The following is a 72,089-nucleotide window of genomic DNA, read 5'->3' as shown; positions in this document are numbered from 1 at the left end:
TTAATTCTTGGGTTCACTATTTTAAGAAGACCAATTTCCTTCAGATTCATCTCATTTTTTAAACATCATCTTAGTGATAAGGATGATGTTCATACTCTATCCATTCAATGTCTTTGTTTTATGCCTTATATATCAAAAAGTCAGGTGGAGAAAAGAATTGAATTACATACTGGACCCACTTAAACTCCAATAATTCTTGTAAATAGTTATTTTTCATTATATTTTCTAAGTTATTATTGCCATTTATTATAAACCACTGCATTCTTGTCTTCTGTAACCAAAAACTTGATAGAATTCTTAACAGTTTTTCAACTGATACAGTTTGTTAGGCTGTACAAATTCCATCTGAAATTGACAATATATTGATTTGCCTATTTCTAATGTTTATATCTTGATTTCCTTATTGAATTTGCATCAACTTCCAATGATAGAAGGTAAAAATGCCATTCTTGTATTGAATTTAACAGGAATGACTCTACGGTTTCCTAGTGAATACAATACAGGTTTTTGGTTTGAGACAATTTTTTAAAAATATTAAGAATGTATTCTTCCATTAATTGTTTACCAAGAAGCTGCTAAATTAATTTTGTTTCTAATAATGTTGTTGTTAATTTAACATTAAATAATGTAATTCCTTAACTCCTTAAAAAGAATTACAATTAGATAGTCTTAAAAATCTATAATAAGGTGTCTTTCTCCTTTCTACTTTTAACTATTTTAAAATTATTTTTAAACATGGCACATGGATGGCAGGTTTTGTGAGACCCAACATATGTAAAAATATATTTCTATGATTTTCATGCTTAAAAATCTACTTGACTAGGTATAAAATTCAAAATCACTTATGAAGATTCAGCCTCAGTGTATTTGTAGAGGTAATATATTAGAATGTTTATTATAACACCATTTGTATACACTGCAAAGAAGCTAAGGGGATGGATAAATAAAATAGGATATATCCATTTATTAGAAAATCATGTAGCCAGTAAAAAGAATTAAGTAGATCCATATGCACTAACCAGGGAAGTGATAAATTGCATATTAATTGAATTAAAATGTCATACATACATACATATATAAGATAAATAAAGATGTTTAATTTATTTAAAATATGTAACTATACATATGTATGATTAATCAATTACAGTTGCCCCTTGATATCCATGGTGGATTGGTTCTAGGATGCCCACGGATACCAAAATGCCCTCTGTATTCGCCTGTGTGCGGAACACCTGAAAACGGAAGGCTGACTATAGTTGAAATACTTACTCTTTACATTTTCATTTCTAGTGAGTCTTCATGGAAGTTTTAGCATAACTTTTCTTTTTTTTTTTTTTTTTTTTTTGGTACGTGGGCCTCCCACTGTTGTGGCCTCTCCCGTTGCGGAGCACAGGCTCCGGATGCGCAGGCTTAGCGGCCATGGCTCATGGGCCTAGCCTTTCCGCGGCATGTGGGATCTTCCCGGACCGGGGCACGAACCCGTGTCCCCTGCATCGGCAGGCGGACTCTCAACCACTGCGCCACCAGGGAAGCCCTAGCATAACTTTTGAAGAATCTATATTTATGACTCACCATTCAGTGTATATTTTAAAATAGAAGTCTGGAAACCCTTTTATTTGACGTTATACATTCCTGCAAAATGTGTAACAACATATGTGAAACAAAAATGCACACAATTTTTAATTATGGTTACCTTCTGGGGTTTATATTGGATGGCTACAAGAAAAATATTTCAGTTCTACCAGATATTAAAAATAAAGTATTATGTTAATGGTTCCTAATGACTTTTTATGTGTTTTAGTATTTGTTCAAAGGTAACACAGAGCATTATTGTGATTTGAAAAAACAGAAAAACAACTGAACTGGATAATAACCTATTTTTGCAGCATTGCACATACATTATTGTTAATCATTAAAATCAAATTTCACTGTAGGCATTTTTAACTCGATTTTCAGAGAATTCAGAGAAAATATGGTGGAGTTCTACTATTCTACTGTTCTTACTATTGAGTTTTGAAAATTCTTTATATTTTCTGTACACTGGTCCCTTGTTAGATAAGTTGGCAAATATTTTCGCCTAGCTGTAGCTTGCCTTTTCATCTTTTAACAGGATCTTTCCAGAGCAAAAGTTTTTAGTTGTCATGAAATTTAATTCCGCCAAATTTTTACTTACAAATCGTGTACTTGGTGTCAAGCCTAGGAACTCTTTTTCAAGACCTAGGTCCCAAAGACTTTTTTCCCTCTGTCATCTTCTAAAACTTTTATAATTTACATTTTACATGTAAATATATAATCCACTTTAAGTTATCATTGTATGAGGTGTGAGTTTAAGTCTAGGTTCATGTTTTTGCTTATGAATATACAAATGCTCCAGCACCATTTTTTTCAAAAAATTACCCTTCTACCATTGAATTGCTTCACGTCTTTGCAAATAGCACTTGGTCATACTTGTTTGGGGATATTTACAAGCATTCTCTTGTTTAATTGACATATAGGTCTAACGGAGGGTAGAAGAATATTCCACCTCAAAATATGCCACTTTAGTGTAAAGATTATTTTGAGCTAAAGATTTTTCTCTATTTTCATCTGCTTCAGTTTCATGGATAGTTCTTATTGTTTCATTTCTTCTGCTTGCTTTGGGTTTATTTTGCTCTCTCACCTACCTTCTTGAGGGAGAAACTTAGAATATTGTTTTGAGACTTACCCCCTTTTCTAAAGTAAGAATTTAATGCTATAAATTTCCATCTCAGCACTAGCTCAGCTCTGCCCCCCCAAATTTTGATGTTATATTTTCATCTTCATTCAGTTCAATGTACTTTTTATTCTCCTTTTATTCTCTTAGCTTGTGGATTATTTAGAAGAGTCTTTTCAAGTGTTTGGGGATTTTCTGTTAAACCTTCACTTATTGATTTACAGTTTGATTCCATTGTGGTTAAGAGAAAAATTCTGCATGATTCCAATTCTTTTAAATGTGATGAATATTGTTTTATGGACCCAAATATCATCTGTATTGATATGTTTTCTCATTATTCTCTTTGTTTTTCATTTCACTGCTTTTTTCTTTATTTTTCTATGGGCTAAATAAACATATTTTAGAATTTGTTAGAATTATATTATACGTGCATGACTTACCAGTCTATTATTGTAGTCATTTTACCAGTTCATGTGACCTATAAAAACATGATCTCTCTTTACATGGCTTTACCCTCCCCCATTTATAATAGAATTATTTTTAAAATTTCTTTCTACACACATTTAGAACCACATCAGCCATTATGATGATTTTTCCTTCAACTGTCAAACAAAATTTCAAAAACTCAAGAAGAAAAGGGAAACACTATGCTTACTCATATTTTTGCTTACCATGTCATTCAGATTGTGTGCTTTCTATTGTTAAATCATCAAGTTCAATGATTCTCTCCTCTTTTCTTTCAGTTCTGCTGTTGAGCCTACTCACTGAATTTTAAAAATTTAAGTTATTGTATTTTTTCAGTTCTACAATTCCCATTTTATTCTTCTCTATATCTTATATTTCTTTTCTGAAGCTTTCTATATTTTACTCATTTAAAACATGTTCATAATTTTCACTGAAGCATTTTATTGATAGCTGATATTACAGTCCTTGAGATAATTCTAATTTCCATTTTTTTCTCAGTGTCAGCATCTGTTATCTTTTCTCATTAATTTGAGATCTCCCTGGTTCTTAAAGTAATAAGTGACCTTGATTGAAATTTGAACAATTTAAGTAATCTGCTGTGAGACTCTGGATCTTACTTAAATCTTGTGTCTTAGCCACCTATTTCTGGCACTGCTCCAGCTGGGGAAGGGTGCTGCCACCTTGTTACTGCCAGGTGGGGGAACAAGTCCAGGTTCTCCATTTTGCCTCTGAGGGAAAGGGGCCCTTTGCTACAACTAGACCTGGAGTCAGGTTCAGGCTCTTCACTATGCCTTCACTAATACTACCTTGGCTGTTTGTGCAATGAGTGTCTCGTTGCTGCTTCCCACATGGCTCCACTGATGCTTCAGAAGGGAAGAGTGCACTCACTGCAGCTGAAAGATGATGAAAATCCTGACTCTGCACTAGGCCACCTCTGATACCGCCTCAGGGAAGATGGTGTGAAGGACCTCACTAACTCCAGGTGGGGACTTCCAGGCTCTCCAGATAGTCTCCCCTGATGCTGCAGAGGGAGAACCCTTGCTTGGTGATGAATGTTCTTGATTTCCAACTCTTCCTTCTCTGACACCGCTCTGGAATGGAAGCTACAACCTAGTGACAGTGGAAGTCTGGATTCTCTGCCTTCTGTTGGGGGCGGTGTGCCATAGTTATTTTATATTGTTTATCTGGAGTGGAGCAGTTATTTTGTTTTAAAGATTTGTGTGCCTAAAGACAGCAGGGTTTCCTAGGAGCTTTTTTTTTTTTTTTTTTTTTTTTTTTTTTGTCTGTAACTGTTAGCATTTCCAGGTCACTTGGCTTCTCCAGGAATTGCTATGGGCTGTATGAGAAAAAAGGAAAATCCAGGGAAATCCCCCCAGGTTGTTCCTCAGATTCTGAAGTCTTAGTTGGTTATTTTCTTCTCCCTGCCCTTCAAAATCTTGTTTGTTTTATACACAATGCTAAGGCATTTTATCTACATAGTGCAAATAAAAGGGAAAAGATATCTACTCCATCTTCCCAGAAATAAAAGTCTCTTCACTGTTCAGTTTTATTTTTTGCCTGTCTTCACAGGAATTTTAGCATAACTTCTGGAGAAGTTGTGTTAGGAACTACTATTCAGTAGTAATTTTAAAATAGTAACAAAGAAATTATTTTATTTAGAATTACACTTTCTTGTAATTAATGCCTCCCTTCCCCTGTTCTAAGACATTGCATGCAGTATCAATGTATTCAGTCTCTGAGTACGCTATGAATTTAACTCAGAAAAAAAAAAGGTGCCTTTCTCTCCTAGAGCTAATGAAGAGCTCTATAAAGCTATGAAAAATCCTATATATACTTTTAAAATCCCTATCAAAACTATGAAAAACACACATGGTGCATAAAATATGCCCTTAGGTGCTCAAGAATTTAGCAATAGGCTCTGAGCTTCTACTGAAATACAGACTTAAAATAACTGTGGAAGAAGCTGTAAGATACTACATAATATATGCTGTGAGTTGACTTTGTATTTAATGAACTAGCAATTGATTGCAAAATGATTTATTATTCTGTTTACTTTTAAAGTCCAGATTTGCTTCTATTTCTCTTAATCTATACTTAACTCCTTTTTGTAATACTCCTTTCTAAATACCAAAGAAGTATTAAGAAAAGTTTCACATCTCACTTTTTAAAATCTTTTGATTCAAGGTTCTTTCACTTACCAGCAATATTTTATTTGCTGTTTCTATAAGCAGGGTTCAGGAGTATAGTTTTTGTCTTTATCATAGATCTTACCTTATTTTATAATTCATATTTTCTTTCTCTCAGATCTGTCCAGTGGTAACTCTGTGGCACTGTGACCAAATACCATTCCAGCATTTCTAGTTGAAAGACTATCCTTTCCCCATTGAATACCTTGGCATCTTTGTCAAAAATCAATTGGTATATATGTATCAGTCTAATTCTGTTCCATTGATCTATTCATTTATCTTTATGTAAATATCATACTGTATTTATTACTGTTGTTTCATAATAAATTAGAAATTTGGAAGTATAAGTCGTTCAACTCAGTTATTTTCTAAATATAATTTGACTTGTAGGTCATTTGTATTTGCAAATATAGTTAGAATTAACTTCTCAATTTCTATTTACAAATCCACTGTGATTTTGTAATTAGATAGCATTGAATCTATAGATAAATTTGAGAAGAATTTATATTATAATAATGTTGAGCCTTCCAATACATTTATATGGTATAACTCTGCATTTATTTAGTTTTGATTTGCCTCAGCTGTGTTTTGTAATTTTCAGGGTACAGGTCTTTCACATATTTTGTCAAATTTATTCCTAAGTATTTCATACTTCTTGATGCTATTGTAAATGAAATTGTTTTAATTTTATTTTATTTTCTAATTATTCATATCTAGAGTTCAGAGATATAACTGATTTTTATGTTTTTACTTTGCATCCTATAACCTTCCTAAAATAATTTTTTAATTCTGGCATCTTTTTACAAATTCAAAATATTCTACTGGCAATATCATATTGCTTATAAATTTTCCGGGTTTTATTTAGGTTTGTTTTTATTCCAGTAATTCTAGGAAAAACCCTGCCTTGTTCCTGATATTCCTGGGAAACATTCAACCTTTAACAATTAAGAGTAAATTTGCTGTGTTTCCTAGATACCATTTTTCAAGTTAAGGACATTCCCTTCTATGTCTGGTCTTCTGAGTTTTTTTTATCATGAATAGGTGTTGAATTTTGTAATATGGAATTGGAACAGGTAGTTCAAATTCTAATCTAAAAGTACAGTGCCCCCCCACCCCACATTCAGCATATGTATTTGTCTTTCTCCCACAGTGAAAGTGCTGTTTCTCAAGAGCATCAGTATATTTACTCATTTCCTTAATCTTACGATAAATACAAAAAAAGTTTTTTGGAATTATTTCATGTGTAATACAATCAATAGCAAACTTACTGAGTAAAGGTCACATTTTCTTTGCAGTTTTGTATCTTGTAAAGGTGTACAGTCAGAGTACCAAATTCAACATTTCCTTTGTTTAATTCTATTTTTCTTGTCTGCAGACATGCTATCAATTTGCTATATCACTTTACTATCATAATTTACTTTTATAAACACTTTGATATGTGACCGAGTCAATATAAAGTCATTCTAATAATTCAAGACTTAGTGTCAGTGATATGTGTTTGTCTTTTAACTTTCTACCAAATTATTCACCAATTATCAGTAATGGAGAAATACAGAGTCTTGAAAACTTCCAATCTCTTCCTGTGGGCAAATACAAATCTCTTCTGCTACAAATTCAAGGTGGCTGATTATTCTGGGTGTGTGCACCATTAACAATGGCTTCTATTCTTACACTTAAAAAAAAAAAGTTTTTTTTTTCCTCTAGTGAAGAAGGTAGGCAAACTAGTCCCAGTTTAAACCATATATATTTGAATTTGCATCTGCAGGCTTAGATTTCCATGACTAGGACCAGAGTAGACTTATCAATGTGGACACAATACAAAAGATCCATTTTTGTTGCACAAATATGATATTCATATGTTTCTTGGGGATACTGTGCAGTTCTACAAATAGCTCTGTGTTCTGTGGAGTTTTACAAATTCCAGAAAGTATAATTGTGGTATTCCTGGTTTCCATATGCATAAACAAACTTGTATCCAGATGCAGCAACATTAAATGCTAGTAACAAAGTTCTCTCTAATCTAAAAAGATAGTGGCAAATGTGTTTCTGAAAGGAATAGCTGGTTTTTAATCTGTAGTAGAAATAAATCTCTCACTAAAATTCAAGGATACATTATCATGATACTGTGTAGGGAGCAATGTAAGTAGATGAGTTGGCAATCAAATTTCATGCTTCAGGGCTTGAACTGTTTTTATAAGGGTTATAATGGGATCTTTTGAAATAAGTGAAGGAATTTTTCTTGCCTTAAAAACTTTAGAGATATCTATGTAGATCATGGTCCAATCTGGAGTTTCAAATGTACAGTTAACATAGCTATTCAAAAAAGAGAATTCAACAAAGTTTAATGTCTCTTAGCTTCCCTGAAGTGACACAGAAAGGCATGATATGAAACCTTTTGGACACAAAAAGAGTCCATGAAATTATTCAACTGGCATTCTTCCTCATCTCAGAGGGAACTGACATCTTACTCTTTCCTGTACTTGTAACCAAAAGACACATTTTTATGCACACAGTAAGGCTCACCTTCTGCTCTCCAGTTCCGTACATCATAGCTGTGTATAGAATCCATAGAAAGCAACATGGCAAAAAAGGAGCCAGTAAAAAACATGTCATCTATATACCAAGAATCAGTGTTGATTCTATGCCATGAACAGCTATCTTTCATTCCCTTAACTGAAGTGTATACATTATTCTTGTAGTTTAGTGCTCCCTTTAAATCACTTCTTGTATGGAAATTAATGAACATTTTTAAAAAGTATTTTATTTCTCTTTGTTTCTATATCTCTGCTATAATTTATTGTATATATGCTACATGGCCAATTTTATTCTCATGAAATCACTATACAAGATTCTTTGGGACTTAACTCTGATATCTAAACACCCAAAGTGCCCTCTTCTCTAAATAATATCAATAATACCAAAATTTTCTTCTCAAGAGAGTAGAACCACTAAAGGGAAACAGTCTTTTCATAATGTACCTAACAATTAAAAGATATGTGTAAGAGGAGTTTTATAAAGTGTTAAGTATTAAATAAATGTAGTTTCCATTTCATAACCCAAAGGTATAGTAAGTATTCAGTGTATATTTCTTACTACTAAAAAAACAAACAGGGCTTCCCTGGTGGCGCAGTGGTTGAGAGTCCGCCTGCCGATGCAGGGGACACGGGTTCATGCCCCGGTCCAGGAAGACCCCACATGCCGCAGAGCGGCTGGGCCCGTGAGCCATGGCCGCTGAGCCTGCGCGTCCAGAACCTGTGCTCCGCAACGGGAGAGGCCACAACAGTGAGAGGCCCGCATACCGCAAAAAAACAAACAAACAAACAAAAAAACCACAAAACACAAAACAACAACAACAAAAACTTGATCAATTTAGCTTGTCCTTTGCAATAGTATGTTAAGTTTCATGTCAGAGAAATTGGGAAGTAATAATCAATAAGTTATTTACCCAGGGTCATATTTATGTAGCAATCCATGCTATTTTTCAGTATACTGAAATTGAAATTGTTCACTCAAACTTAACATATAGTCCATCAAAATTAGAAACTTACATGGCCATAGTAATAACAAGTTCAGATGAAAGGTAAGTCATCCATAATCATTATGTTCTTTTCTGATTAATATATACTAATGTGCCTAGAAGGTTGTTCAGACATAATAAAACCTACTTCAAGAATTTTCTAGTATAAATAGTATAGATACTGTGTTCATAAGTATGATATCTTAAAAGCCACCTCTTCTCATAAATATATTTAAAAGAAAACAAACAAAAATAGGTTATTGTTAAAATAAAAATCATAACCATTAAAAAGTTAATTCATGTCTTACTAAATTACAGAAATGTTGCTTGCGTTAAACTTTTTAACTAATTAGATCAAAGTGTTTTATATCACAAATTTAATGGTAATAGAGATAGCTATCAAATGTGTTTACTTCTTTTTTTATTAGTGAAGCTTTTACTTCCACCAGAGTATTGCATGTATTTGAAAATACACCTAAATCTGTATTTGAAAAAAAAAAAAAGTTTGTTCAAAAGTTATAAATTGCTACTTTGAAAACACTTTCACTCTGTATAACCTCACTATGAGATGTTACATTTTATCAGATGTGTGGCTTTTTAAAGATACTGGCCCAAGCAAAACCTGATATGATTTTAACATCTACTCTTGACGTGAGCAAATAAGATAAAATATTCCTATCACATTGTCCGAAAAGTGTTGCTCTTATTTTCCCTGTTCTCTTCTCTTTCTTCTCCTCTTCCTTCCTCCTTCATCTTCTTTAAGCATACTAATACTAGGATATTAATAAAATAAATATAAGCAAATGATGTTTAAATGTGTTTTCTAAAAGAATAATTACTGTTTACCTGTTTTTCCATTAAATATGATATTCCCTGCCTATATATGTCTATATATGTTTTATATAACAATATCCAGAAAAGGTCTAAACAAAAGTTATCAGAAGCTCTACATGTATAAATAGGGATTGTCAAATGTGAATTTTATGGTAGTAAGCCATTTCACAGGGGATTCCCTGACTTCAGTGTCTATAGATTTTAGCTCTTGGTGTGTTTAGGTTTCCCAAAGAAGACTTTTCCCATATTAGATGTGGTAACATGTTAAGCTAAACTGACAAAGTTCTGGGAACTCTGTGGATTAAAACATCTGAGGATCTCGTGATTCAATATGTAAGCGTCCCTTAACCACTTTGTTATCACCACAGTACCCTGGACTGTAATTTGCCTATTGACTGGCTGTTTTACGCTCTCCTGCAAAAGAACCTCTAATCTGCTGCCTAGGTATTGCACAGAGTGGTATATATACCTAACAGTTGAGTTGCTTTTTAGACAAACTTTCAATTATTCAGTGTTTAGGTTCACCTTTACTTCCAATTCCATTGATATCTAATACTGACAATTCCTAAGATTTTTGTGGATTATAGAGAGTAACTGGGTTATTTTTTCCAGTTTTATTGAGATATAATTGACATACAGCACTGTATAAGTTTGTTATACAGCATAATGATTTGACTTATATATCATGAAATGATTACCACTGTAAGTTTAGTGAACATCCATCATTTCATATAGATACAAAATAAAAGAAAAAAAAAGTCCTTACGATGAGAACATTCCTTACATATGTCCTTCTAAAGCAATGCTTATCAGCATAATTTTAAATTAATATCAAAAGCAGAAAAAAAGGTTGAAAGATGAAACTGAAATACTAATGCAAGTACATGTGCATGAAAGAATATATCAGAAATTGTCTCTTGGATCTGCATTTCTTTAATCCTTAGTATTGCAATATCAAATCAAAGTGTTTATCTAAGTTAGTAGTTCTCACATCTTATATTTGAATTTCCCTAATCTATGAAGTAGAATGAACATATTATCAGAATTATGAAATTTTACTTAGAAGTGGGCCACTCCAAGTAAGCAGTATAGCAAATTTAATTCTTATTTCATACCATATTAATATTTGTTACAATCTAAATTTACATTAATTTCTCTATTTTTCTAATATAATTCGTTTTCCATAATACTCTGTCATTTGTATTGTATGGTTTCTAGTTTCTAATACCCCAGAACATAAGATTCAGTGAAAATACTTGCTTCAGAGTTTATAAAAATACATATAAAGAGTAAAGCATTGACTGAATTATCTGAACTGACCTCTTGAGCTTGTGATTTTAGTCAATCTAGAAGAACTTTGAGAATTGCAATGTACCATTCGAGAGGGAGAGGGAGAGAGACAGAGCCAGAGAAAGAGAATTGTGGTAGACCAGATTATGACCAAAATTGCTCAAAAATATGAAAGTCAAAATGTCATTGATAGTTTAAAATTTGACCAATATAGAGATGCAGTAAACCTGCATTTTTAAGAAAATGCTTTGTTGTAAAACAAAGGCCTAATTGTTTAATAATTATCATGACCATGTGGGAATGAAGGTCAGACAAGATTGACTGCCTGGATATCATATTTCATTTGATGTTTGTCTGCCAAAGCTTTTTCTAATCTCAGAGGAACACTGAAACCTACATAGGAGACATTTGTTAGAGTGACCACACTTCATTGAAATAGGAGAACCAAATTCCTAAAATTTCAATGGTCAAAAAAGTGTTCCTTCAACCAGTAATTTAAAGCTGTAATATCTTCTTTATAAAAATGGTAAAGAAGAGACATGAAAGGTGATAGATAGTAAACGCATAAATGTACTTTTGCTATCTGGATAAAATGGTTGATAATGTCCAACCCTTTGACATTTTTCACTGAGAACAGACCATTTTCTTTAGGCCCTTTGCCCGCTGCTATTTCACCTTCCTGTTACACACACACACAGACACACACACACACACACACACGTGCGCGCATGCGTGCATGCCCACACGTGCTCGCCCACACGTGCTCATGCTGATAATCATTTGTATTATAAGAATTTGTAGAGAAAGAGATAATTTTCTCTCCACTAAAAAAAGTATATGTTATTTTAATTCAAATAATTTCCATTAAAGTGCTAACTTAGTAAGCAATGAGAAGTTCAGTCTCCTGATATTGGACATGTTATCAGAGAAAACACAGGGGAAGAAAGATGAGAGATTTACTGGAATTCTCCGAATTTGTTCTGAAGCTATGAAATGAATCAGCTGTTTTTCTTCAAAAATATTTTATATTATAAATCTGTTTTTTGGAAGGCATTGATACTGACATTGATTTTAGATAGTGGGTTTAGATTCAGCTGAAAGGATCAACCAAGATCACTGCTTCCCACACTGAGCCCTTAACTTTGTCCCTTACTTGAATCTGCAAAGGATAATAAATATTGCCTGTTATTTACAACTTCCCTAAAATATTTGCCCAAAACCCCCCCAAAACCACAAAACCTTTCCTCATAGCTTTGTAGGACAGTGTTCTAAGTATTCATTGTGTTTCCATAAATCCTCACTGTAATTTCCAATTTTCTAAATATATAAAATAATTGTGTCTAAAAATTAATGACAGATCCAAATATTTTAAGTGCTTAAAAATATAAAAAGATAAAGTCATGGAATGATTTACAATCCTTAACAAAGCAGTAGAAACTGACATTAAATAAGTAAAAGGACAATTGTTTTAGGTATGGTACCGATCCTTTTTAAAATTAATATTATTTTCTCAGGAAAGAATATCCCTTGCACAGATAACACTTCGCACAGTTACTTGAATGTAATAAATTCTGACTAAATATTAATTAAATTATAGAACATGAGACATTTGAAATTTAATTACTTAAATATGGGACTTTGTATTTCCATAATATACAATGAATCAACTGGAAGGAAGTCATTTGGACTTATTTCCATAAAAACTTGGCAAAAGCTCTCTCAACATACATATTAAAGATTTTGCCCTGATACTCTAATAATCAAAACCTTTTATTAATCAAGTGCCTGTGCTTATATAAGAAACAATATCTGTAATTTAGATCACTCATGACTGTTATTGTGTTGGCATGCTGAATAGCTTTATAAATATCACATTTTTGGCCATGTAGCAATCTATTGAAAACATATCAAATAAAATTTATTGATCACACTAAAAAGTAAAAGGAGTAGCTTCAATTATAATTATAGAATTTGGGAAGTATTTAGCGATTTTATGAAAGAAATCATAAAATAAATTTTATATAAGAAAAAATGTTTTCATTAATTTAATATAAATATTTGTATTTGACACATTCTGCAGGATATATAATTTTCAGATTGATATCTAGTTTTCCCAGAATCTTCTGGCAAAAATTTTTTTGTTTCATGACTGGCAAATGCTTTAGTATGCCTCATACAGATTTCACTCTTGGGGCCTAATTTAACAGAAGTGGTAGAAGCATAATGAACATTTTTTTGGACTTTGTGTTACAACCTTTTTTCTTTAATCATGATTATTTTAATAACAAGGGAATTGTTCATTTGCTCTTTAATTTGATGTTCACTTATTGAAGGTTATAAGGTCAAACACTGCCTTCTTTATTTAAGGTCTTTTCTGATTTCTGAAATAAAGAATTATTATACTCTTCTTTTTGCAGTTACAGTGATACCCTAAAGAATATGTCAGGTTAATATATAGGTTAAAAAAATTGGCCAACTAACTGAAATAAAGCAAATAAATGATTTTGAGTCAACTAACTGTTTCTACTGTCTATATGGTTGTAAACATCTCCTGGTTTGATCACTATTTCTATGGAAAGAGTCAAAAACAGAATCATTACAATGGAAAGGACAGAGAATAACAAGTGTTGGCAAAGACATAGATAAATTTTAATATTTATGTACCACTAATAAAATTATGTTTATGCATCTATTTTAAGTTCTTTTTAGTATGTCAAAAAATGGAAATGTACATATTTTACCCAACATTTCTGCATATAAACTTTCCAAATATAAGCTTGTATAATCTTCACAAAGGGCATGTATAGGTATGTTTATACAGCACTATATTTAATATTCCCAAGCTGGAAAATATTGGCATAAAATGAACAAATCATTTGTATTATATTTATGCAATGAAACACTATACAGCACTGAGAATGAATAATTTACAATTACTACAACTACACAATAACCCAGATGAATCACAAAAATAAATGTCAAGTGAAAGAAACTAGACTCCTAGAAGTATCAATACATACTGTATGATTCCAAGTATATAAAATTTAAAATGAGACAAAGCTAATCTATGAAGTCAGAAGTCAGGGTACTGATTACCTCTAGGTTGGTGAATAATACCTGAAAAGGAGCATGATGAAGCTTAAGGGGTGATTTTTTTTCCTGACTGGATTCCGATCCCCCAGATGTGCTCAGTGTATGACAATTCATCAAACTGTATATTTATCTTTAGTGTCTATATATTTGCAAAAGCTTTGCATAAAAAGAGAAATTTAAATGAGCCTCATTGTAATTATATATTACTACTCTAAGATAATATAAACACAGTTATTAAAAATTTGTTAAAATATATGTGTTTATATTTATACCCTATAGCCTAATAAAGACCTAGGTTATTCAATAACTGTGTTTCTACAGAAGACAACATTCTGTAATTTGGATCAATAAAGAATATCATCATTTCTTCTACCAGTAAATAACAGAAGTTTCCCATTGTAATCAATTGACATACACATCTAATTGTATTGTTATAATGATGATTATACAGAGATCATAAGTTATTTTTTTCCCAAAATTTTGCTTGAATAAAATAAATAAGAAATACATCATGTCTCAAACTGAGTAACATACTTCTGCAGAATGAATACAAATTAAAGATTACCTTTATATAACTAGTGGCAGAACTGACACTGTAAAAGTTTTGGGGGATTAATAACTTAGTTAATAAAAAGAAGTTTGAGTTTGAGAATATTTCACACTATGGATAACCAACTATACTTCTCCAAAGAGGGATAAAGAATACATACATTAAAAATGTCTGTGCAAAACAAAACAAAAACACTAGGCAATATTTTCTGATAAATACAAAACAAAAACAACAACAACATCAAAACAAACAACGACCACCTTTGGGGTAGAGAAATTAGAAACTTGGGATTTAGTTCTAGTTCTACATGTAGAACTTTGATAGCTTTGCATGTCATAACTAGCTATTTTTTCATTAGTTCAACCAATATTGATCAAATATCCACTACATGCTAGGCATTTCTCAGTCTGAGAACTTAAAATAAATAGAATTATTATTCATTTGCTATTTCACAGACTGAGGACATGGAAATGAGCAATTAAATGAAATGGATAACAGTGAAGGGTCTGCAGAAACATCCACGAGAACAGACATGGGAGGATAACAATAGGGTGATAGCCAAAGCCCAGCTGTGAATCTTTACTCCTAGATCAGTGTCTTGGATTCTGATTCATGCTGTGCATCTAAACAACAGGTCACTGGAAATATTCTTAGGGCAGAATTTGATCCTGTTTATACCACATTCAATGACTGTTCATGCTGCTTCCAAATATTCCTGATTTATAAACTTGGTGAGATTACAGTTTATGCTTCAAAAAGATTGAATAGACTATTCTCATGAAGTTAACAAGTAAACCAAATATGTGCTTCCCAAAGTTCGTTTTATAATTGTATTCTAAAACAAATAAAATTTTTTTGATATTTTAAACTTTTTATTTTAAAATAGAGATTTGCAGAAAGTTGCGGGGCAGTACAAAGGTCTCATGTACCGTTAACCCAATTTCCCCAAATGGTCACATCTTACATGATTACAGTGTAAAACAAAAACAAGGAATTTGACATTGATATGATGTGACTGTAAATGAAGATTTCTAACAGTTTTCAATTAAAACCCAATCTGTGTGTGTGTGTGTGTGTGTGTGTGTGTGTGTGTGTGTGTGTGTACCTATGTGTATGAGGGTGTGTTTACTTTCTTAGTTACACTGTATCTTTTCAACAAATTTTGATTAACTAACAGAATCTTTTTCAAACATTTGTCTCCAAATTCCAGACCTCGATAAAATATCTATCTGATTTCTGAGATATACATAAGGGATCAGTCCACTGTCTTTATAATCGTATAATTACAATTCATCACCTGTCTTTTCTGCTTTCATTCTATCAATATTTAGTTTTCCCATACCTAACTAGTGTCTGTCAGCAAATGAAACAGTGTAAGTGGAACAAGAAGCTACGATACAGGGACTCTGCCCTTGAAAAAGATTTCAAGAGTCTCTTTTTCAGGTTCTTTATTTCTTTGCCTTCTTCTTTGCTCTGTTCCATTCCTATTCCTTTCTTACAATATTGAGACATACACAGAACATCATTTCAAGAATGGAGAATTTAGTCATGTACCATGTTTGCACATAGCTTTAATGTGATTGTCTATGATTCCATAGGCAAACATAATAACCCTGAATTGCACACAAAGTCTGTAGTCATATCATCTGTGGCTACAGATGGAAAACAGCCTGCACAAACAGTAGGTATTGCTAACCAGGTGGATTTCCAGTTTCAATATGTTTGAACAAATCTTTGGGTAACAAACACAAAGACATTAGCAACAGGGCAATGTTGAAGAGGTGTCAGGAGAAAGCACTCTCAAGTCCAACCCTAAACATTTTCTATAAAATCCAAGAATTACTTGAAGAACCTTAGCATATCTGAGCTTATTTCCTCAATTACCTCTGGAGCAGCTTAAAGGCTGCCAATCTCTCCTCCTCTCATTGCTGTGAGATGACCAGTAATTCAAAGGAAAAAAAAAAAAAAATACAGTCTAAATTAGCTGAATGCTCTCAACCTCTAGAGAATTTAAAATCAGGAAACATGATTATTTACGCCTGTTCTTATATCTTATTTGCCTTTATTTTCTTTAAAAAAAAATCTGACTTTTGCTTATTCAAAGCCATGACCAGCAGTTTGGGAAAGGAGAGATCTTCCTGTGATTGTTCTTCTCCTTTCCTCACCATTTCTACCTAAGCGACCCCTGATGCTCTTTGATAATGAAGCTACCCAAGTGTGGCCTGATAACTACTGGGGCTGCTTAACACACAGTGCCTGTTCCCATTTTTGAGGGGTTCCTGTCCTCCCCAGAGCCCCTGACACACAACATTCAATAGAACACCCAGTTTCAACTTTCACCTTCAGGACCACTTCCCTCCTTAGTGACTCATTCAAGCAGGAAAGGGAAATCTGTGTTGGGGTGTGGAGTTTTCCCTTCAGATTAAAATGCTTCTGGCTGCTGGCAAAATTAGAAAAACAGCTTCAAGGATAAAATAGTTTTATTTTATTTAATGCTACCAGTAGGAGAAATTTTTAACATCTACACCCACAAGCATGCCCCTTTAGGATTCAGAAGTCACCCCCCTCCTTATATAATACATATAGCACTTTACCTCTGAAAATGATTTCTGACGATGACACGAATATCAAAATTAGGAAAACAGCCAGAAAGCATTTCCTTCCTTTTATGTTTTATGCCAGTTGCCCTCCCTGAGTCTTTTCATTTATCCTGGCAGAGGTTTGTCTCTTTGCCTTTAAAAGTTAAATCCACCTTCATCGCACAATGTAGAAAGAAGTGAAATTAAACTGCAGTGTGTTCCAGAGGAGAAAATCTACTTTATTCATCTCTCAGCCCTACTTTAACTTACACTGACCTAATTACAGCCCACACCAGGAGAAGCAGAAGAGCTGAAGGAGCACTTCTGCCACCTAGTGGTCAATGCCCTGTATTGTGCACTGAGACCTCCACGTTTTCGCTTTATTTTTGAAATGTCTGGCACACAAGTGTAAATGACCTTCTCTAGTCTCTGCATGAATACTGAGGATATGCATCACACACTGCTCTGTTCCTTTGGAGATTCAAAATGTAATGGTCTTCTAAAGAACTCTATTTAGAGAAGGGTGAATTAATGGCTCTTAAGATGGACTATAGCTTGAAAACTGTATTATTAAGACTGTATAAGATTTCATGAAAGTTAAATTGAAAATGATAATGTAAATATTAATAGCCATTAAAGCTATCTTTTAAATACTATGAATCGAATTGAATATTTAGGGATGTTAGCACCCTTCTCACTAAATCAGTTATCCTTTCTCGTAGCAGCTGCATGATTTAGCTAGCTGAATGATTTCCTCAGTGCAGCAACTGGCATGTTTATTTGTTTGCTTTTGGGAGTGGTAGTGGACATTTCAGAATGCTCCGCTCTCTTTCTTCTGGCTTCATTAATGAGTTATTGATCAGTGACTTGAAAGAAAAACTTGGATGAAAAATGTAGTCAGCCTTAAATCACCAATGCTAATTAAAACCAGGGAAAGGAAGGAAAATGGAAGGTGCTAAAAATACCCTAATATCAGGGTAGCCAATCTCCTCCTCCATCAAAGCATCAAGGCAGCAACCATGAGCTTAGCCTAGCTTCCCTGCCTGTATCACAGAGCAGGGAAACACCCCGGTGCAAAAGTTCCTGTGGATAGAAAATGAAGGAATCTGCTGTGTACAGAGTGGGTAATCAATGCTAGAATCATTAGGGTAAATAATGGTCAGGGTCACATGTACAGTCCTTTCAACAAAGCACTCAAAAGGGATGTGATAATTTTCAGTGTTAGAGTAGATTAAGATGCTCTTCAACATAGTGACTCCAGATTGCTTATCATACTAAATCTAGAGAGAAAATCAGTAAAGAATTTTCATCATTATTTATAAGGACTGTTAAGTACCTACTGTTTTGAGATCTTGTTTAGAGTCGTGGTGATACAAGAGTCTATTTATATGATTTATGGCTTAACCAGACCTATTTTATTTTATGAAAAGTTAGTGTGTTAAAATTGATATGATAATTTATTTGTCAAATGTTTATTGGAGAGTGAACTATGGGCCAGTCCCTTTAAACAGAAACAAGGTTTACATATTACAAGCAAAAACCAACATGGTCAGGCTCTCATGAAGGTTAATTTGATTTTTTCCTCTACTCTCTGTACCATGTACACTAAAATAAGAAATGATGTATGATGTATTGCACAGTATCTAAAAATCAACCCTCTCTTTCCAATTCCACTGCCCTTGCTTAAGTCAACCTTCTTTATTTTTAGCCTCGATTATGTCAGTGGCTTCTGAACAGGTCACTATGTTCAATCTCTGTGTTATCCCAAATTTCAAATGTTGAAATCCTCACCCCACCATGTGATGGGATTGGGAGGTGGGAATTTGGGAGGTGATTAGATCACCTAATCTAGAGTGTAGAGGCCTCATGGATGGGATTAGGGTCCTAAGAAAGAGACCCTCGAGAACTCTCTCACCCTCATTCTGATAAATGAGGGCACAACGCGATGTCGGTAGTCTGTAATCCAGATGAGGGCCTGCACCAGAACCTGACCACGCTGACACCATAATTTTGGACTTCCAGCATCTAGAACTGAGAGAAATAAACTTCTGTGGTTTACAAACAACTTGATATATGGTATTTTTATAGCAGCCTGAACAGACTATGACAAATAGTTTCTTCACAATTTGAATTAATTAAGGGAGTGAGACTTGCAGATATCTGGAGAAGAGCATTCCAGACATCAGGAACTGTTAGCACAGTGACTCTGAAATTGGACCTTGGTTGGTGTGGTCCATAGGGGTTAAGAAGCTAATAAGGCTAGAAGAGAGTGAAAAAGAGGAAAAGTAGTACAATTTGAAGCAAAAGCATTCATATCATGTAAGGTCTTATTGGCTTTTATAAAAACACTGGCTTGTAATCTTAGAAGATAGTGCCTTTGGAAGATTTAGAGCAGAGGGGTGACATTATCCTGATAAAACAAGATCCCTAAGTCAGAATTGACTTTCTGTGAACAAATATTTGGAAGCTATTGGGGAAATACAGGTAGGGTATAATAATGGCTTGGACTGCAGTAGTAACATAAGTAGTTAGCTTCTAGATATATATGATGATCCATCAGTATTTTCTGAAGAAATGTATTTGGGATGTAGGAGGAAGACAGAAGTAAAGGGGTGGCCCCAAGGTTTCTGATATTTAAAACTGGAAAAAGGGAGTTGCCATTAACACTAAAGGGGAAGAGAGAGGGAAAAGCAAGGTTTGGGGGAAAGATTAGGACGTATTAACTTTGAGATATCTATTTGAAATGCAAGTGGAGATGAGTAGGCAGTTGTATATCTGTCTGTAATTTAGGATGAGAGATCTGAAGACATATTTGGAATTTTCAGAATACAAATGGTATTTCAAACCCTGAGACGGTATGAGTTCACCAAGAGAGAACACAGATGGCAAAGAACAGATTTTTAAAGACATTCTCAACTTTGGAGTATTCCACCATTAATAAATCAAGAAAAAAAGGGGAAACCTACAAAGGAGATTAAAGGTGTAGCCACTAAATAAGCAAAGACCAAGAGAATTTTGTTCTGGAAGTCCAGTGAAAAGTTCTGACAAGTGAAGGAGCAATCGACATATCAGTGCAGCTTATAAATCAAGTAAGATGAACACTGAGAACTGACCATTGGATTTATCAGCCTGGAGACCACGAATAACCTTGACAAGAGCAGTGCTAGTAGACTGCGAGAAAGATAGCATGATTGGAGCAGATTCAAGAGAGAACAGGTGGAAGAGAGAACGTGAAGAAAGTAAATATACCATATAAACAAATATACCAGTATAAAGCTTTCAGTATTATTTGTGTTCATATTGTTGCAAGAATTTAATAAATCAGTCATGATGACTATGTACCTCAAGACAAAATATAATTAATTCTTGAGCCTCTTTAGAATTAAGCAGATAATGAAATAACAGAAATTGAAGTAATGCAAAAAAACCCTAAAAACTACTTGATTGTTGTTGTTGTTTTTATTATTATTATTAGTGTTCTTTATATTCTTTGTTTTCCTTATATTCCTCCAAATGCAAAATTAGATATATTAATAGTTTAATTACAGATTTTCACAGGTGATCTTTTGTACAGGAATCACCAGTGAATGGACCATATATATAAAAGTGTCTTGTAACATGAAAGGTAAGTATGACTAAAGTGAGAAAAATATACAATATATATATTCCTTTCAAAGAAAACAACTGAGTTCCAAAAATAAGACAAATGATTAAATTTTAATTTATTTGATAAATTAATAGAGAGTTAATAAAATTTACTGTGTTAAAGAACAACACTAATCAAAACAAAGAAATTTAGACCTTGATTTATCATTTACCTGGGATGACTATCCTTAGAAAGTTTCTTGTCTTCAGTAGCTATCTATACTTAAGAGAGTAAAACAGCTGTGTTATATTCCTAACTAAGAAGAAAAGAATAGGCAGGAAAAATGAATATTCAATTTTAGAAGCAATTCATAAAATATAAACTTAAATAATCAAAGCGCAAATCATGTATTAAACTCTGCTGGGTCTAAAATACTGATACACAAAACCCCCCAAATAGCTGAAACAATCTTGAGAAAGAAAAATGAAGCTGGAGGAATCAGGCTCCCTACTTCAAACTATACCACAAAGCTACAGTCATTAAAACAGTATGGTACTGGCACCAAAACAGCAACATAGATCAATGGAACAGGATAGAAAACCCAGAAATAAACCCACACACCTATGGTCAATTAATCTACAATAAAGGAGGCAAGAATACACAATAGAGAAAAGTCTCTTCAATAAGTGGTGCTGGGAAAACTGGACAGCTACATCTAAAAGAATAAAATTAGAACATTCTCTAACACCATACACAAAAATAAACTCAAAATGGGTCAAAGACCTAAATGTAAGGCCAGGCACTATAAAACTCTTAGAGGAAAACAATGACAGAACAATCTTTGACATAAATCACAGCAATATCTTTTTCGATCCACCTCCTAATGAAAATAAAAACAAAAATAAATGAATGGAGCCTAAACTTAAAAGCTTCTGCATAGCAAAGGAAACCATAAACAAAACAAAAAACAACCTACAGAATGGGAGAAAATATTTAAAAGTGAAGTGACTGACAAAGAATTAATCTCTAAAATAAACAAACAGCTCATGCAGCTCTATATCAAAAAAAACAAACAACCCAATCAAAAAATGGGTAGATCTAAATAGACATTTCTCCAAAGAAGACATACAGTTGGCCAAAAAACACATGAAAATATGCTCAACATCACTAATTATCAGAGAAATGCAAATCAAAACTATAGTGAGGTACAGTGTAGTCCACAAACAATAAATGCTGGAGAGGGTGTAGAGAAAAGGGAACCCTCCTATACTGTTGGTGGGAATGTAAATTGGTACACCTACTATGGAGAACAGTATGAAGTTTTCTTAAAAAACTGAAAGTAAGGAATTCCCTGGCAATCCAATGGTTAAGACTCTGTGTTCTCACTATCGAGGGCCCAGGCTCAATCCCTTGTTGTAGCCAAAACAAACAAACATGCAAACAAAAACAAAAAAGCTAAAAGTAGAACTACCATATGATCCAGCAATCCCACTTGTGGGCATATATCCATAGAAAATCATAATCTGAAAAGATACATGCACCCCAATATTCATTGCAGCACTATTTACAATAGCTAAGACATGGAATCAAGCTAAATGTTCATCAACAGAGGAATGGATAAAGAAGATGTGGTACATATATACAATGGAATATTACTCAGCCATAAAAAACAAATGAAATAGTGTCATTTGCAACAACATGGATGGACCTAGAGATTATCATACTAAATGAAGTAAGTCAGAGAAAGACAAATATCATATGATATCACTCATATGTGGAATTTAATTTTTTAAAAAACTGATACAAATGAACTTATTTAGAAAACAGAAGCAGTCTTACAGATATCGAAAACAAACTTACGGTTACCAAAGGGGAAACGTGGGGGGAAGAAATAAATCAGGAACTTGAGATGAACATACACACACTACTATATATAAGATAGATAACCAACAAAGACATACTGTATAGCACAGGAGTCTCTACTCAATATTCTGAGGTAACCTCTAAGAGAAAAGAATCTAAAAAAGAATGAATATATGTATATGTATAACTGAATCACTTTGCTGTACACCTGAAGCTAACACAATATTGTAAACCAAATATACGCCAATAAAATTAAAATTAAAAACAACTAAGGTAAAATATTGAGGCCAAAAGAGAAAAGACAAATCATGAATAAAATTACAGAGGGCCACCCTAATGTAAAGCAGGACCATGATAGCTGAAACTGTCCCCCAAAGCATGGTGTTATGAAAGGGCCCTCTATGTAGTTCAAACAAGATTAATTCATGATCTTATTGTGAAATATCATTTGGATTTTGGCAAGATACTTTACAGACTCTTACTTAAAATAGTTCAGTTTGAGAGCATGAATTTGAGTCTAGCAAAGGGAAATGAAGATTTCACATGAATATCTTAATCCTTAAAAGCAAGAAAGCTTTCCACTGAAAAAGGCAGAGCATTTGAGGACATGACTTTCCCAGTCTTTGGCCTATAAATATATTAGATCCTCTTTTAAATCCTCCTTTCATTTAGTCTGAAAGTCTGTGAAGTCAGGATTTACTATTTCACCTATACAGAAAAAAAAATATATCCAACTTAAGGTTTCTTATGAGTTATAAATAGAGTCTGCTGAAATCAACTTTAAACATTAACACATAGTCTTGGCTAGATGAAATAAAACAGACACACACACATACAGAAAAAAGAAATAAAATAGAACATTTGTTTAGTATTAAAAATTCATTAGTATATTTGAGGGAATAAAATATATTCATAAGCTGTTTTAAATATTTGATGCTAAAGATTTTACTACCAAATAAATTCATTGAAGAGTAATCTTAAATTGATGTGGTTTATTTTCCTTTAAGAAATATGCCAGGTTTAATTATCCCAATCTAAACAGTATAGAAGGTAGTGAACATTAAATCCACTGTAATGTTGTTTTTAGGCTGTATTACCTTCATTGATATCAATTTAATTAAAGTGTGCACTGGCAAGGATGAAAATGACTTAATTGTTTAAAATAAAGATTTTCTGAGTCATTGCCAAACCGGAAAATTAAGCACCTCATATGACCCTTTTTTTAATGTTTCCTACAAATCTACTCCATGGAAGTAAGTTTGGAGAAACCATAACTAGTACATTTTTATTGTTTTTATCTAATAAATAGAATAATTTTAAATTACCATATCAGAAAAACAGTTTTTAGATGGACAAAGGATAAAGTTTTAAATGGATATCTAAGGAAACGTGATTTTCCACAACTATACTTAGATTTCAGATGTTGATAAACTTTTCTTGAACTACTATATTTGCATTCATTTGTCTTCTGTTTGATTTTCTTTGAAATATAAACACAAAAATATAAAAGGTGAGACTCACATTCCTTGTAAGTGAAGAATTTTTTTTCATTTTTTATTCCTTGCTTATAGTTGAGTCCCTGGAACTTAGTAAACAATAAATATTTATTGAATATATGTATGTTTGAATGGCTAAATGGTTAGAAAAATGAATGAATGAATGAAATATCACTTCCTATTTTAAAGCTGAAGACATTTAGCCTTAGAAATGTTAAGTAAATTACTTAAAGAATTATTACTGAAAACACTGAAGATCCTGTTGTCAAGCTGAGGACTCTTCATTATAACATTCTTCTCAACAGTGGAAATACTGTTTAAGTAAGAGTAGGGGTAGCATTTTGGGGTGTGACAGTTGCTATAGAAAGATAAGACAGTTGTAACTAGTATTCTAATATCTGTTTAGACATTGACTAAAATGAACTAAGAGACAGATCATAAATGAAGTGATTATGAGCTGGATTAGTATGGTAAATGAAGCTACCAGGAGGACAAAACAGTACTTTAGATAACTCATAAGAGAAATCCATAAAACCTGGACTGTAAATGGATAAATGAGATAAGAGTGCTGAGAAATCAAAGCAAACTCCAACAATCATTTGTCTGGGGGATCTGGAGAATGATGTCTTCATTTTCATTAAGGAGGAAAAATGTGACTCACTGAGGAAAATATGATAATTCGAAGTTTCAAAATTCTATGTTGTGAAGAGAGTGAAGATAACAGAATAAACAAGCCTTGTAGGAATTAAGTGAAAAGCCCAAATTAAAAAATAAAAAAACTTTAAAATGGTAAGTGTGGTAATGATCTTTATCCTCATTGAAGAAACTCAAGTGAATGAATGAACAATATACTGACTTTCTTCCTGCTCCTCAGTGATGTCCAGATCTTTTTTTTTTCCTTTGGGCCTTTCTATTGCTGTATCTTCTGCCTAAAATGTTCTTGCACATATCTCCTTAGCTGATTTTGCTTTATCATTCAACTACCAACTGAAATATCATCTCCTCAGAGTGACCTTTCCTAATCTTAGTACTTAGTATATGCAAAGCACTGTTTTATGTGCTTTTACATATATTTTTTTACATATATTAACTCAATGTTGATGAAGGTTCCATGAACTAGGTACTATCATAATTATACTTTTCTTAAAGAAAATGAAAACAAATAAAGTATAAGAAATCTGTAATAACAGCTAAAAAGTAGTCAACTTAGTAATCAGAGAAAAATGAGATTTGAACCAAGGCAGTCTGTGTCTTATTACATGAGCTCAACTACCAGTCAATGCTGCCTATTTGTTAATCCTTACTGATAATACCTTAGAATGCATAACACTCTGAAACCATTGTATTCATTTACTTCCTGGTACATTTTATGCTCTTTCCAGAGAGGCTGTGTCCATAGACAGAATGCCAAAGGCCTATTCTTTGACATAAGTGTGAAATTAAATAAACCTACATCAGCGAAGCAGGGAGGTTGCAAGTACTCTTAGATTTTATTAATTTAAATATTCACATCCTTTTTACCATGCAGCCCCTCCCACTAAAGAAGTAGAATATATTTCCCCTGCCCCTTGGCTTTGTGTTTAGCCCTATGATGTGCTTTGGCCAGTGGGATATTGATGACAGTAACTTGACCAAAAGCCAGAAAAGCATGTATACAACATCTCTGTTTTCACCACGAGAAGAACATGGTTTCGCTAGTTTGCTGGTTCAGGAAACAGATCCAACTGAGATCAGCCTATCCCCCAGCTTACCTGCAAACTCATGAGGTAAGTAATGATTCTCAGTTTTTGTGGTCTGTAGTGAGAGCTGATTGATTCAGAAATTGGTACCGGAAGAGTGGTATTGCCATTATAAAAACCAAAATTATCTGGCATTGCCTTTGCAACAAGCAGCAGGCCCCGAGGAAACAGAAGAGACTAGGAAAATATCAAGGGAACTGTTTTAGGAGGATGAGAAATTGGAGACATGTGTTTTGTAGTGATGAAATATTTGGTAAAACTGTCACGTAAGGTTACTTAGGAGATTAAAAATGTACCTAATGAATTTTTGGAACTGCACAGGAAGAACTCCAGGGAAAATAGAATGTTGACAACCTGGCCTTTGCTGTTTTAGCTGCAAAAAATAAAAACTATAAGTAAAAGATGGGCACAAAAATAAGTTAGCAAGCAGAATTTTGATGGCATATACAACCCAGAACTTGCCAGATTGAAAAATACAACTTTTTCTCATCTCTAGTACCTCCAACCAACCAAGTATTCTCAAAATAAGATACAGCTTGGAAGTAAAGAGCCTTTCTTTAGTATTATGTTCATGTAGGTCAATAAAACATATATACACAGCCCTGTCAGGTACTAAAATGTATTATAAAACTAGAGTATTTTTTATAACTTTATTGAGGTATAATTTATATATAAAAACTGCACATATTTAATGTACACAATTTGATGAGCTTGGACAGATGGCATACACCAATACCACCATCTCCACGATCAAAGTGATAAATATGTCCATCACTTAAAAGTTTTCCTTGTGTCCTTTTCCATTTTTTCTGTTTTTGAGAACTACCCTCTTAACAAAATTTTGACTGTACAATATCATATTGTTAACTATAGGTACTAAGTTGTACAGCAGATATCTAGAACCTATTTATCTTGTATAACTTTATAGTTATAAAATGAACAACTTCCCACTTCCCTCTCTCCCAATCCTCTGGAAACCACTAATCTACGTTCTGCTTCTGTAAGTTTGACTATTTTAGATATCTCATATACAGGAAATCATACAGTATGTGTCTGTCTGTCACTGACTTATTTTACTTAGCATAATGTCTTCCAGGTCCACCCTTGTTATCACAAATGGTAGGATTTCTTTCTTTTTTAAGGCTGAATAGTATTCAGTTATGTGTATATACCACATTTTTATCCACTTGTTTGTCAATGGATTTTTCAGTTGTTCCCATATCTTGGCTATTGAGAACACTGTAGATATCTTTTTAAGATCTTGATTTCAATTTTCTGTATATATACCCAGAAGTGGGATTGAGTTGATTTAAATGTGTGGTGTGGGGCAAAAATGAGTAGATAAATGGAATATAACAGGAACAATAATAAGACATACCTTAGAGAATCTGAAGGACTGTTCTAGTGGTTGAGAATTAGCAGTTAAAAAACATAGATGCTCCACCATCAAGGAGATGGGGAAGACTGGCAAATTAAATATGGTCACACATCTTTTGCTACTCTTGTTATTGAGACTGAAAATAATTCCACTTCCTTTGAATTTTGTCCCCATGACTTGTATGATCAATGGAAAGAAATGGTGGCATGATCAATGGAAAGAAATGGTGGCATGAACAATGAAAAGAATGTGGCTGAGCTCTCAGCTGACAGCCAGCTTCTCCAGCCTATGAGTGAGCCATCTTTGACACACACCCCAGTGGAGTCTCCCAGGCAAGCACCACACCTTTGAGCCCAATCAACCACAGAAATGTGAGTGATGGTAATAAACTGTGGTTTAAGCTACTAATTTGGGGGTGCTTTATGGTAAAGCAACAGATAACTAGAAAGAAGCAGATGATGAAGGCTTGAAAAATAAATTCAGGGAGTGGTAAGTGCTGTGAAGGAGAGAAAAGAAATGAATGAGTTTGGGATATAGCCATGCATTGACTGATTTAATCGTCACAACAGTATCATCTTACAGTTAGTAAAAGCTAGAACCAGGAATTTGTTTTGAATACCCTTGGCTAGAATTAAATTAGTATGAATGGCTTATAAGTAAACAATTTTGAGACGAGTGGTTAATTGGAAATTAATGCTGTATACCCTCATGTATCAACAGAAATAGCATGTGAAATAAAGAGTCAAATGTAAAACATTCTCTATTAAAAAAAAAAGACTAGGTGAAAGAAATACATGGGATATTAAAATATTTGTAGAATACATGTCAAAAATATCAGATTATTTAATATGTGAGGAGCTTTTAAAAATCAAGAAAAAGGAAGTAAATGTCTTAATTTTAAAATGTACAATATAAACCAATGAAAAAAGAAATTTGTAAAAGAAATTTCAATGAAAAATATAAAAACATATTCAACCTCATAAGTTTAAGTAAGATACAAATTAAAATTACTGACATATTTTAAACCTCTTGTCCTTAATAAATGAATGTTTTAAAAATAAAATTAGAGCATCTACTGGTGTCAAAAAATGAGTACCTGGTATTCTGCCACTCGGTCACAGTACTTTTTTGAGTGTACTAGGGCATTATCACAAAACTGAATAGTCCAAACACCTTAACATCTTAAATAAACATATTAAAGAAAATTATTAGCAATATGTAAAAAAATAAATCAATTAAAATATTAATTGCTATTATTTAAATAACATAATTCAAAAAACAATATTAATAACAAATAATGAAGGATATTTTTAATAATTAACAATATTTAAATAGCAATTTCAGGATATATATAGCTGTCATGTCAATATATAGTTGACAAATGTTTTGAAATATTTTTTCAAATGTTTTTGAAATACTGTGTCATGAAAAACTGAAATGAGAGAAATGGTATAGCCGCATATTTGCAATTAGATATAGAGTAAGAAGTAGATATAGAAATCGAAATCAAGACAGAGATGAAGAAAGAGGTAAAGATAATAGAGTTAAAGACAGACAGAAATCCTGATATAGCAAAAATAGTGAGAGAACCTTCGCTAAAATATGAAGGTAAATCTAATGGGTAGTAAACTTAGGTAGAATGTTTATAACCAACTTTACTGAGGTACAATTTATGTTAAATAAAATGCACTCATTTTAAGTGTAGTTAGATGAATTTTGACAGAGATACACCAAGTAAACACGCTTACATTCAAGATATGGAAATATTCCCATTCCTCCCCCAGATCCCCTCCTGATGCTTTAGACATTTTACTGATTTTTTAATCAACCTAATTGATGTACAACTCACACAAAGTAATATGCAATTATTCATAGCATAAGATAACTTTGTTAAGATCTACTAGGTTTATCCACTATAAAGAAATATATTATTTTTCCATTTGTTGTCAACAAATAGTTTGTGGGAGGAAACTTTGAAACCCTGTAAAATATTGTTCCTCATCAAACTTTCATAAACTGATCTTAGCATCAGTTTTTTATTTGTCTGTTTTGGCTAAATTAATTAATATGATAGTTGCAAAGTGTTGATTTTCTAATTCCATTCTTTACTGTATATTTATAATTACTATTCTATCAGGGAGCGATTTCTCTATGTATTTACATATCTATCTATTGATCCATTTATTTATGTATTATCTGAATTGGTATAAAAATATACACATACAAAGAGAGAGAAACCTTGTTACTGTCCACAATTTCCATTCAGTTTTAATTTGGACTTTTAGTTCATAGAAGTATTTATATCATTTAACTTACAGAATTTATAAACCATACAGGAAAAATAATTATAAGATGAAAATAAGATGATGAGTACAATAATGTGAAATATTTTTCTCAGATTTCCTTCTAAACGTGCATAAAATATCTATAAAATTATTATCCAATTTTTTCTTGTTCTTGAAAAAGAAAACATTATATTCTCAAATTCGAAAAAATTCTTTGCCTTTTAAAGTTCTGTATTTCTTTAAAATTCCACTAAAATTAACTATGAAATTTACAGTTATATTTTGTTAAATCAGTTATGCTTTATCTCTTTAGTAATGAATGATTATGGTTAATAAAGCAATGGCCGCAGCATAGTGAGAAGCTTAGATATAAAAAGTTAATTCCTATAAGGATTTAATCCCAATATGTAAGAGATCAGGTAATAAGTTTCTTCACTTATAAAGTAAGAGATGATAACAATAGCGCCTATTTTATAGGGTTGTTGTGAAGATTAAATGGAAGAATTAAAGGAGAAAAAGCAATAAAGTGTGGAGTACAGTTCCTGACCTATAATGAATCATTTAAAAGTTATCCTTATTATGAGATAGCATCGCTATACCCTTAAATACTAAAATATTCCTTATTAATTAAAGAAAATTAAAATATTGTAACAGGATTAGTGAATATTAGGTATAGTGAAAATAGCTTGAAATTTAAAACCCATCATTTTGTATGTGAATCCTAGCTGTGTTACTTAACAGTGATGTTATTTGCTCCCTATGTGACCATACATAAAATTACTTAACTATTCTGCACTGTTCTGTCTCTTTAACCATAAAACGGAGATGATGATTATAATACTTTTTTGTGAATACTCTTTTGAATTCACATATTTAATGAAACTTGTAATATAAAATTTTCCAAAATTATAATAATGTAGCACATACCCATATTCTATTACGTAGACTTAGCAAATGTTAACAACTTGACAGATGTGTTTAAGCTTTTCTTTTTTACTTTAGCAATGTTATAGACACTCATAAGCCACGCAGGACTATCTTACACAGAGGTAAGCACTAAAGATTAACATATATCTCTCCTATCCATTTACTGCATAAATGTATGTGATTTTTGTATAGTTTTAAAGATACATAAAAGACATTATTTTATGCATCATTTACCAATTTGTTATCGTGATTTACAGATACCGATAAATCTAGTTCACTTATTTTGACCTCCATGAATTTTAAGTGTAGTTATTATTATTATTACTACTTCCAAAAGTGTAAGTACTATGCTAGTTTTCTGCAATATAAGATCAACATTTTTAGGATCATTTTAACCTAATAAATGATCATTTTCACTTTTTATTCAAGTATAGTTGATTTACAACATTAGTTTCAGGTATACAGCATAGTGATTCAATATTTTTACAGATTATACTCCATTAAAAGCTATTACAATATAAAGGCTATAATTCCCTGTGTTATACAATATATCCTTGTTGCTAATCTATTTCATACATAATAGTTTGTATCTCCTAATTCCATAGTCTTAATTTGACCCTCTCTCCTCTAGCCACTAGTTTGTTTTCTATATCTGTGAGTCTGTTTCTGTTTTGCCACACACACACACACACACACACACACACACACACACACAGACATATATATATATTTGTATTACTTTTTAGATACTACATATAAGTGATATCATACAGTATTTGTCTTTCTCTGTCTGACTTCTTCCACTAAGCATACTATCCTCTAGGTCCATCCACGTTGCTATAAAAGGCAGAATTTCATTCTTTTGTGTGGTTGAGTAATCTTCTATTGTATATATGTACCACATCTTATCCATTCATCTGTTGATGGATACTTGTGTTGCTTCCTTATCCTGGCTATTGTAAATAGTGCTGCTATGAACAATGGGGTGCATGTATATTTTGAATTAGTATTTTCATTATTTCCAGATATATACCCAGGAGAGGATTGCTGGTTCATATGGATAAGTGATCAATTTTTTAAAATAATCCTTGAAAAGGATTTTCAAGGATGTGCTTCAAAATAATGTGTATTTGAAATATATGTTGCAGGCTCCATCCAATTAGAACAAGCTATTTTCTTGTTACTCAAAAATTTTTATATCCGCACTAAGGTCTGCAACCTATTGTATCACATTCTGAGTTACTCTGTTATAATCTCCCAAAGGGTTTCTGTATTATCCTTTGTATTGGATAAGCTTTTATTTGAAATATTTTGAGTCTCTTTTATTAGGTGCATAAAGATCAAGGATCATTTTATATTTCTCATATATTATTTATTTTAGAATCAACTAACGATCCTAATACCAATTACAATCAGTTCATCTGCTACTAATATTACTACGACAGCTTTATTTGGTTGTTGTTGCTGTTATGGTTGCTGTTATTATTATTATCTCAGAATATCTGTTACCTGCTTTTGCTTTCAGCTTGTCTGTGACATGTTTTAGGTCTCCCCTTTCTCTCTCTTTCTCAAATCTATAAATAATTTAAAAATATTTTTTAACATATGACTTTAAACTGTATAAATATATTGATTGCTAATATGTTTGAATTAATGTCCACCATCTTGTTCAATTTCTATTTACCTTACTTACCTCTTTGTTTCTTTTTCTCTCTTTTAAGAGAGAAAAATACACTCCACATACACTCTTTTTTTAATTTTTCCCAATTAATAGATTGGAAATAGTACATTCATTTTGTTTTTTTAAACAAAATGTCATATATTAAGTATGAATACTTTTAAACAATATTACTACAGCTTTTTTGCTATTGTATCTGAGAATCAGAGCATGTTTCTTAAGTAACTGTTGCCCATCTACAGATGTTCCTCTCGTCTACTCCAGAAAATTACAAGGAATTTAAAGTTTTAGTTCGGATTACATCCATTTTCCATATTATTGCAATATAACATTTTAATTCTAATGTTTTAAAATACCACATTATTACTTACTTTTTAGTTTTATCAAGATATTTGTTGATAAAACTAAATAGTAAGTATTTGTATCATCCATTCCTTTTTTCTGTGTTCAGTTTTCTTTTTAATAAATATACCTAAAACTAGTTCTCCAATAAAGACCTCTAAGTAGTGATTTTTTTCTATGCATTACACCGTCTTTATTTTATTCTCATCTTGACCAGTAATGACCAACATATTCTAGGTTGATAATGACTTTTCCTTCAGCATTCAACACGTATTATATCTCCTGTCTTACATATTTCTCTGAGTAAGAAGTCTGCTGTTAAGAATTTGTTCCTTTGTAGATAATCTTCCTTTTCTCTCCAGTTGATTTTGAAATTTATTTATTTTTGGTATTCACTCCAGTATTTGTAGGAGTGAAATTATGTTTAATAATCTTAATAAACATTCATTACGCTTCTTAAGTCTAAATATTTCTATTGCCTTTTTAATTCTGAAAAATTTGCCTCTCTTATCTTTGTGAATATCATTACCTCTAATCTTATCTTCTGCATTCCTATTAGAGATAATTTGGTCATTAACTGCTGTTTCACATTTTCCTTCCCTTTATCTATTTTACATACTTTCCTCAGATTCACATTAAATTTTAAACTGTTTCTTTTTAGCTGTGTTTAATGTTATGCTTTGACTGTTCACCTGTCCACTCATTATTTTATATCGATGCTATAGATATGGAAATATGGATGTAAATAGAGATACAGCTATATAGATGTAGATATTTTTTCTAGAAGATTTATGTAGTTCTTATTAATTTTGCTTTTTGTTGCTATAATTTCTATTCATTTCACTATAATAGCTTTGTTTTTATTATACTATAACTTCCATTGTAATTCTGTGCCATTTTCATTCTTTTAATTATTTCATACACACTTATAACTCTTTGATTGCAAAGTTTTATTTATTTTTTTTAACTTTTTATTTTATATTGGAGTGCAGTTGATTAACAATGTTCTGTTAGTTTCAGGTGTACGGCAAAGTGATTCAGTTATACATATACATGTATCTATTCTTTTTCAAATTCTAAATTTCAAAGTTTTAAATGTGAGCTCTTCTTTAGCCAATGCTTAGTTTGGGATTGTTTTGCTAACTTGTATGCAACCTGATTTGTGGACAGGCTTCTATCAAGCAGTTTAAGTTTACATCTACAGGTGTCCAGAGCTTACACTGATACTGTTTTTATTTTAATATTAACCTATAGTTATGGATTACTGCACATCCTGGATGACAAAATATAAATCTGGACATTTGTATTCTTACCCCCCACTTCATGTGGCTTTAGGTTAAAGTTTAATTATCTTATTGGATCCTTATCCCTATGCCTGATTTCCAAACCTCTCTTCTCAGTCTTGGGAAAACTATCTACTTCTGAACTCCTTCAGTGTGTTGAGTGAAGTTTTCTTAGTCATTTACTTTTAGTGAGGGATATTCCTTTATGTAGGGGTTTTAGTTCCATCTCAAAAGGGATAAAACTGCATACATATTTCCTTATTTAAAATATAGTCCCGGGACTTCCCTGGTGGTCCAGTGGTTAAGAATCCGCCTGCCAGTGCGGGGGACACAGGTTCTATCCCTGGTGCAGGAAAATCCCACAGGCCGCGGGGCAACTAAACCCATGTGCCAGAACTACTGAGTCTGCGCTCTAGAGCCTGCGAGCCACAACTACTGAAGCCCGTGCACCTAGAGCCCATGCTCCACAACAAGAGAAGCCACCGCAAAGAGAAGCCCACGCACCACAACGAAGAGTAGCCCCGCTTGCTGCAACTAGAGAACGTCCGTGCACAGCAACAAAGACCCAGAGCAGCCAAAATAATAAATAAAATAAAACAAAATAAAGTCCCTTGCTAGTAGGTTAATTCCAATTTTATTCCATTATCCATCATTTCCTAGTTATTGATAAATCATGAGTTTTCCATTCCTACTTTGAGTTCACTCTTCAATCCAGCATGTTTCCTTCTTTTCTCTTGAGCTCAACTCTGATTTTTAAATGGTGATTCTATTTTACCCAGCATTTCAGTATATTTCATGCAAGAAATTTTTGATCAGGTCAGTCATCCATGTTACTGGAAGCCATTTCCATTTATTTCTCACTTTGGCAATTACTTTTATGAGAAAAAGCTACATAAGCAAGGTCAGAGGCAGTGGAATTGCCACAGTGAGAGATTTCAAAGCTTTTGCAAAATGGAATATGAAAACATATGCTCAAATCTGTCAGGAAATAGACTTGAGCACCACAAAGACTTTTCCAGCTTTGCAACATCATAACTCCAAGAACTCACTTGACTTTCTTGAACCCATAAGGAAGAAACAAATTAAGGCACAGCAACACAAAGTGTATCTTGCCTTCAAGTTTTTATAAAATTCTACAATACAATTATTATAGGAAGGAGCCTTATAAACGTATTTACTCCAACATCCTAATTTAATAAGTGAAGAAATCCCTGAAACATGAACAACCCAGTCAAGTTCTGGTATAAGAACAGATCTCTTTCTACGCCAGTGTCCTTTTCAGTTTGTGGCTCCTTAAATCTAATTTAGAAAACCCAAAGTTCTTAGGAATAATCACATCCCAACCTACCCCACAGGAAACTTTCAATTTGAGTAAGTTTGTTGAAAGTTACATTCAATTTACTGCTAATGTACATTTATTCATATAAGCAATTGATAAGCAAAATAGTAAGCATGATAATCATTCAAAAACTGCAATTTTCATATAATTTTTTTTTCAAATTTTGTGTTTTGATTCAGGGAATTTCCTTCCAACTCCTAAATCCTAATGTGTGTGCATGTGTGAGTATGTGTATGATAATCTCATGAAATACTACACAGCTTTGATGCTTAAACAAAACAAAAACAAAATTAGATTGAAAAACTCTAGTTTGTGAATCATAACTCTTCTTAAAGATGTAAGAATTTTGCTGGAGGCAGAAATTCATGAAAAGAGTTATAGCCATGCCAAATGTCAGATATGAAGATATGTTGGGTTGCTAATATGTGGAAAAATCATCTAAGTAAAAATTGTGAAACACTGTATACTACTATACTTTTTTAACATTTTGTGAGGATACTTAGGGTCCCTTTCATTCTATTTTTATCATCATCAGATTATACTGTTACCCTCATCCTTATCCTCTAAAAGTGAAGTAAATCTGTTTTCTGAAGAAAACCTTGGACTCATAAGAATTTGAAAAGTATAAGTGTTACTACATACAGGTAAACATTTTACTATACATATTTGCTATACTTAGATAAGAAGTGTGTGTGTGTGTGTGTGTGTGTGTGTGTGTGAGTATAGGGGAGCAATTTAATGACTATGTATAAAAGACATATTTGGAACAACTGGGTAATTTCAATATGGACTATAGCATATTAGATAACAGTGAAGTACCAATGTTACATTTCTTGAATAATGTGATAGTTATGGTTCTGTAGTAAAATATGTTTTTAGAGGATGTATGCTGAAGTATTTAGCGCCATGATATTTATAACTTGCTATAAACATGAGGGTTTGTGCATGAGTATGTGTGACTGTGTGTGTGTGTGTGTGTGTGTGTGTGTGTGTGTGTGGAAAGAGAGAAGGAAAATGACAAATTGTTAACAACTGGTGGATTTAGGTAAAGAATATATAAATGTTCTTTTCATTCATTAGAAATATTTCATAGGCATCTCAAAGTGGACATATTTTTAGGCTTCCTATATCAATAAATGATTTAATCTTTCACTCATCAAATTCAGAAACACTGCTTTCTCTTTCCACACACATATTTAATCAATCCCCAATTACTACTGATTTTCTCTCTTGAATATATTTAAATATATCTGCTTCTCTCCAAACCTATAGCATCAACTCTGAAATTTTGCACACGATCGTCAATGTTCCTCATAAGCCAGAATAACCTTGCCAAAATATGATGATGCCATCACCCCTTAAATGCTTCCTGTGGCTTCCTATCGCCTTTGATACAAATCCTATAAGGCAAACTTCAAGAACTTTGCTCGTTACCTTACCTATGGGCTTCAGCTGAATGCTGGCTCTTGACTGTTGCTCAAGGTCTTTATTATAACTGAGCTTATTTTCCCAGCATCTTCACCTGCAAATTCTTGTACTTTCTTCAGGTCTCAGGTGAGATGTCACTTCCTTCAAACTTTTTTCTATGAGTCCAAGAAAAAAAAGGGTGGGAGACTGTACTGTCTATTCCTACATGCACTTCCAAAGGCCCCGTACTCATTCATCACCCAAAATTATAATTGTCAGCTGTGCTTTACGTACTTTAGCTGGTATGTCTTTCCTAACTTTGTATATCAGCATCTGGCAGAGTGCCTAAAACATGGCACACACTCAATACGTAATTTTCAAATGACTCTTGCGTGGGCTATATAGTGAAACCAATTTATAAATGAATTATTAGTAATAATTATTAATTCATTCACAATGTTATAACAGGACCACATGACACTGCTAAGTGAACAGCAGAAAAATGTAAGTATTCAGTAATTTCTAATAAAAAGAAAAAAGTAGTTTAATTTATTTGGATCTCAGATATAATTGGTTTATTTCTCTTTCATTGGAAAAGGGTCTAACTAGGTGAGAGAAAATAGGATTAAAAAACATGAAAATAATCTATAGGGACAGAATCTATAGGAATAAAAAGCACAAAATCAGTGGTTTCCTGGGCTGGGCGTAGGGGTGGGGAGGGTTCGATTGATTGAGATGGGCACACGGGTAATAGAAATATTCTATTTCTTGATTGTGTGGTTCTTACATGGGTGTATAAATTTCGCAAAACTCATCAGAAGAATGTACACTTAAAAGTGGCACCTTATACTTCAATTAGGTTGATTTTTTAGTGCCTCAGTAATTTAAACAGCTTCTCAATAACATTTCCAGCAGAGAAAGTGTTCAACAGTATTGTTATTGGAGGAAAACTGTATGAGATAATATTACTTAAAATTTCTAATTAGTTGCAATAATACTGAAATCAGTTGAAAGAGCCTTTTTATGGTGGTTTGTATATAAAAGGAAATTAATGAGTCCCACACTAATTTTATTCAGTGATTAAATCACCAAACTACTGATCTTTCCCTTGTTTATTCATAGACCATCAGGTAATTAGGACTGTCTCTACTATATCATCTGCCAGCTGTGAGGAGAATGAGAACAATAGTCAGTTCAGCGGGATCATTATCATTCATATAGGAAAACAGGACCTTTGCAACTGTTAAAAGCAGAGCTTGGATATGCTTCTTCTCCTTTTTCTCTGTACTTATTGAATAAGAGCCACGAACCAATTGGAGACGTAGATATCTATATGCATATGCAATTAATTAAATCTAATTTATTTAATAGAAACCACCTAATATTATTGTAGCAGTGAAGGTAATTTTAAGAAATAAAGAGAAAAAACAAAAAAACTCAAGCAGGCATGAGTTCTTATATCTAGATACCTTACAGAAATTCTTTTCTTAACATACATCAATTTTATCTAGGAAATTCGTATCAGCTGTCTAATAAATACCATGTCAAGGCAAATTGAGTAAAGCAAAGGGAGTTTCCTTAGTCCATTTGGGCTGCTGTAATGAAATACCACAGACTGGGTGGCTTACAAACAACAGAAATATATTTCTCACTGTCTGGGAGCTGGAAGTCTGAGCTCAGAGTGGCAGGTCTGAGATCAGGGTGCCAGCACGGTAGGGTTCTGGTGAAGGCCCTCTTCCACATTGCAGACTGCTGACTTCTCACTGTGTCTTTACATCGCAGAAGGGGCCAGTGATCTCTCTGGAGTCTCTTTTACAAGGCACTAACCTCATTCATGAGGGTTCTACCCTCCTGATTCAAACACTCCCTAAAGGTCCAACCTCCTAATACCATCATCTTTGAAGGTCAGGATTTCAACATATGAATTTTGGGAGGACACAAACATTCAGAATATAGCAAGAATCAACCACAATTTTGGATCTCTTCTATTAGAAATATTCTTACCTCAACGTTAACTCTGTTGAAGACACACACAGACACACACACACACTCTGAAAAACACACTGAAAAATATTAATGGAAAAATAAAGCATAAGAAAATTAATAATACAAGACTAATAAATCATGGCATATAATGATAGAAAGTGAAGTGAAATTGATCAAAAACATCTTTCTTTTATTTAAGGTATAACTTATGTAAAATAAAATGTGAAGATCTTAGGGTTCTGGAAACTGAGTTTTAATACTTGATTAAACATATACATCTTCCACCCAAAAGATGATAAAGCACATTGCCATCATCTCAGAAAATTATTTTGTGCCTATTTCCAGTAAATTCTTCTCTCAAAGGTGACCACTTCTGATTAGTATCACCATAGATTAGCTTTCCCGACTCTTAGCATTCATATAAATGCAATCACATGGCAAGTATATTTTGTGTCTGGTTTCTTTCACCCAACAAACTGTATTTGAGATTTATAGTATGTTGTGGATGTATCAGAAATAGGCCTAATGCTTATAATATTCCTTTATCTTCTTTTTAATGTCTACAGGATCTTTTGATAGTGATATTTGTGTTTTTTACTCTTGCCATCATCAACTGTCTTACCAAGGGCTTATTAATTTTACTAACCTCAAAAATATCAGTGTTTATCTTGATTTTTAAAATTTCTTTCTTCATTTTTATGTCTCTGATTTTCACCCCTATTTTTATGATGGCCTCTCTTTAGGTTTAATTTGCTTTTATGTTCCTAGCTTCTTATTTTGGAAGCTTTGGTAATTAATTATTTTTTAATATAAGGCATTTGTATGAGAAGTTTGTTATTAATATTATACATTTCCATTAATCACTGCTTAACTTCAACCACCAAAAAAAAAAAAAAAGTTCTGTTTCCCTTATCATTCAGTTTAAAATATTTTCTGAATCCCCTCATAGTTTTTTGTCATGGTTTGTTACAAACGTGTCTTTAAATTTTCACATATTTATGGACTTTATCAATACTTCATTGTAAATGACTTCTAATGTAATACCATCATCACTACAGAACGTATGTTTTATGTTTTCAGTTCTTTGACATAGATTAAGCCTTTTGTCATAGCCAAGTCTTTTGATGATTTTGGTAAATATTTCCAAGAGTAATTAGAAAGAAGATGTATTCTCCATTTGGGGATAGCACTTTATACATGTCATTAGACTAAGCTGGTGGATAGCGTTGTTCAAGTGTTCTACATTATTACTGAGTTTGTGTCTACTTGTTTTATAAAATATCAGATAATAAAATATCCAGATATGATCCTGGATTTCCTTTTTTTTTGCCAATGTTTAACTCACATGTTTTGAATATCTGTAAAAAGGTGATGACATCATGTGAATTGTTATGTTTTCTTAATAAATTGTCTAACATTTTAATATATCACTATGAAATATTTGCATTTATCTTTGATAATACTCTGATTTAAATTTTACTTTATGTGATATTAACATACCTTCATCATATTTTTTATGCTCACTTTGCCTAGCCTACTTGTTCCATGGTCTTATTTTCATCTGTGTCACACGTACACACACATACACGCTCACATATACACATATATTTACTTATCTACTGCACTTGTCCTCAGCTCTCTGATAGGTTTTAAAAGGCAAAGATTTATAACTTACCTCAATTATTCTCATTGTTAGAGAGCAATTATCATTTGCAACTTCTAATCTTAAACAGAAGTCAATTCAGATACATCCTCTTAAATTGGAATTTTGCTTGTTTTTTGTAGTTTTACATTGTAGTTGTAGGTGAATAGATAATGTTATGTTATACAGCCAGGCTATCTTTGCCTTCAGGTATGTATCATAGTAACAGATAAGCCAGCATCTATTGCTTTATAAGAAGATGAAATATAATTTTCCTATGAAGAAAAATATTTTAAAAATATATTCTGCTTTCCAGATGCATGTTAGCTAGATGTTCTGATAAGCCTTCCTAGATTAAAAAAAAGAAAAGAAAAACTTCAGAATGTACTTCTGTTCTCCGAATAAGCAAAGAAAACACCAAGCCTCATTTATAACCAAAAAATACTGAGCTGAGAAAACATCATTTGCTCTATTAAAGAATTATTCTTTAAAATGAGAATTTCTATATTGGCTGCTCCATAAACCCCCACAACTTTAGAATATCTAGATTTGTCTGTTTATTTTTCATTTGCATTTTTCTATCACTGTAAAACAAAAATACAGAGAAATGATCAGGGATATGGACCATAAGCCTCTATAGCAGAGCAGGGATTAACTTCAAAGATGGACATCCACAGCATTTAACTTTCTGAGGTATAAAGGGAAATATTTCAATAGAGTGGTTGGCAGAGGCCTCTGTGGGGAGGTGACATTTTTAAAGGGATTTTTTTTCTTTTTTGTTTATTAATGTATTATTTATATACAGCAAATTTTACCAACTTCAAATATACAGGTTGAGAAATTTTGGTAATTGTATGTAATAATGAAACTATCACAAAGATCAAAATACAGAACAGTTCCCTTACCCTAAAACATTTTCTGGTGTCCTTTTGCATTCAATTCTCTCCCCGCAACCACAGCCCCAGGCAACAACTGATCTGTTTTCTTTCACAAAATTATGCCTTTTCTAGAATTTCTTATAAGTGGAATCATGCATGTGTTTGGCTTGACTCTTTTAATTTAGCATGAAGCTTAGGAGATTGATTCATGTTGTGTTATGCCTGAATAGTTTTCTATGGTATGGATAATCACAATATGTTTACCCATTCACAGGTGAATGCACATTTGGTTTGCCTCCAGATTTTGACAATTTCAAATAATGCAGCTATGAACATTTATGTACATATATTTATTGCCATTTCACTTTAATAAGTATCTAGGAGTGAAGTTTCTTTGTCATACTGTAACTGGATGTTTAATTTTATGAGAAAATGCTATAGTGTTTTCTAAGGAGAATGCATGATTTTGCATTCCCACCAGCAATGTATGTATTCCAGTTGCTCCAAATCATCTGCAACACTAGTTACTGTTGTCTTTTTAACCTCAGTCACTTTATTGGAAGTGACTGGAAGCTACTTTAGATTGAGTAGCAGGAGAGCTCTTGCAAAGGGTGTGATATTTGAGACTTGTTTTGTGTCCCAACACATGGCCTATCCTTGAGAATGTTCCATGTGCCCTTGAGAAGAATGTGTACTCTGCTGCATTTGGATGGAATGTTCTGTATCAGTGTATCAAATCCATCTGGTCTAATCTTTTATTTAAGACTGCTGTTTCTTTGTTGACTTTCTATCTATTCCTATTCCTACCCTATTCCTTCACTTTCAATTTACCCTTCTTTATTTTCTTCAAATCACTTATAAATTTTGATGTCTTGCTTATTAAGTTATTATCGCTAGTAGAATGAAACTCCATTCTATTACGAATAAGAGTATCTCCTGTTGTCTTCACCCTTTTTCAGGAAGGGCCACTAAGTAAAACTTCACTTTGTGTTATCCATCATATCTGTTTAACCATCTATGTATCTACCTAGTAATTCTGTCTATATAACTTGAATAATTAAAACATGTAAGGTTAATATGCAGTTAAATTTTTTCACATACCTTACTTATGGTAATTATAACAAAATTCTGTGAAGCAATAGGGCATTGTTCTTACCAATTATTTTGCAGGTGAGAAAATTGAGGTTCTTAAAACAAACAAAAAAATCTCTTGAAAATTTAATGAAGTCATCAAATTCACATAGGTATAGAAGTAGAACTGATTCTTAAACCCAAGCCTTCTGACACTAAACCTGCATTCATTTCATCACCTTATTATCATGTATACCATAGGAATTAGCTTTTATATTTGGTTAGCTTTCAATACATTTTAAAATATCAATTTGATAAGAGGTTAGACATGATAGTAAATATACTAAATTAAATTAAGTTTTTATGTACCTAGAAGAGTCTAAGACTTAATTAGCTTGGCACTTGTTAAATTATCAAAGAATTCACTGCTTTAAAAATGATAAGAATTTAAAGGTGTACATATGCATGAGACAGGATTTGAACTCCACTAAAACAGAATTTATAGTATAGAAATAAATGACTAGTCCAATAACAAAACTACAAATGAAATATTTAAGGATGAGAAAACCTAATCCCAATTCTCATAATAATTTTCATATGATCATGAAAATGTAAAGGCCAAAATATCAAACATCTTAAGATGCTCAGGTATAAAGTTACAACAAAGGCAGTTCACAACCACAGCCTGACTAAGGAGGCTGTCTAAACAAATGCAAAACTTGTCTAAACAAATGTACAGACTCAGTAATGCTGATGTTTTAAGGTTTGTTTTTTAGTCTCCTAATGTTTATCCCCCTTAAAAGAACTTTCTATTTGATCACAGACTGAAAGAAAACTAAAACACATCTATGTCTCTCTCTCTCTCTCTCTCTCTCTCTCTCTCTCACACACACACACACACACACACACACACACACATCCCAGGAGGAAATGATATTAGAGGTAAAGTTTTGACCAACAACCACACATTCGATAAACTTGCTAGATTCATTTGACCTAAAATGAATTACGTTGTATCAGGTACATTACAGAGATAAACTTCACCATAATGAAATTTAGGTCTTGGGATTTCAGACAGAAAGAGAAAGAAGAAAAAAAGCTGGATACGAGGTACTCTCCAATGCATTACTCAAGCGCTCTAATTGCCACTTTGAAAGCTGAAAATCTGAAACATGGCTTCTTATACTGAGATTTTACTCTTTGGATGTCAAGAAACTCTGGGTGCATCTGTTTCTATATTTTATTAAAAAGCAGTACACAAGAAGGTGGAGACATAGTATGTCATATCCTGATTTGTTGGCAATTTCCTATTGCTGAAAATTAAACTGGACTATAATTGAAAAGTGATCATTATCCCTGTATTTTATTACTTTGTGCAATGCTAATGTGTAGGCGGTGGCTGATTAATTTTACAACTGCCCTTTGATACACAAGAAAGGGAAATTTGGATGCTGAGCAAGATAGTCAGAGGGCTGATGTGCCAGTTTAAAGTCAGACGAATATTGGATCACACTGTAAAAATAAAAAATGCCTTACGACAATAATAAAAGCATCCAACATTGTCTCTCAAGGTGACCAGGATCTCTGTTTCTAAATATAAGATCCTATGAGAGAAGAATGATGCTTAATTAACTATGTGGATGAGGAATTTATTCTCATGCTCATGACTCATTCAGTTCCTTTTTCAATTTCAAAGGAAACAACATCAGTTAACCTTTACTGGCAATACAAGGTTATCATTAATAAATAGCCACAGTGTAATAAGTTATTATAATTCAGAATAACAGGGATTGGAACAAAGTATTTTATAGTCACTGTGGAAATTATATTCATTCAAAATTATAGACAATATTGGAAGTTATATTTTAATCTTAATTTCTCTTCCCAGGCTCTATAGGGCATCCCACTTTCTCTTCTTTTTACTGCTTTTTTCTTGTTTATTTGTCCTCTAAATAATATTAATGCTATTAATGTATTAAAGCAGCCTGGTACTGTAATGTTTTTAAAAGACAATTCATGAACATAGTAAAAAAAATAATGAAGGGTTTCCCTCGTGGCTCAGTGGTTAAGAATCCACCTGCCAATGCAGGGGACACGGGTTCGAGCCCTGGTCCAGGAAGATCCCACGAGCCGCGGAGCAACTAAGCCCGTGCGCCACAACCACTGAGCCTGTGCTCTAGAGCCCGCAAGCCACAACTACTGAAGCCCGCGCGCCTAGAGCCCGTGCTCCGCAACAAGAGAAGCCAGCACACCACAATTAAGAGTAGCCCCCGCTCACCGCAACTAGGAATGCTCGCGCACAGCAACGAAGACCCAACACAGCCAAAAATAAATTAATTTTAAAAATAATAATAATGAAGCTCAGAGATGCAAACAGCTGTAAAGAGAGTGGCCCCCACACTTAACAAGAAAAACTTGGAGAAACTGAAAATTATATTTTCAAACTCACCAAAGAACTGAGGTCTCAGGACAATCGAATAATCATAAATTTAAAGAAAGAGAGCTGCCTGAAGGGAGAAACGGGTCCTGAACATTTGCTTAAATGAGGCAGACATCACTGGGCTTCATACAAGCCAATAAAAAGATATAGCTGAATCTTCTGAATTAAGCACAGACTGTAAAGACCTTGGAGGTCACAGATAAAAGAAAGCCTGCACTGTTGAGGTCTTTTCCCCACGAACCCCAACTGGTACTCACAGGGAATATGAGAGAGAATCTTTAGAGAGCTTTTCTTGTGGTACTAGTTGAGAGAGCAGAACGGAAAGGCAATCAGTAACAATACCAGAAACAAAACTGTCTCCCCTGTTTTGCCCGTGGATCACATGCCTTCATCTGCAGGGGAAGAAAAACAAAAAATCCATTTTAGGACACTGGTAGAAACCAATTGCAGTGGAGAAAAGAAAGTGAAAAAAAAATCACTAACCAGGGGAGGGGCAGGAACATTTACTCTGCCCAGCACTACAGCTGGAGGAGGGGCACATGTTGAACATGCCCTGATACAGAGACACAGTGCCTGACTGAGACTGAGGCTTAGTTAGAACAGAAGTGCACGCCCTTCCCCAACCCCCAGTATCAAGCTAGCAAGACCTGGGTACAAATAATAACAATACAGCTAGGAGAGTTGAAAGATGTATTGTCTCTAGATACTAGCACAAAGGAAAGACTCAAACCCAGGCAGGAAGCAGACATTAAGAAAATGGCCTCTGGAAAACTAGGTCCTTCCCTAACCTTAAGGTATCAGGAGGAGAATTTGAATCCTGTGGTGCACTGAGGATATTCATAGCAACAACACACCTCAATTAAGCCCAGCTACTAAAGGTCTGACAAAAGAAATGGAACACTCACCTCTGAGCATAAAAAAATTTATATCATCATCTACTTTCTTATACAATATTTCTAGCTTTTATTAAAAGTTATGAGGCAGGGGCTTCCCTGGTGGCGCAGTGGTTGAGAGTCTGCCTGCCAATGCAGGGGACACGGGTTCGTGCCCCGGTCCAGGAAGATCCCACATGCCGCGGAGCGGCTGGGCCCGTGAGCCATGGCTGCTGAGCCTGCGCGTCCAGAGCCTGTGCTCCGCAACGGGATAGGCCCGCGTACCGCAAAAAAAAAAAGTTATGAGGCGTAAAATCTATAAGGTAAAGCATACTCTGAAGCCACAAAGCATTCACCAGAAGCAGACTCTGATATGACACACACAGTAGAACAATTAGAAAGGCAATTTAAAATAACTTTAATTGTGGACTTGGATTAGCTGTAAATATACATTACAAACTTTAGGACAACCACTTAAAAAGGTAAAAAATGTATAACCAATGTTAAGAAAGGAGAGTAAATGGAACCATATAAAATATTCAATTAAAACCATGAATAGCAGAAAAGGAGTGAAGACAAAAATAGAAAAAGAACAAGGGCAACAAATAGAAAATAGTAATAAATATGGAGGATATTAATCCAACTATACCAATAAGCACTTTGAACATCAATGGCTGATATACACCAATTTGAAGAGATTATAAGAGTGGATCAAAAAATACAACCCAACTATATGTTGTCTACAAAACCCCATTTTAAATATAAAGACACATACAGATTAAAAGTAAATGGATGGAGAAAAATGTACCATACTAACACTAATCCCCCCCTCACAAAAAAGCAGGAGTAGCTATGTCAATGTCAGACAGAGCAGACTTCAAAGCAAGGAAAGTTATCAGGATAAAGAAGGGTATTACATAATGACAAAGGGGTCAATTCTCCAAGACATAAAAATCCTTAATACTTCTACACTTAATAACAGAATGTCAAACTATGTGAGGCAGAAACTGATAGAACTCCAAGGAGAAACAGGTGAATCCGCTATCATAGTTGGAAATTTTGACACCCCTTTATCAGAAATGGACAGATCTAGTGGGCAGAAAATTAGTAATGACATAGTTGAACTCTACATTACTCTCATGGATACAACTGACATCTATACACTACTTCACGCAACAATAGCAGAATAAATATTTTTCTCAAACTTACATGAAGTATCCACCAAGATAGATCACATTCTGAGACATATCACACACTTTAACAAATTTAAAATAAGAGAAATAATTTAGTTTCCCAATTGAGTGGCTATGGTTCCCACTGTAAGGTCTGGCCTTCAGAAAAGAGCAATGAAGCTCTTCAAGGATGGCGGGGCTTCCTCACAAATTTATTTCTCGAGTATTGATGAAAGGTATGTCTTCTGGATCCTCCTAGTATGGGTTAGTAGGTCTTAAATGACAAATCCACTCTACTATTTCAATGCCCCTAAGCCTCTGAATCCCTTCCTCTATATTAAACTGAGAAATGGAATACTTCCTGCCATATCAGTAAACAAAGGATGTCACAGTCATCAGCGATTGCAGCCACCATGGATGGTGAGCTGGTGAGCCTTGAGAGAACTCAGGAAGGAAAGAATACTTGCCATCTAGCAGCCATCAGACTGCAGCCACTCCCTATGGTGAGCCCTGAGGAAACTCAGGATGTGAAAACTGCAGGATACTGGCCTCAGAGAGCTGAGGTGCATATCAAAGGAATGATTTCAGTGAGCCAGACTCTTGCATCTTCCCATACACAGAAAAGTGCTAAATTCCTTGACTTGGGATATCTGGTTTTCTTTAATTAACAATAATCTTTTTTTTTTTCTTTTTTCTCACTGTTGTGGCCTCTCCCGTCGCGGAGGCTCAGGACGTGCAGGCCCAGTGGCCATGGCTCACGGGCCCAGCCGCTCCGTGACATGTAGGATCCTCCCGGACCGGGGCACGAACCCGTGTCCCCTGCATCGGCAGGTGGACTCCCAACCACTGCGCCACCAGGGAAGCCCAACAATAATCTTTTGATGTTCTGGACTACCTTTCCTTTGTTGCAAAACTTCTATATAACTTGCCTCCCCCTCTCGCCTCCTCATAGCAGTTCTCTCAGGTTACTTGAGATGCTGTCTCCTGGGCTTAAAGTCCCAAAAATTCCTGCCGCATAAAACATAACTCTCAACTTTTAGGTTGTGAATAATTTTTAAGTCCACAAAACCAAGGGAGATCTGGCATTTCCAATTCACTCATGGTGGGCCACCTTTTGGTCTATCTTTCAACAATCAAACAAGCTACTCAGGCTGCAAAATTAAATGCGGAACCTCCGCTTAGTGGCCCATATCAATGAATTTGGCCTGATCCAACTTTATGTCCCTTCCACCATTATCCCACACCCATAATCCATTCTCACACGTTTCCCAGAATACTGCTTGTATAAATTAAAAATTCAGAAAGCTATTTTGGAGTGTAGTACACTTCCTCATGTTTCACACTTAGGGGCCTGCTAGCACTTGAGTCTAGTGATAGGTCTAAAAGCAAAGAAGGATTGGCGGCGGTGGGTCCTGGGAAAAACTAATGTTGTCTTGCATGGCATCTGCCTCAGTGGAAGCAATTACCATTTCCTCAGGTAATGCAAGGTTAATCCCATCCAACGATATGAAAAGGCCAACAGTGTACAATGACTGCTCTCAGACCACAATGGAATTAAACTAGAAATCAATAACAGAAAGATAACTGGAAAACCCCACAATATGTGGAGATTAAACAAACTTCATGGGTCAAAGGAAGAAACTCAAAAGAAAATTTAAAATATTTTGAACTAGATTAAAACACAATTTATCAACATTTGTGGGATCAGTAAAAGCAGTGCTGAGAGGGAAATCTAAAGTGTTGAATGCACGTATTAGAAAAGAAAAACTAAGTCTAAAATCAATAAAATAATTTTCCACCTTAGGAAATTAGAAAAAGAAAAGTAAATTAAATCCAAAGTAAGTAGAAGAAAAGAAGTAATAAGAATTAGAGCAGAAGTCACTGCAATGAAAAACAGGAAATCAATGAAGAATATCAATGAAACCAAAAGCTGGTTCTTTGAAAAGATCAATAAAACAAACAAGTCTTTGTCCACGCTAAGAGAAATAAGTTTTACCATGCAAAGACTGATTTAAAGAAAGCTATAAATCTAAAATAACATTAAATAAATAGACTTCAGAGCAAGGGATATTGTCAGCATTAAGGCAGGACGTTACATAAAGAAAAGGGGTAAATTGTCCAAGGAGACATAAGAATTCTAAATGTATACACACTTAACAACATAGCTTTTAAATAAATTAGACAAAATTGTTCATTTTTATGTTTTATAAAAAAACAGAAACAAAAAAATAAAAACTCAGACCTAGGTGCATCTCTGTGAGGTTTGTAGTAATTAATTTAAAGTTGTCACACTTAAAATTTAGCATCAAGAAATCTCTCTTGCAAATAAGTACTAGTATGCATAATCCAACTAAACCAAAGTGACTTCAATATAGAGAAAACAAGAATCAGGAATTCGTATTATAAAAAAACCTGGCTATAAATACTGAAATTAAAATCACCATTAATTTTTTTTAAACAGTTAAGTTACAAAGTTGAAATATCAGAACAGAAACTTTTGTATAGACATCACAAAATGTTAAAAGGTTACTAAAACTAGTCTTAAATAAGAACATCAGATAATATTAAGTTCAAGTAATATATAAAAATTTTGGAGATAAAATTATCCTATATTATTCTTTAATAAAGATATTTTGTTTTTATGTCAGTATCTATTTGATTATATTATTACATGCATATTTTATTTTCCAAAAATGGAAGAGAATAAAAAATTAAATGAAAACCACTCAGATTCCCATTTCCCAGAAATAATCCCTATCAACATAATATTTTTCATAGTTTAAGAAATATAATACGAAAAGCATACACATACACACATACTGTGTCATTTATATAAAATACTGCAAGGAAGCCCCACAAAACAGAAGTCTTAATATCCAAGACATGTTATTATAGGTAATTTTTAACACTTTTTGCCAATTTTTTCTTGAAAAAGTTCATTACTCTTGTATAATAAGAAAAATATTAATAGACAATATTTTGAAACAGATAATTCCCATTTATATTATTTACTTATTTTTATTAAAATATTATATCAAAAGTAGGTTTTCATTGTATCATATATTTAAATTATACACTATTTTTCTTTTCAATTTTGGTAATACCATAGTACAGCAGTCCCCAACCTTTTTTTGGCACCAGGGACCAGTTTCACGGAAGCCAATTTTTCCACAGACCGGGACGCGGGGGTGGGGGGGGTATGCAAGCGATGGGGAGCGATGGGTAGCGGCAGATGAAGCTTCACTCACTTGCCTGCCGCTCACCTCCTGCTGTGCTGCCTGGTTCCTAACAGGCCACAGACCACTTCCGGTCACTTTCGTTTCTCTTGGGTAAATTTCTAGCAGTGAAATAGGTTCTCTGGAAAGTTATAGCTAAAATTGGTAAGGAACAAAAAGGGTGTATTCCAAAGGGGTTTTGTCACTTCACCAGCAATTTATGAATACTCCAATTGTTTCAAATCTTTGCTAATACTTGATTTCGGTAAGTCCTTATTTTTTTACCATTATAATGGGTGTGTAATGTTACTTCATTATGGTTTTAAATTGCATTTCCTTCATGACTAGTGCTCTTGAGCATTTTTCCATGTGCATAGTGACCACTCATATACATTCCTTTACAAAGCATCTCTTCAATTTTTTACCCATTTATAGTTTTGTTATATTTATACTGTTGTTCTTTTATGATTGAATTTTAAGAGATTTAAATACTTAGGCTACAAAAATATTTTCATATATATTTCTTATATTCTGAATACAGGGTATTTTCAGATTTATTTATTACAATATTTTCTCCTAATTTGTGGCCTGAATTTTCATTTTCTTTAGAGTGATTTTCAATGAGCAGATGTTTTTTGATTTGGATGAAGTCAGTTCATCATTTTTTTTTCTTTTTTGCTTCATGATTTCTTTGCCTATCTGAAAATCATTGTCAATCATAACAATCATTTTCTACTAAATACTTTTTTGTGGTTGTCTGTTTTACAAATTTTATAATTTTTGCTTTTATAATCAGGTCTGTGATCCATGTTGAGTTAAATTATTATGTATCACATGAGGTAAGAGTCAAGATTCACTTTTTTAAATATGTAGAGAGATATCCAATTGTGTCTGTACCAGTTGCTGAAAAGACTATCTTTTCTCTTTTGTAATTGTCTTGCCGTCTTTGTCAAAAATTTATTGGCACAAATGTGCGTCAATTATTTTAACAGTATAGGAAATTTTGAAACCAGCTAATTTACATCATACAACTCAGCCCTTTTTTAAATAATAGATTTCAATAATGGATTTTAAGACATTTTCATTGTTACATGTATTTTAGAATCAGCTTATCAATTTCTACAAAGAAAAAATCTGCTGAGATACTGATTTGGATTGTGTTGAATCTATAGATCAACTTGGATCAAATTTCCCTTTTAAAAATATTGAGTCATCCAACACAGGAACCTGGTAAAAATATCCAGGTATTTAAACCTTCTTTAATTACCCTCAATAGTGTTTTATAGTTTCTGTTGTAAAATTATTAAACATTTTATTTAATATATCTAAAAATTCTTCATTTTTGAGGCTTTTGATGATTTTATTGCTCATTTTTAAAAATTATGTCTATTGCTGATCTATACATGCAAATGATTTTTTTCAATCAACTCTGTTCTATGGTCTTATAAAAGTCAGTTGTTAGTTCTAGCAGCTTTTATTAGATTCCTTAGGATTTCTAAATGTACAATTATGTCTTCAGCAAATAAAGGTTGTTTAATTCTCTTTTCAAGCTGTATGCCTAGATTTCTTTTTCTTGATTTATTTCATTAGCAAAATGTTCAGTTCAATATTGAATGGAAATAATAATAATGAAAATCTTTGCCTTTTCCTAATAATAGAACAGAGAATCCAGTTAGTTCTTTCTCAAATATTTCATTTCTCTTTTTTATGTTCGTTTTCATTTAAATATTTGTACAAAAGTATAATAGCTCGTCTAAGATTCTTGCTAATTCCATCACCTCTGACATTTTTGGGTCTATTTCTATTGATTTAAAAAAATGCCTGGTTTTGAGTCACATTTTCCTGCTTCTTGGTGTGTTTAGGATTTTTGATTGGGTGCTGAACTTAGTGAAAACTGCATTATTGAGTGCACTTTTTAAAATGTCTTCTATAAAGAACGTTAAGTGCTGTTTTGGCAGGCAGTTATTGACAGTTTAGTTTCCTTCTTTTCAGGTATATATATATCTTTTTCTCCCAGTTTTTTTTATTACAGAATTGACATGCAGCACTGTATTATAAGCATAATGTTTGACTTACATACATCATGAAATGATTATCACAATAAATTTAGTGAGCATTCATCTCATATAGATACAAAATTAAATAAATAGAAAAAAATGTTTTTTCTTATGATGAGAATTCTTAGGATTTACTCTCTTAACAACTTTCATATATAATGTACCGCTATGTTAATTATATTTATCATGCTGTAAATTCCATCCTTAGTACTTATTTATCTTGTAACTGTAAGTTTGTACCTTTTGACTGCTTTCATCCAATTCCCCCTCCTCACCATCTGCCTCTGGTAACCACAAACCTGATCTCTTTTTATGAGTTTGTTTTTAAAGTATAATTGACCTACAACACTATATTAGTTCCTGTTACACAACATAGTGATTCAATATTTCTATACATTTCAAAATGATCGCCAAGATAAGTCTAAAGTTATAGTTGTCCCCATACAAAGATATTACATAGCATACACACTGTACATAGCTATATATATACATATATATATATGATTATTCTAAGTTGCTAACCTCTTTTGTTCAAACGCATTCAGGTCTAACTTTTAAGGCATTTCTAGGGAGGGTCTGGAGTAGCCTCCACTACAGAGGTATTTTACTCTGCTAAGGTGTGACCCACTTGGAGTCCCTTCTAAATTCCAGTTCATCAGTGAGGATTCTCTACTCTGGCTGATTCGAACTCAAACGGCTCCTCAACACTGTGAGCTCTGAGAATATTGAACTTACAACTCCCTGGTGGATTTTTGCTGACTTTCTACACTATGACTTTCCATATGTAAGAACTCTTATTCAAGAAGGACTCAAGGAGATGCCTACTCTGTTTCCTGGAGCTCACTTTCTGCATAACTTTCTTAATTCTGCCCTACAAATGCTGCTGCCTCAACTCCCCCAAACATAATCATCACCTCCTCATTTCAGTGATGACATAGGATTCTGTTTGGTTTCCTTCTTCATGTACCTAAGGTCCAGAAATTGCCTCCAGCAGAAAAGTGGGGGAATCATAGGCTTACCTCATTTGTTTTCCTTCTCTCAGAGATTACAGTCCTATACTGCCTATTTTTGAATGTCTAAAAAAGGTTTTTCATATATTTTTTCCTAATTTTTTTCACTGTTACGATTGATACTGTTTCCTAATTTTTTCCACTGTTGTGATTGAGGTTATGCCTAGTCTTCATTACTCTATCATAGCTGGGAGCAAAATTCAACAGTTTGCCTTTTCAATAAACTTTTAAAAAATATATTTTAGAATAATTTTAGCTTCGTAAAAGAGTTTCAAGAATATTACAGAGAACTTGCACATATTCCACATTTAGATTCCCCTACTGTTATCACTACTATGGTACATTTGTCACAACTAATGAACAGATCTAACTACATAATTAAAGGCCATACTTTATTAATATTTCATTAGTTTTTCCTAATGTCCCTTTTCTACCCCAGGACCCCATCTATGATACCACATTACATTTATTCGTCATGTCTCGTTAGGTTCCTAGATTGTAACAGTTTCTCAGCCTTTCCCTGTTTCTGATGACCTCAACAATTTGCTTTTAATTTGTTTCCTGCTTTCCTTACACTTTGTTAAAAACTTTTGTATATTAATCAAATAAAGAGTGTAATATGTCATTTCACCTACCAAATTAATGAAGTAGTTAAAAATTATAAAATTTAATTTTGATAATTCCCATATAATTGCTCTCCTCTTTAGAGTAGCTTATATCTGTATTTATATGCTCCAAACATACCTGAATATCTTTATTGCATTATTTTCATTTTTATATCTTATTTCATTAGTATTTTCTGAGGAAAAACTACAGGTTATTACTCAGACCTCAAAAAGAGGTGGCAGTCGTCATGCATGGAGAAAACAGGCAAAGTGGTGGAATGTGCTGCACTCAGTTAATCACAAGAATGAAGATAATCAAGTTTCAAAGGAATCTGATCAGGTAGAGTTAAAGGTCCTATTGCTGTCACATTGCACAACATCCAGTCCAAATAGCCCAGCAGTAAACTCCATGTCTGAGAGCAATGGCACTTTAATAACAAAAATCCCAACTGTGATGGTTAACTTTATCTGTCTACTTGGCTAGGCTATGATGCCCAGTTGTTTGGTCAAACACTAGTCTAGATGTTGCCGTGAAGGTATTTTTTAAGATGTGATTAACATTTAGAATCGGTGGGTGAGACTCATCCAATCAGGTGAAGGCCGTACAAGCAAAGAGTGATGTCTTCCAAGAAAGAAATTTCTTTTTCCAGACTGCCTTCAGACTCAAAACTGCAGCATCAACTCTTGCTGGAATCTCAACCAGCTGGCCTGCCCTGAAGATTCTGGATTTTCAAAGCCCCAGAATCATGTGGGCCAGTTCCTTAAAATAAATCTCTCTTGTCTCTCTCTCTCTCTCTCTCTCTATATATATATATATATATATATAAAATGTATATATATATACACATATATACATATATATGTATATATATATGTATATATATATGTATATATGTATATATATAAACAAACCATTCTCTATATGACCCTTGAACAACACTGGTTTGAACTGCACAGATCCAGTTACAGGTAGATATTTTTCAATAGTAAATACTACAGTACTACACAATCTCTGGTTAGTTGAATCCACAGATATGGAGAAACCACGGATATGGAGGACAAACTATAAATTATATACAAATTTTTGACTGCATGGAAGGTCAGTGGCTCCAACCCTCAGGTTATTTAAGGATCAATTATATATAAAAAATCTCCATTGTTTCTGTTCGCTGAAGAACCCTGACTAATACACTAATGAATTAGTGGTGGGGCTACAAATGGGAATGGTGAATGGGGAAGAGTTGGGTCAAGATAGAGAAGAAAAGTCCCAAAGAGGAAGCATATCGCTTACGCAGAAAAGTGAGCCTGTGCTCTCCAGGGACTGTCTAGCTTCTGCTGCCCTGTGGCTCCTCTCAGTTATTCCATTCAAGTTAAGTGTAAACAATAACATATAATCACACATCCTTTTTTCTTTAGTTCTACTCATCATGAAGTCCTGCTGGAATTCTAACAGCAGCCCTGGACCTGGTCTGTGCCCAGGTTCCTGTTGCTTTGGGCCAACCCTAAAGGAGGAGTAAGGAATTACATAGTGTCAACAAAAAACAACACAGAAAGAGAGAGATAAATATTGGAAAAATGCAATCTGAGGTTAAAAAAATAAATCAGTAAATAGGGCAAAGATAATCACTGTCATTGATAAAGCCTACAATCTGCATTAAAGCTAAAACTGTCTTGATTTTTCTCTTAATATTCTTTGAACTTGCACATTGTGGCAGTAGCATTTTAAGCTCTTCACATGTATTAATTAATTTACTTCCAAGCTAACCCTAAAAGTTAGATGGCATTATAAAATTCATTTTCAAGTTGAAAAAAGGAAGGCAGAAGGAGATTAAATAATTTCTTCAACGTTCCAGAGTTGGTAAGTACCAAAGCTGGGTTTGAATCCAGAGAGTCTATATCCAGAAGCCATATTTTAAAATATGATATAGTACTGCTTCTTCACTTTTCCCTTACCATACCTTCGAATGTACGCAGAAAAAAAAAAAACTATAAAGACAATTTGAGAAAAATGTTACACCTACTTGATACTGTTATAAACTTCTCTCCTTTTTAGAAGAAATAAGAACCGCAAACAACCAAATATACTAGCTGAAGTACACAATCAACAAAACTACATTTTCTAGCTATTCTAATCAACTAAAATTAGAGTACAAATAAATAAATTTAGGAATGAGAACAAGCATATAAAGTACTGAAAAAAAGTATCGAATACATTATATAGTCTTATACCAATACATCAAAATCTAGATAAAATAGCTGAGTTTTTAAGATAGTATATAACAGCATAATTACATAAAATTTAGTTAATATAAACTGAACAATAATTGTAGAAGAAACTGCTGAAATTTAAAAAAAAAAATCTTCCAAAAGCTCTCAGGCTCACACTGTCATAGGTTGTTTCAACTTTGAAGGTATTCCTAATTCTTTTGTGAAGTAAACTTTTACAGAGCATAGGAAAAGAACAATTTTCATTTTGTAAAAACTAGGATAATAAGATAACCTTGATTAAATAACTCACAAACTAGAGTATATTGAGAGAAAATAAACCCTAAACATGAAATAGTAAAATTAATACTGAGGTACATTTATAGAATAATACACCATGATTAGTACATAACTACCCCACACATATTAGGCTGTCTCAATGAAATAAATCTATTAATAATCTTTTCAAACTAACAGGACAAAAATAATTATACATAGCACGGAAAATTATATGACAGGTGTAAAAATTAATCAAATTTGAAATGCATACCTGATTTTTAAAAATAAGACCTCTTATTAAGAAAAACACAGAAAAAAATGTTTTAAATGGAAAAATATATCAACTTCAAACAAACATCTCATGTTTTGAGGTAAAAAGCCGAAGTGTTATGATATCTCTACTATTTTGTATCAATGTCCTAAACTTTTTAGCCCAGCTCCCTGTGAGGAGAAACTAAATAAGAACTATAAGTACTTGAAAGTAGGAAACAAGCTTATAACTACTTATAGATATGATAATAGCTCCTATAAAAGGGCCACCCATCCCTTCTTCTTTGCACAAGACACCAATGTCCTTTGAAGAACCAGTTTTCCTCCCAGACATAAGGAATGGATTTTGATTCGCCTAAGCCTGTGCCAGTGATGCCATTCCCCTTGCTGGTGATGGATTTAGGCTTGGGTAGGTGATACGGCTCGGACAGTATTCAGAGTGCCTGTACATTCTCAGTGTTCTGTTAGTCCCTGGACTTCACAGATGAGCAGTTCATTTTAGCTTAAATGCAGACTGCTTCAACTTTCTTTGGTAGATTCACAGGACCAGAATCCTTGACATGTTTTGAAATGAACGTTACCAGTCATACGAATCTCACTGAATCACCTCTATAAATATCTCAAAAAGCAAATATTGAAGGATACATTATCTTCCTCTACATAAAAGAGTTATCCTTCTTTACATCTGATTCTCTCTCTATTTCCTCTCTCTTTCCAATCCAAAGAGTTTCTGTTCTCAGTGCCACTCTGTAATCTTCTGGGACACACAGCAAGTTGGTTGTGATCTTTCTCTCTCCTTTCCTGCCTTCCTTAGAGGGGAAAGGAATTGTGATATAATTTCCTACACACTCCTTACTTCTCCCACGTACAACCTTAAAACCATCAGAAAATAGCTACATTAATTAACACTCATTTTTAAAACTTTGATTGGCCTTCTCCATTACATATTTTATAAACCATTTAATTACATTATAAGCACTTCTTTCTACATTACTATTACATACATAAAATAGATAATACAGAAAAGCTATAGTTCCTCGCCCATCCTCTAGAGGCAACTACACTCAGCTATTCTAATTATTTTTTTTGCGGGGGAGGGGAATCTTGTATTTGTATCCGTATTTCTGAAGAATATACTTATAAAGTTTTTTCTTGATTTTTAAAATTTAAACATGACTATTTATATCCAACAGTGGAAAGTTAGATTTTAACATTCTCTGAACTGGATCCTCTCCTGTACATTCCCCACCTCCAACCCAAAGCATACATGTTCCACTTGTTTCATTATGATCCATTATATCCCTATTTTGTCATTGTTTCTGTATCCTCTGTGCCCTTCTTGTTCTCTGTTGGTTTAGTCTTCATATTCCATTTTAGATTATTTCTTCAGTTTTTAATGATTCTTCCCTCTCTGTTCACAGACACTAAATTGCTGACAGGAACTTGGGTGAGCCTTGTTTCTTGGTGGACCTCCATAAAGAATGCTTCCATGGGGAGTTGGCCACTTAATGAGAAAATTTGTAAAACTTTCCTTTTTAGCCAGTTTCTCCACAGAATCCTTCATATTCTCCAACTTATTGCCTAAGACACAAAGCCTGGACTCAGCTGAGCAATGAAGCTGATGCTCTCACCATTCAGCATCCAGAATTTCACTTAAACCCCATATTTTCAATGAGGAGTCCTACAACATGATAGGGGGTGAATGTGGGGGTGTGTACGGTGCAAGTTTTCCTTTATATAGAGGATAATCAGAGATGGCCTCTCCATTGTCAATCATTTCACTATTTTTTAACAGAAATAATACTTAACATAAGATACAGAAGTTATAAAAGGACTTATTGTAATGATAAAATAATTACAGCAAATGAGAAATATATTTAATGATTAAGTCACTTTATCAATTATCCTTTGGGAAGAATAGTTAAGTAGCCTCCTTGTTAAGTACCAAAGTATATAATTAAGATTCTTAGAACAAACTTCTCTTAAAACAGCTCCCTAAATGATTTAGCCACCTTAAATAAGTTTAAAAACTAAGGAAATGCCCACAATCACTCTTAATTTCACTAAACTACTAAATTCAGGCAAATACACAGCCTTGCTAAGATTAGAGATTTTGTTACACTGACTAAATGTTAACCTGAAACCTTCATTTCTTGAAGAGGTTAAAGCTTAAATCCTATGTGTAGTTACGAAATAATGATTCCTTACAGTGAAATGCATTGTATGTTCTGAGGATTTTTAAAGTTATTTGAGCAGTAGTAACCAAATAAAAACTTAAATTTTTTCAATTCTTGCTTCTTTTGATAGGAATAACAAGTTCGTTATTTGCCAGTAAATGGAATCATCTGCAAATTAGCAGCACTTGTTATGTGATGAATATTCAATTACCAGAATAGAAAAGAGAAAAGATGCATCATACCTTAGTAAATTAATTCTTTTTTGTAGAGTGAATTTGCATCCACCTGGCAGAAAGCATAAACAGTCTCTTAGTGAAAGCCTTGGGAGGTTTGCCAAAATGGAGAAATTAAGGGGTTGTTTAACCCTTTCACTCTTTGTCAGAATAGGATTGTCCCTCACAGATGTCATCTTTATAATTCTATTGAAATTAATCACATCTGTCTAAAACTAATATATTTTGCAAAGCTAAGAACATAAATTAAGTATATTCCCTGTCATATTCAAAGATTCCTATATCTCATGCAAAGGAAACTGTAAAGAAATTGTAAAAGCTATGTAATTGAACACATGCAAGTGTAGGTGATATTTAACATGCAATCATAATGATTTTTTAAAATATTATGAAGCCTATTACTAACCAAGGCATTTAAAATCAGTTGTAAGTTTTCTTTTTTCTTCCAACTACAACTTCTACTTTCCCTTCTCTTGGTATTTATTTTTGCCCCACACTGAATGATCTCTCCCTCAAGTTTTAGAGTCTGAAAATTGAGATGTCTGTCTCCTGATGATTTACAAAGATATGTGTGGAAAGTATTGATATATTGTTTCAGGGAGTTCCAAACCTTACAGTTGTTAGTAGAAAAGATTAGTGGCGCAAATAGAATGAAGACCTATCTAGGTTTTGTAGACATTACCATCTTTCACGGCATTCTTTAGAGAGTGAAGCAATTATGCCTCTACATCAGCCATTGCTAAAGCCCAACATCAAAGGAGGGGTGTGCTTGGCTGTGTTGAAAACAGAATGGGTAACTTCTAAGCCAGTTAAATGCATTAATGTGAAAAGTGTTGAATGTGATGCACTGCTAAAAGCACAAGTTGGGAGTCAGGAAATACGATTTTTGCCTCAGCTCAATAGCTAAGTCTTTTATCTACAGTATTTAGGGGCCTACTATTCACTTGCAAAATGTGGTCATTCCATTTAGAGATTCTAAGGATATTTGCAGATCCTATGTTCTAGAATTATGTGTTTCGTGAATAAGGAATACAAGTCTCAATTTACAACCATCACAGATCATAAAATAAACTGGTACCATTTAGATTTATCCTGATTTTCCTGCGTTGTCTGATCTGTGATCATAAAACAACACTGCAGCTACTGAACTATAGTGACAACAGCTTATAAAACCTTTCCTCTTACAATGAGCTCTCTCCATTGTAGTGAAATTTGAAAACAGGAATCTAACTCTATCCAATCCTCACACTGAATTTCATCAGGAAATTTATCTCATGATACAAGTGAAAATCAGGAGTATTTAATTAGTGCCTATTTTCATTAAATAATGATCCAATTTAGGATTGATTAAGGTAGAGTGTCACTATTAGATAAATTTAATACAACAACATTATTTAGAAATGATTGCTCATTCTTGTTCTACTAAAATGTAATTGATTATGGGTAGCTTTCCAATATGTTTAAATTTATGAATGTGTTTTAATTGCCTATCACTTATTTCCCTAATTACTGGTGTTTTAATGATGGACTTACTGGAGAGGAATCATGGGAGTACATGTGAGGAAAGATATAGATAGAACGGATTTTAAATTTATGAACGGGGTGTGTGTGTGTGTGTGTGTGTGTGTGTGTGTGTGTGTGTGTGTGTGTGCAAGCATCAAAGAAAGGCCATATGAGGACTTAATGAGAAAACAAGAAGAGGGCGTTCACCAGACACTGAATCTGCCATCACATTGATCTTGGACTTCCTAGCCTCCATAACCGTGAGAAATTAAAGTCTCTTTTTAAGCTGCCAAGTCTATAGCATTTGATTATAGCAGCCCAAGCTAAGACAGGGGCCCTGCAGATGAAGCTTCTTTACATTCAAGTTTCTCTACCTCTAACAGTAGATATCAGATGACCAGGGCCATGGAGCTGAGAGTAAAACTTGGAAGCAATGATGGGAAATATGGCATTTGCAGTGTTGTATTATGGGAAACAGGGTAGCCTGTTTGTCTCTTGAAAAAGTAATGAATAAAATGGTGGCATGGAAATATTCAAGCTCTGTCTACTGAACCATTTTTCCAAGGGCCAATGTCCCTTGCACCTTTCTATTACTGCATGTTCTACATTGTTTTATATTACCCAATTCTGCATATGTCTTCCCAACTAGACTGCATAATCCTTGGAATCATGGGTATGTTTTTATTCATCTTTTTTATGTCCAGGACAATTTACAGCACATAATAAATACTCCATACATATTTGATCAATGCATAATTGAATTAAGGAAACATAAAGGCCCTGGATCACTTGCCTATATCTCTCATGGGAATCTGTAGGTTAAAATATTACTTTGATTCATCACTTTTTATAAGTAATCATGCCTTTTGGAATAATTACTGGCTTTGGAAATTAAAGTTCTATAGTTCAGATTGACCGTAGAAAAACTTATCTAGAAATCCCAGTTTCTCTTTTTATTCAATAGAATGTACCATATCTTCAATTGCATACATGGCACATGTGGCATTTACAAGGAAATTATATGAGTCAGAGAAATAATGAACTTGTATGCCACTCACTTTATCATATTTTATAAAACAATATACTGTTTAAGTTTGTCTTACTATTGAAAGCCCAGAATCTTCCTCTAGACAGAAGTAGAATGAGCATGTAAATGTTAGTACATAAACTCAAAATTGATTAAAGACTTAAATGTAAGACCAGACACTATAAAACTCTCAGAAGAAAACATAGGAAAAACACTCTTTGACATAAATCACAGCAAAGATCTTTTATGACCCAACTCCTAGAGTAATGAAAATAAAAACAAAAATAAACAAATGGGACCTAATGAAACTTAAAAGCTTTTGCACAGCAAAGGAAACCATAAACAACATGAAAAGACAACCCACAGAATGGGAGAAAATATTTGCAAACAAAGCAATGGACAAAGGATTAATCTCCAAAATATACAAACAGCTCATGGAGCTCAATATCAAGAAAACAAACAACCCAATCAAAAAATGGGTGGAAGACCTAAACAGACATTTCACAAAAGAAGACACACAGATGGCCAAGAGGCACATGGAAAGACGCTCAACATCACTAATTATTAGAGAAATGCAAATCAAAACTACAGTGAGGTATCACCTCACATCGGTCAGAATGGCCATCAGCAAAAAGTCTACTAACAATAAATGCTGGAGAGGGTGTGGAGAAAAGGGAACCCTCTTGCACTGTTGGTGGGAATGTAAATTGATACAGCCACTGTGGAGAACAGTATGGAGGTTCCTTAAAAAACTAAAAATAGAGCTATCATATGACCCAGCAATTCCACTACTGGGCATATACCCTGAGAAAACCATAATTCAAACAGACACATGTACCCCAATGTTCATTGCAGCACTATTTACAATAGCCAGGACATGGAAACAACCTAAATGTCCATCGACAGATGAATGGATAAAGAAGATGTGATACATATATATAATGGAATATTGCTCAGCCATAAAAAGAAATGAAATTGGGTCATTTGTAGAGATGTGGATGGACCTAGAGTCATACAGAGTGAAGTAAGTCAGAAAGAGAAAAACAAATATCATATATTAACGCATATATGTGGAATTTCGAAAAATGGTACAGATGAACCTATTTGCAGGGCAGGAATAGAAACACAGACGTAGAGAACAGACGTGTGGACACAGGTGGCGAAAGGGAGGGTGGGATGAATTGGGAGATTAGGTTTGACATAAATACACTACTGTGTGTAAAATAGATAGCTAGTGGGAACCGGCTGTAGAGCACAGGGAGCTCAGCTCGGTGCTCTGTGATGACCTAGATGAGGGGAAGGGAGGTCCAAGAGGGGGGTGATATATGTATACATACAGCTGATTCACTTCACTGTACAGCAGAAACTAACACAACATTGTTAAACAATTATACTCCAATAAAAAGAAAAAAGAACTGTGAGCTCCTCAGAGAAAGATACTAAGTCAAAATTCTATTCTCAGTTAAACATGCAAAATATTTGAAATACACCATTTTTCAACTTGAGGAAAATAGATAATCTTTAACCCTATAATGACTTTTATCTAATTACTTTCTAATGCTACAGTATCCCAAATAATTAATATTCATCATTCAATTCTCAAAAACCTTTTTCACTTTTTAAATCCTCACATCACACAGCAGAGAATGAAGTGGGATCATCCCCCTCCCAGCTTCATTAGCATTGTAATTTCTTGCCAAGAGAAAGAATCAACCTGGTGCACTTGAATTCAACTTCAAGTTAAAGTGTACAGTAATCCAGTTAAAGCGACTCTACAAATTTTACATAAATTAATGAAGTTTCCAAATGTTTTCTCAAACATATATCAAATGATATAAGAGATCTAGATACACCACTTTTCTCACAGCACCACTAAGTGTCTTGTCACTAGCCTGGAAGGCAGTTTTATAAAATTAAATATAAATACACTACTTCAAATGGTGAATAATTTATAGGCTGTGTTTTATAAAATTACTCTCTGATTACCAGATTGTTAATATTCACTTGATTTTCAATTACCAAGGAATATGACCCTTTTTGTAGCATTAAAAAAGAAACATAAAAGGTCAGTGAAGCGTTTATTTAAATCATACTGAGAAATAAAAAGCATTTATTAAACTGAGAAAAATAATTTTCTAAGAGCCCTATATAAATAAAAGGAATATCAAGAACTGAATACTGTACACATATCATAGCAATTACATGCCATGATAGGTATGATACATTATTTGACAAAAATATTAATGAACAAAGATGCTCTTACATTAAGGACCTGGCAGGCAGTTTTGAATTTAGGTTTAAATTTTTGTAGGAAATGTGAAAGTAGAACAGCACATTTCCGCTCCTAATTGAAGCCTTCATAACACCCTGCATCAGAAATGATCTAGATAAAATCAGAAGTACTTGCTTATAAGCAATCACCTGCAATGAAATGACATTGGTTCATGAAAGGCATGTTAAAAATGCAAACCTATTACTGAAAGGAAAGAATAGATGTATCTCTCTGACTTGTACAGATTTATATTTTTTATCATGGAAACTGTTAGGCTTCCATTTGAAGAAATACTCAGAAGGAAATACTCTCCCTCTAACTGCATTAATACCTGGATACTCCTCAAGATATTATTTTATCACATGCCTAAAGAATATAAAAGCACAGTGAAATGAAATTAAGTTTCATTTCAGGATAAGGAATATTTGAAAAAATTGAAGCCATAGAAAAGAAACATTAAATCACAGTTTCTAAAAGTCAATGCTATCTACTTCAAGGTACCTGGATATCAAATGAGGATCTGTAAAATCCACTTGTATTAAGAAATGGCAAATTATCATGTGGTCCTGAAGGGGAAAATGCTGGAAAATTATATATCTTTGCTATTTACATGCAACAACAGAGTAAAATCCTTGTGATAGAGACTATGGTCTGCAAAAACCTGTATTTACTTCCTAACCCTTTATAGAGACAAGAGATCTAAACACACATTTCACTATTTTCCTTTGTCCCAGATATTCAAAACACACGTTTACCATTTTTGGTTCCCCTTCTTTCCCTCCTTCCTGCCCCCTTCCGTGGGCACTCTAAGTGGTCTTTTTCTCTGTTTCCTTGTCACTCTCTGTTATCTGTCTCTCTTTTTATCAATTATTCCTGTAATTTTCACCCTCTTGAATATTGCCCACATTTATTTTTTCTTGTATTCTAACCACCACTTCCAGAACTTCATTTTTTACAGAGTTAACCTTACATCACTGTTCTTTAGCCAAACTTCCAGGTGATTCCAGACTATTCCTGTACCCGTTTCTCTGTATATACTCCTTGCTTTAATCCTTCATTCTGTCTCCTTAACCCATCAAAGACTGAATCCCTTGTAGTGGACTGCATACCATCTATAGTCTGCCACACTTAATCATCCCAGGCTTATTTCACAATATTCCAAACTAGCTGCCTCAGTCAGTCTGGTCTCCTAATTCCTTCTGTATACACACAAACTACATCCTATTCTAACCTTTGGGTGTGGGCTCACATGGTTTCCCTCTCCTTATTTGACTTCACTTTTTTTTCTCATTAGTTACAAACTAACCCCAGATCACTGCCTCCTTGGAATATTTTCAGGATTCTTTTCCATGAGGCCTATAATCTCTTTGAACAGACTGGAGGTTTTCAGGTTTGAACGGGACTGTATCTGTTTCTTACTGCTGCCATGAAAAGTTCCACAAACTAGCTGGCTTAAAACAAGAGAAATTTGTTCCTTTGCTGTTCTGGAAACAAGTCCAAAATCAAGGTGTCAGCAGGACCTTACTCCCTCCAATGGTTCTAGGGAAGAATCATCCTTGACTCTTCCTACCTTCTGGTAATTACTGGCAATCTTTGGCATTCCTTAGCTTGTAGATGCCTCACTCCAATTTCTGCCTCCATTTCCCCATGACTGCCTGTGTATCTGTGTGTCTCTAAGTCTCTTTCTCCTCATTAGAACACCAGTCGTTGGATTTAAGTCCCACACTGATCAAGTATGACTTCATCTTAAGTTGATCATATCTGCAAAGACCCTGTTTACAAATAAGGTCATATTCACATATTAGGGGAGTTAGGACTTCCACATATCTTTTGGGAGAACACAGATCAACCCACAACAGGGACGCTCAAAAGCGTCTCCACTAACCCATTCACTATTACGACACAGAGAAATCCCAAGTAACGCTGCTTACACACTTCTGCTGACATTAGAAACCCACACTTTATGAAATTACCCATTTTATCAGGGGACAGCTCAGAATTACAGTAAACAAACAAACATACAAAAAACTAACTTCATTATAGCCTAAGTACATTAGCCCTGTTTCCCTACTTCTATTCTTGAGACCATACAGAATAAACAGTACTGCCTTGTCAATATTATAGGCCATTATATAATTAAAGATTATTTATTTTCCCCTAAGACTTTCTCCAGGATGCACATTCCTAGCTTACTTGATTGCCTTTTTTAATATGTCATGAAGAGAGAGAAAACCATGACATGTTTTTCTCAAAAAAACTGATTTAGCCTCAATTGTCTGATTTCAAAAGAATGTATTTTACTGCCTACTTTCATATAGAGTTCATCTTATCATAATGGCTTTAACGTAAGATAGATGTGGCTATGAATCCCAAACCTGCCACTAAGCAACTGTGTTACCATTAAAATTAAATAATTTCTCTAAGCCTCAATGTCCTTCTTGATAAATTGGAATGTAACCTGTGTCATAAAGAGTTAATTAAAGTAATAATTAGATAATTGATAATTAGCACAGTGCTTGGTAGACTTAATAACTGGTAGCTTGTAATAACATAATTTTTATTGGTCTGTCTATATAGAAATCTAATTGAACACATCAGAGCCTATATTATATTGAGCATGGCCTACAGCCCTTATTGTTAATTCATGCCCTGACAGCAACATCATAGCTAATATGGATTTGTACATTGTTTTGCAGACCTAGCTATTCTTATCTTGCTGACTATCAGAGTGTAGGAACGGAATTGTTCTAATCATACCCAGAGTTCCCATAGAGAAGTAAGCTTAGAAATGTGTTTTTTCACAATGGTAAACGGGTAAATGGTAATGCAACTCTTCCCCTCACCATTGATTACCACTCTCCCCTCTCTAAGAGCAATTCTCTAAAGAACCTGGGAAATTCTCTAGTTTTTCTAAATAAAATAACTTCTCTTATTTGACCCTTAGTCTGTTTGCAGGGCGTTAGTTTTCCATTCTGCAATATCTGTCATCATCCTTGACAAATGATGCAGAGGCTTATAGTAGCTAAATGATATCCATTTTCCCATTTTCACTTAAAAACTAAAAATTTTATTTACAAAAGTGATATAACCAACTATAATACTACATTTTTCAGCTACAGCAATCCATTTGCTTAAATTCTGGTAAATGAGATGTAAGTAGAAGTGTTTTTAGGATTTCCAAGAAAGTTGTTTAATGAGACCTGACTACCTGGGAAACAGCCTGAGAATACAGTGATGATTTTTAGAGCTCTAGCAGATCTCTTAGAATATGAAGTGGCCTTGATAATGGATGTCCAGAAGGTTTCATACAATAGTAGGATGAAGCTGGGTCCCTAATATTCGTGAAGACTCTGGTCTAGATGTGGTCTTCCTTCCCTTGGGAGAAAACTGTACTGCTAGCTTTTTGAAACCACTGCTATTTCGTGTTTATATGCAAACCAACCTAATTCACTTCCTGTCCTAAATCTAACTGGAAATGGACTTCAAATAGACAGCTGGATCACTGCAAAAGAGGAATTATTGGCCACTGTGTCATTTGTTCAATTGTCTTGTGTTATGAGTTGAATTATAATCCCCCAAAATTCAAATTTTGAAGTCCTGGCCCTCAGAACCTCAGTAACCTTATTTGAGGATATAGTCTTTAATTAGGTAATCAATTCAAAATGAGGTATTAGGGTTGACTCTAATCCAATATGACTGGTGTCAAAAAAACGGAAAATTTGGAGCTCTCTCTCATATTCATACAGAGAATATGAAAAAACATGAGGAATGATGAAACAAATTAAAGATGATACAAACAGATGGAGAAATATACCATGTTCTTGGATTGGAAGAATCAACATTGTGAAAATGACTATGCTAACCAAAGCAAACTACAGATTCAATGCAATCCCTATCGAACTACCAATGACATTTTTAACAGAACTAGGACAAAAAATTCCACAATTTGTATGGAAACACAAAAGACCCTGAATAGTCAAAGCAATCTTGAGAAAGAAAAACAGAGCTGGAGGAAGCAGGCTCCCTGACTTCAGACTATACTATAAAACTACAGTAATCAAGACAGTATGATACTGGCACAAAACCAGAAATATAGATTAATGCGACCAGAATAGAAAGCCCAGAGATAAACCCATGCACATATGGTCACCTTATCTTTGATAAAGGAGGCAAGAATATACAATGGAGAAAAGACAGCTTTTTCAATAAGTGGTGCTGGGAAAACTGGACAGTTACATGTAAAAGAATGGAATTAGAACACTCCCTAACACCATACACAAAAATAAACTCAAAATGGATTAAAGACCTAAATGTAAGGCCAGACACTATCAAACTCTTAGAGGAAAACATAGGCAGAACACTCTATGACATAAATCACAGCAAGATCCTTTTTTAGCTACCTCCTAGAGAAATGGAAATAAAAACAAAAATACACAAATGGGACCTAATGAAATTTAAAAGCTTTTGCACAGCAAAGGAAACCATAAACAAGACGTAAAGAGAACCCTCAGAATGGGAGAAAATATTTGCAAATGAAGCAACTGACAAAGGATTAATCACCAAAATATACAAGCAGCTCATGCAGCTCAATATCAAAAAAACAAACAACCCAATCCAAAAATGGGCAGAAGACCTTAATAGACATTTCCCCAAAGAAGATAAAAAGATTGCCAACAGACACATGAGAGGATGCTCAACATCACTAATCATTAGAGAAATGCAAATCAAAACTACAATGTGTTATCACCTCACACTCGTCAAAAAGGCCATCATCAAAAAATCTACGAACAGTAAATGCTGGAGAGGGTGTGGAGAAAAGGGAACCCTCCTACACTGTTGCTGGGAGTGTAAACTGGAGCACAGTATGGAGGTTCCTTAAAAAACTAGAAATAGAACTACCATATGCCCCAGCAATCCCACTACTGGGCATACACCCTGAGAAAACCATGACTCAAAAAGAGTCATGTACCACAATGTTCTTTGCAGCACTATTTACAATAGCCAGGACATGGAAGCAAGCTAAGTCTCCATCGACAGATGGATAAAGAAGATGTGGCACATATATACAATGGAATATTACTCAGCCATAAAAAGAAACGAAATTGAGTTAACTGTAGTGAGGTGGATGGACCTAGAGTCTGTCATAAAGAGTGAAATAAGTCAGAAAGAGAAAAACAAATACTGTATGCTAACACATATATATAGAATCTAAAAAAAAAAAATGGTTCTGAAGAACCTAGGGGCAAGACAGGAATAAAGATGAAGATGTAGAGAATGGACTTAAGGACATGGGGAGTGGGAAGGGTAAGCTGGGACAAAATGAGAGAATGTCATGGACATATATATACTACCAAATATAAAACAGATAGCTAGTGGGAAGCAGCTGCATAGCACAGGGAGATCAGCTCGGTGCTTTGTGACCACCTAGAGGTGTGGGACAGGGAGAGTGGGCAGGAGATGCAAGAGGGAGGGGATATGGGGGTATAAGTATGTGTATAGCTGATGATTCACTTTGTTATACAGCAGAAACCAACACAACAATGTAAAGCAATTATACTCTAATAAAGATGTTTTTAAAAAAAAAACAAAAACACAAGGAAGAGACCAGTCATCTATAAGCCAATGAAAAAGGCCTGGAACAGATCCTTCCCTCACAACCCTGAGAAGGAACTAACCCTGTTGACACCTTGCTTTCAGATTTCTCGCCTCCAGAACTGTGAAGCAATAAATCCCTTTTGCTTATTTCACCCAATTTGTGATATTTTGTTAAGGCAGCCCAGCATATTAACATCTTGCAATTCCAGAAAGGCTTGTGGTTTACACTTCATCTCATAATTGTCAGCCTCTTCTCTTAGGCCTTTCAGTTTATTTGTTTCTTTTAATACCATTTACCTTACCACATTATGACCATGGCCCAAAACTTTCTTTTCCTAGGTTTAGCCCTCTTCTCTGGGCCAAGAATAGTGCTCAGTATGTAGGTCCACTAGATTATTAGACCCAGTATACTATTACCCTGATGAGTAACTGTTTTATATAGCTAAATACTGAGAACACAGTAGCTTTCAACAGATGTTTTTTGATAGGTTGACATTTTAAAAGCATATTTCAGAAATCAATCAAATGGTTTAGAAGTCACATGTTATTACTACAAATATCATGCTTTATTATTTTTAAAGAGCAATAACATTTTTTAATATATGAAGATATCTTTAAAATGTTGTATACACTCATAAAGTTTATGTTATTAAATACTAGTATAACTTACAGCATATTACTGTACCTAATCATAGATTAGTGATTCTCCTTAAGTTACTGGTCTCAAGATGTTGACCAGCACATACTGAATGCTACAAAAACATCTCCAGAAAAAAATAAACAAGAACAATAATTTCCATAACATTGCTCACACTTTCAATGAGTTTATAGATAACTTGAAGACCATCAATTAATACACTTGTTCATATAACAACATATATTATTTGCCATTTGAATATAGAATATTTGCTTTACAAATTTTTTATCCCATTCACTTTATTCAGGACTTATATTCAACCAGTAAATGCAGATATAGCTGGCATCATTCTGATTTACTGGTACTGATTATGCCTTACTGGTAGTTAAATATTTTTATATCACCCCTTTACTTTCATGCAGATGATTACAGATCCATTTATTGCTTACCAACTATTAACGTTAATTAAAGTAAACCCTGTGTACCAGTTTTCTAGGGCTGCCATAACAAAGTACCACAGACTGGGTGACTTAAATAGAAACTTACAATTCTGGAAGCTAGTAATCTGAGATCAAGCTGTTGGCAGGGTTTATTCCTTCTGAGGCCTCTCTCCTTTGTTTGTAGATGGCCATCTTCTCCCCATATCTTCACATGATCTTCCTTCTGGGTGTGTCTGTGTCCTAATTTCCTCTTCTTATAAGGACATCAGTATCAGATTAAAGCCCACACTAACGACCTCATTTTAACTTAATTACCCCTTGAAAGACCCAGTCTCCAAACATAGTCACGTTCTGAATACTGGGGCTTAGGAACTCAACATATGAACTTTTGCGGGACAAAATTCAGCCCATAAAACCTTGCATTCCTGTTAAATTTATCATTTAATTGTGTTGCTTTTCTAATAGGACTAGTAGATCAATACTCAACCAGCCATGGTGTTGTTAGTGGTAACAAACTACCCATTCTATTGTAAATAATTAAATTACTATCCAAAATATATTAAATAACTATTTTCAGCATAGGACTGAGAGAAGGAAAACAAACTCGGTGAGCCCTACAATCACCCTGGCTTTCTGCCTGGAGACACTTTCCAGACTGCAGTACAAGAAGCAATAACTAAAGCAGAGCACAGCAATTATTACTGAGTTGATCAGGTTTCAGGACGGCTACAATAGCTTTAAATTTGAGGTAGAGCATAAGATAAGAGGAAGCTACATAGATGAAGAGTTCCATAAATTTGCACACTATTCCTTTGAATCTTTTTTGAATACTAAACTGCACATGGATAGAGTGAGACTCTATGAAGCTGATCAAAGAATAACTACTAGATAGAAAACAACTACAAAAGGCACTAGCCATGAACTGAACAGGGCTGGCTGTTAGATATCAAATTCTAAACAGGCATAGTAGAGAGACATAGTTAAATATCAAGAGCATTCAGTAGAGACCCCAGAAATTCCACATTTTAGCATTAAACCACTTCTTACAGTTAATTCAGATATGCTCTAACTGATCTCATAATTAAACTACTCTTATTAAAATTAAACTACATTTATAACTAATCTAGATGTGCTCTAACAAAGCTTGGTTAACTGGTCACTAACCCAAATACTTACACACATCAAAGAAAGACAACAAAACGCAGACTTTCATCAGTATAACTCTCACAATACCAATTAAAAATCACCGTACTTACAGAGGCACGAAAATGTGATTCATGACCAGGAGAAAACTTAGTCAACATAAAGAGAAGCAGAAATGACAGATATGATGTAATTAGTAGTCAAAAACTTTAAAAGAGCTGTTGTATGTTCAAGTGTTTAAAGAAAAGCATAAACTCAATGAGGAGAGAGATTAAAACTATGAGAAAGAATCCAGTAAAAACTGTAAAGCTGAAAAAACACAACATTTGAAAAACATACACTAAACTAGGAGTTATCAAACTTTTCCTGTAAAGCGCCAGACTGTAAGTATTTTAGCCTTTATGGGCCATACACTGTTGGTCACAACTATTCAACTCTGCCATTGTAGCACTTAAGCAAAGTCTATAGACAATGTATAAACAAAGAAGTGTGGTTATCTTCCTGTAACGCTCTATTTACAAAAGCAGATAGCTAACTAGATTTACCCTAAGGGCCTTATTTGCCAACCCTTGCTCTAAACCATTCAATTATAATTCCCAGGACACTTTGAGGTTAAGGAATTGGAGGTGTGAAGCATGGACAGCATTCTGTGTCTGTGAGAGAATTTTTCATCGTGAGATGGTAGCTGGGCTTCATGTAGTTAAACACCTGAACTGTCCCAGACTTTGAGGATTCTTTAAAGAACATTTGATCTAGACCTCTTTTCCTAGCAAAAATGCAGGAGTTCATGACATATCACTGCGTCTGCTGCCAAAACCAGAAAAAAAATCA

Source organism: Pseudorca crassidens, chromosome 13, assembly GCF_039906515.1.
Source record: "Pseudorca crassidens isolate mPseCra1 chromosome 13, mPseCra1.hap1, whole genome shotgun sequence".
NCBI classification, from domain to species: Eukaryota; Metazoa; Chordata; class Mammalia; order Artiodactyla; family Delphinidae; genus Pseudorca; species Pseudorca crassidens.
The sequence above is the reverse complement of the archived record's forward strand: the minus strand, read 5'-3'. Positions refer to the sequence as shown.